Source organism: Homarus americanus, unplaced genomic scaffold (assembly GCF_018991925.1).
Source record: "Homarus americanus isolate GMGI-L3 unplaced genomic scaffold, GMGI_Hamer_2.0 scaffold37448, whole genome shotgun sequence".
NCBI lineage: Eukaryota > Metazoa > Arthropoda > Malacostraca > Decapoda > Nephropidae > Homarus > Homarus americanus.
In genome coordinates this window covers 680,579-747,500 of record NW_024716097.1, presented here as the reverse complement: position 1 = coordinate 747,500, position 66,922 = coordinate 680,579, and the positions used below count along the sequence as shown (strand labels likewise).

General features: G+C 43.9%; 2 protein-coding genes across 2 annotated transcripts; one reads left to right on the top strand and one right to left on the bottom strand.

Annotated features, from left to right (window-relative positions):
* Positions 1-28,274: 28,274 nt before the first annotated feature.
* LOC121858024 (putative protein TPRXL) lies at positions 28,275-29,874 on the bottom strand. Its single transcript, XM_042354265.1, has 2 exons — positions 29,641-29,874; positions 28,275-29,033 (listed from the first exon to the last, which is right to left on the bottom strand). Exons 1-2 carry the CDS (start codon positions 29,872-29,874, stop codon positions 28,275-28,277), a joined length of 993 nt encoding a protein of 330 aa, XP_042210199.1.
* Positions 29,875-29,969: 95 nt separating this feature from the next.
* On the top strand, positions 29,970-36,841 carry LOC121858023 (proline-rich protein 2-like). The gene is made up of 2 exons (XM_042354264.1): positions 29,970-29,974; positions 36,301-36,841. The coding sequence occupies exons 1-2, from the start codon at positions 29,970-29,972 to the stop codon at positions 36,839-36,841; spliced, it is 546 nt and encodes a 181-aa protein (XP_042210198.1).
* The last annotated feature ends 30,081 nt before the right edge of the window (positions 36,842-66,922 follow it).

The window sequence follows — 66,922 nt, the reverse complement described above, 5'->3', positions numbered from 1 at the left end:
CTGGACTGGACGTAATAGCCATACATGGGAGTCCAACTTTGTGCAGAAAAAGAATCTCATTAAAGTTCAAAAAAAAGAAAAAAAAAATAAGAAAAAAAAACATCGAATCCCGGAGATCCCGAAGTTCCAATCCCCGAGCGGCCACCGACATCAAAGACCCGACGGACCACGGATAAAAATCAAATACTTTCAGGCCAGTCTTATTACCAGCTTTGGAGGGAGGGGGAGGGAAACACTGGAGGGAGGGAGGGAAAGGGACCCTGAGGGGAGGTAGGGAGGGAAGGAGAAGAGAGGAGGGGTACCGTGGAGAATAATGATACCCTGGGATGGAGGAAGAGAAGGAAGGAAGGAAGTGAAGGAGAAACGCATGAAGGAAAAATAAGACCAGAGAGGGAGATAGGAGTAGATAACTCATGAAGGAGACACAGAAGGAGAGAGATACACCCAGATCTCCAAATGGCACCTTAAGACCTATACCTTCTCCCCACTCCCACCTCACCCCACCTCCCTCCCCCAACTCCACTCCTGCCCCCAACCCACCTCACCTCAACTCCACCTCACTCCCACTCCCCCACCCCCAACTCATTCCCCACCTCCCACCCCCTCCCCCAAAGCACAAATAAACCCATCAAAATGACCCCTACTCACAGGTCTCATAAGGCCCGTCTTTACCGCTGGAGGGTAAAACACGCCCCTTGTACCCCCGTCTGCCCCAGTAATTGGTGATTACATTTGTTCATCGACGCGCGGGAGATTGGAATGAAAAAAAAAGAAAGAAGGAAAAAAAAGGAAAAAAGAAAGAAGGAAAAAAAGAAAGAAGGAAAAAAAGAAAGAAGTGGTGATGGTGGATAGGATACGGTTTATCCTTCCTTGAATGCGATTGGAAAATTGTTGAGACGGGACGTGGAGTTGTTATTTTGGGGGGGGGCGTTTAAACTTGAGTGATTGGGGATGGATGGATGGATGGATAGATGGATGGATAGATGGAAAGGCTGGGATTGTATGGTGTTGGTGGATGGGTTAATAGATGGATTGATGGATGGAAGGATGGATATTAGATTGGATGGCTGGATGGGTGAGTGAGTGGATGGATGGAAGGATAAGGGATGGATGGATGAGTGAGTGAATGGATGGAAGGATAGGGGATAGGTGGATGGATGGATGGATGGATATAGAGTCCCACAACTGTACATTATCTACTACTTGACACATAATTCTTATATTCTATCATTTTCTTTCATTGTCTATCATCTGTCTATTGTCTACCTGTCACGTGTCTTACTTCTGTCTAAAAATGTCTATCTTCTGTCTACCTGTTACATATCTTCTGTCTAAAAATGTCTATCTCCGGTCTATCAAATGTCTAATATCCATCTTATCTGTCTATTTATTACATGTCTACTTTCTGTCTTTCATCCTCTGGCGACTGTCCATCTGTCTGTCCGTTTATCCATCTTTCCGTCTGTTTGTCCATCTGTCTGTATGTTTGTCTGTCGATCTGTCAACTTGGGTATTAATCTCTTCCCCTCTCCCTATGTTTTAATGTACATGAGATCAAAAGTAAATATGTTTTGATAGAATTTTACAATTTGTTCCCTCCAACACCTCACCCGAACGACCACCTCGACTCTAACGACCACTTCGACCCTAACGACCACCTCGATTCTAACGACCATCCTTGATCACCTCACTCTAACGACCACCTCGACCACAATGAACACATCACTACAACGACCATCTCACCCTAACGACGACCTCACTCTTATGACCATCTCAGTATAATAACTACCTCACTATAACGAACACATCACTCCAACGAACACATCACCCCAGCGACCACCTCACTATAACGAACACATCAGTCCAACGACCACCTCAGCATAACGACCACTTCACCCTAACGACCACTTCACCCTAACGACCACTTCACCCTAACGACCACATTACTATAACGAACACCTATAACCTAGCCAAAATATCAACTATGAACAACAAGTTAGTTTAAGTTTCGTTGGATTAGGTTAGGTTAGGTTAGGTTTCATTGCATAATATTGGTTAGGTCTGAATTGGTTTGGTTTGGTTTCGTTAGATTTGGTTGGATTTTGGTTGGTTCATATCGTACGCAAGTCATGAATATTTGAAGGTGTGTGTCCCGTCTCTCCCCTTCTCTCTCATGGTTTATTGACATGACTTGGTTCATCTATATGGTACTATACGTTTACACCCCTATTGGCAATGTCAACAAACCCCCACGGTGCATAGGGCATAGTTTGATTAGGTATGTATGCTATTGGCTCACCTGGAGATTATGCCTTCCTTCGTCCAGTTTATTTCACCTTGATATTTACCAACCTAACCTAATCTAATCTAATCTTGTCTAACGTAAACCTAACCAAAATGTAACGTAAACTAACCAAACCTAACCTAAGCTAACCTAACCTGCATATTTTCCCGACATATTAAATACTTCACAATATTTCTCCCATCAAATTCAATTATTACCCCATCGACCAAAAATAAATAATAAATAAAAAAAATAAATAAAAAAGAACGAATTTAATAGTTATGATACACGGTGTTTTAAAACTCATTATTCACTATGGAAGGAGATTATGCAGCTGTTACCCCTCTGCCTATCGTATTACGGGGTAGGGTAGAAGGCTCGTTCTTGGTTGGATAAATGGAACAGTATTATGGGTACTCTGGCTTGTGTTGTTCAAAATAGCCGACCAAAAAATATAATATTCACGAAAAAATTGTTTTAAAAAAGGGGGGAAAAAGAATACGGTTGCCTGGTGGTATTTTTTTTTTTGCGTTTTGTTTTTCGTGTTTTTTGTTTTATCTGTGTGTGTGTGTGTGTGTGTGTGTGTGTGTGTGTGTGTGTGTGTGTGTTGACGGGATGAAAGTAGATACGCGAGAGAGAAGAATTAACACCCGGATAAATTGTACAGAGATGAAGACAAATACCTAACCTAACCTAACCTAACCAGTTTTCACGTAACTACACACTGACCTCCATTTCCCCTTCCCTACCCCTCCCTCCTCCCCCTCCCTCCCTCTGGCCTCACCTCTGAAACTTGTTGGCTGTAATTTGTAAGTATCGGAAACTGGATTAAATTGGCTTTTGCTCCATCTCTCCTCTTCCTTCCACCTCTTTTTCGCCCTCCCATCCTTCCTTTTCCCTCCTTTCCACTTTCTCCCTTTCTCCTCTCTCTTTTTCCCCTCCCTTCCCCTTCCCATACTTCCTTTTCTATCCTTTCCACTTTCCCTCCTTTCCCCTCTCCCATCTTTCCCAATCCCTCCCTCCCTCCCTCCCGCAGTACCAAAGCAAATACCAAGCATTAGAAGTATGTGTGTGGGGCCTGCTACCTTCTGTTATTGGACTCTGTTATGTATTTTTAACAAGTTGTAACCAACCAAATATCCGCCTTTACCGACCTGACTAGTGGATATTCAATCACTCTAAGGATGTGTTGTTTTCTCTCTGGTGGGTCCAATTTTGGGCCAGCCGTTTATACGCTAGAGATATAGGTGGACATGTATAGGAAATTATATAATGTGTATAGGCATATATACAGAATACATACTGTGATTAATAGCTATACATATATTTTTGTTCCAACTATGAAACCTAACCTAACCTAACCTAACCTAACTCGCTAGTATACGGGACAGTTGGCATTGCTGACCCCTCCCTCTCCCCATTACCTCCTTACCCCCCCACCACACCTCCCCACCGTTACCCCTCCCCACCCCACCTCTCCCCCAAACACTCTATACCACCACACACCAAAAAAATTCCCAGTATTTTTGTTCAACCAACCACAGTAATATAATTTTCAGCTAGGTCGAATTTATTTTTTATTTATTTATTTTTTTCGTTTGATAAAGATTATGGCTGTCTGTTGTCATGTGAAATTTATTGTTTGTTTGTTTACTCCCCTATCCTCTCTCTTTCTCTCTCTTACCTTCTTCCATCCCCTCCGTTATTTCCCTCTCTTTTTCCCCTTCCCTACCCCCCTACCCCCTCCCCTGACCAATCACCACGCACTTTTAAAAACTTTTGGCTGGGAAAAATTGCCTCGATTATATGTAAGTTCTTTCACTCAGAACTGATTTATTGAGCTTCTTGCAGTTTTCTCGAATTGGGGTGGGTGGGGGGGGAAGTGGGGGTGGCGAAGGAGAGGTGAGAGGGGTTGGGGAGAGGGGGGGTGGTAGAGAGGGGAGTGGGGAGAGAGGGGAAGGAAAACTTTCTTATTGGACGAGATGCAGCACAGTTGAAAAGTCTCATTTATTTAACAGAAACGGTATCGAATTCTGATGTGTATTTTCGTGTTGTGGGAAGGTGTGTGTGTGTGTGTTTAGGAGAGAGAGAGAGAGAGAGAGAGAGAGGTAAATACGCCCAAAAGACTCCTATTCAATCGGTTTATTTACACTTGACAATGAAAATCCGTCTCGTTTCATGATCATTCCTATACGAGACAACTAAACAATGTGGAGTTTATCTTTGTAGAAGATGTATTGTACTGCACACTGCCTGGCCATCATCATCATCATTATAATAATCATCATCATCATCATCGTGTCTTTGTGATGAAAATGACAGTCTTTATTTACAAGGTGTACTGTAGAGTGGAGCGGTGCGTCCCATTGTCTTCAGACTCTCTCTCTCTCTCTCTCTCTCTCTCTCTCTCTCTCTCTCTCTCTCTCTCTCTCTCTCTCTCCCGAACTTCCATCTCTCTCCCTCCTTTCACCGTCTCTCCCTCCTTCCCCTCTCTCCTTTCATACTCTCTCTCCCTCTCCCTAACATCTTTCTGTCTCCCTCCTGCCCACTCTCCCCCTACTCTCTCTCCCAATAATCACCTCCTCTTACCTCATCCTTCTCTCCCTCTGGTGCCAGCCATTACCTAACCTCCCACACCAAGGTTAATTTTCACAATGAGGAAGACATCTGAGGAACGTGTAATCATGGCTAGACTATACCCTCTCGCTTCGTCTAGCCATTTGTCATTCCCTTTGAAGCGAATTTAGCAGAATGGTACCCCGCAACTATTCCAGAGACCGCGCGACCTCTCTGTGTGTGTGTTTCAACCTCAGTCCATCTCTTACCTCCACGTACCTCTTACCTCCACCTACCTCTTACCTCCACCTACCTCTTACCTCCACCTACCTCTTTACCTCCGCCTAACCAGTGCCACTACCACCACAGTAATAGATCCAGGTCTGTCATCACCACCAAGCACTGCTAAAACCCTAAGGCGTTGTCACCCCCACCATCACCTGCCATTAGTTACTGGTCCGCCGCTGCCACCACTACCACCATCCTTCCTTCCTTCCTTCCTTCCTTCCTCATCCGGCTCTCCCTTTGTTATCATTCCCCCTCTCCCTATCCTTTCATTCTTGTTTCCTCTTTCTTCCTTCTTTCCTTCTCTTCCCTCAGCCTTCCTTCCTCATCCTTAATCTTCCCTTCTCCTTTCCCCAAATCCTTCCTACCACTTCCATTATCCTTCCCTACCTCTTTTCTCCCTCCCTCTATCTCCCCCAAATCCTTCACATGGTCCATCCTTCGCCACACCTCCCGAGGGATTAAAGTACACGTATCCTCCTTCCGCCACCACCAACGCATCCTTTCCAGCATCCCTAATCCCTGGCGCTAGGAGGCCCCGGGTACCAATTCTTAAAGTGTCTTACGGTAAATCCCCCTTCCTCCTCCTCCTCCCCACCTCCTTCTCCCCCTCCTCCTCCTACGCCGTCCCATTCTTTAATAACAAGAGGCGTTATCAGACTTAAGGTAGAGTCCTAGAGAGATTCTGACGCTATTTTGGTTACCGTCTTTGTCATATTAGGTAAATGAAATGTGGTTAAAGGGTTTCTCTTAAGGGGGTAGGTGGGTGGGGCTGATTTATGAGCATTGGAGAATTTGGGTTAGGTCGGGTCGGGTCGAATGAGTCGAGTCGAGTCGAGTCGGGTTGGGTTGGGTTGGGTTGGGTTGGGTTATTTACAAACATTTTAAAATACGAACTAGTGTTAAGGTTAAAATTTAATCTAGGAATGTTTGTTAGCATAACCTCCTGGTGAGGGAACTTTAACTTTCGAATGTTTGTAAATACGATTTCCCGTTCAATGGAGAGGGCAGGGGGAGGGGCAGGAGGGGAGGGAAGTAGGGAGGACAGGGGGGAGGGTGTGTAGGAGGACAGAGGGGAGGGAGCAGGGAGGGGAGGACAGGAATAGGTAACAGGAGTTAAACAGGAGTGGACGGAAGAATTACATGTCAAGAGCCAACAGAGGGTGTCAGAAGGGTTGTCAGGAGGTGGTAGGAGAGTGTCAAGAATGGGGTAGGAGAGGGTTGTCAGGAGGGGTGGGGAGGTGGTAGGAGAGGGGGTGTCAGAGTGGGTGGTAGGAGGGTTGTCAGGAGGGAGGTGTCAGGAGGGGGTGGTAGGAGAGGTGTCAAGAGTGGGTGGTAGGAGAGGGTTGTCAGGAGGGAGGTGTCAGGATTTACGAGGTGGCACTGGGCATCTCGGCATAACTCGAGAACGTCTTGGGGGTGATGCGTGCGTGTGTGTGTGTGTGTGTGTGTGTGCGTGCGTCAGGGACAATGGCGTCAATATTTCACTGGATATTACTGGAAATCCCTCCGATGGGTGGAAACCGGGGGGTAGGGACCAGATATTCGGGTTAGGTGAGAATTTATTCCCCCGGAGAAAGTTCCTCCGGATTCTTGAGGAAGTTTTGTGTCGACGAGGAAACTTTAAGCTCCACCGAGGTTCCTTGAGAGCCGTATCCGATGGTGAAGTTCATCCTGGAGGAGGAGGGATGGGGGGAAGGGAAGTGAGGGGAGGAGAGGGGAGGGGAGGGGAGGGGGTTATTCGTTCATGGACCTTCCCTGAACTCCTCTGGGAAGAAGTTATCCGTCGAGAGCAGATTACAGGTGACGGCTATGCTATCGTGTCCTCAGATATCAGGTAATTTAATTTACATAACATATATCGTGTTATCATGAAGTTACGATACAATGAACGGAGTAACTATCCTAATAATGTAACCGTATGATAACTACAATAAGGTATCGTTTTATTATGAGTAACGAGACGGGTAGTGGTTATGGTATTGTCATTAAGAAACGATACATCTCAATTAAAACACAGGTAGATAACGCTAAACCCTATCGTCTATTGATGAAAAACATACAATACAAAGAAATTGAAGCATTTAAGTTATCGTCTCATTACCACTGTGTCGTTTTAACCCCGTGAACCCAGACCACGTGAGGGTGGTCGACAATGACTTATTCAGTACCTGGGCTGTGGAGTGCCTCACCTGATCAATTAGACACCGTGCGATTTAATTAACTATACCTGCCGCCCAGTGAATAATTGAAGGAGTAGTTACTTTTCTCCAGTAGATAATAAAGAAGCAATTGTCATGTGCTGTGTATTTTAGCGTCAAAGTAACTTATTATTGAAAGTCCACGCTAATAAGCATTAAGTAAATTAAATTGGAAAGCCTTAATCACTTCCTTCACTAATTACCGAGAAACTGATAATTCCCCGTAAGGTAATTAAAACCAGACTACTAAACGAGAAGTTAAACCCGAGGAAAAACTAACTCGAAACACCTACAACACACCATGGCAACCGACAGTACAACATGGCGACCGACGGCACAATATGGCGACCGACAGCACAACATGGCGACCGACAGCACAACATGGCGACCGACAGCACAACATGGCGACCGACAGGACAACATGGCGACCGATAGCACAACATGGCGACCGACAGGACAACATGGCGACCGATAGCACAACATGGCGACCGGCGGCACAATATGGCGACCGACAGGACAACATGGCGACCGACAGCGAGTGTTTATCAAGATCCCACTTATGTAACGATGGTTTAATAAGGGGATAAATAACACGTACTGTATATTGCCTTCAGTCTGGAAATTAAACGACACTTGGTGAATGGGTGACTGGGTGGGTGGGTGAATGCATGTGTGGGTGATTGCATGGGTGGGTGTGTGGGTGAATGTATGGGTAGATGTATGGGTGGTTAGGTTAGGTTAGGTGACAAGATATTACAAAGTTCCGGAGTCAGTCACTACGACACGTGACATACTAACAATAGCCTACCTCCTCTTCCTCATCCTCCTCTTCTTCTTCCTCATCCTCCTCTTCTTCTTCCTCATCCTCCTCCTCTTCTTCCTCATCCTCCTCTTCTTCCTTACCCTCCTCCTCTTCTTCCTCATCCTCCTCCTCTCCTTCTTCCTCATCCTCCTTTTCCCCACCATTACTAGTTCCTGTTGGTGATTATACCGTCATTCACCGGCCTCGCCATGACTTCAGGAGACCACTTGACTCAACCTAGAGAGCCAGAGCCAACGTGGGGGAGACAAGCGGTACATCTTACACGTGTCGCTGTTGGGGCCGAGTGTAGCGTCTATTGAGTTATTCATGGCTTCACTCAGCCACATAATCAACTGGCGCGACCTGCAGGACCACACGACTGAGTAATACCTAAGTGGTGACTGCTGCACCTACTGAGTACTGAGTCACCTTACTGACTAACTGCACCTACTGAGTACCCTGGTGATTTGTAGAGTGAGTGTGAGAGGAGTGGTTCTTCCCAGCTCTATGGCAGCAGCTCGTCACTGAATATAATGATATTAAGGAATTTCTGGTCAAATTTCAGACGTTACAGTAGAGAGAGGCACATCGACCCTTTACACTAGACTAGACTAAGGCGATGACCTCCCCTCCCCCCTACCCCTTCATCCACTGAGTAATTCAGTGCTTCAGTAAACCAGATGAAAGTGCCATAGTGGGCGCAATATCCATTTTCAGCTCAGCGGGCTCTACAAATGGTCTATGTAACAGCTATGTCTACTTGATCCTACTGTGAGCCACAAGTGGCCAGCCAGAGGGGGGAGCAATATCCATTTTCAGGTCCGGTGAGTGTCGCAAGGACGTAGCAGGAAGGTCCCCGAGACGAGGTATCATCTGGGGAGACGAGGCAGGGGCTGTGTTGGGGAGTAGACACACGGGGCTATATTACTGTACCTCCCTGCTGGGGTGAGGGAGGGGGGGAGAGATGTATGAATTGTTTGTTTCTTTGAGTGAGGGTGAGACGATTAAGTATACCGTATGTACAGCTGGACAGACAGACATCGGGACTATCTTTTGGTGATGTATTTCGTTCCTTGGGGTTGGTAGCTCTGATTCTTCCCAAATTTGCAAATTCACCTTCATTATTTCACCGAGTTATTGCCAAATAATGAGAGCAGGTATACCAATATATACTGAAAGTGATGTCCCTCTAGCCTGCTGGGGTACTGCATTTGACCATCACCCTCCCCCCAGCACTAAAGTTAGGTATCCACTCGCAGCTGGATGGACTAGGGTGCTCCGGGCGCAAACCATAACACAGGAGACGAGCGCTGCAACTAATCGGCCACCATAACCCTTGCGGCGTATGATATTATGGTTCAAAACTCTTGGTTCAGTGTATCAAAATGTACACCAATTCAGGAGTCGCGATGCTCTTTTGTTCTTTGTTCGATTGTATATTGTGCATTAGGAGATAAATATATTGAGAGGAGCCTTAAATAATGTGTAGAAGAAAAATTATATCTGTTCCTTGATTTACGATATGCATAGTGTTGTCTTTCTGTTACCATCCGCCAGTGTATAAATATCTCTCTCGTTCCTCAGTCACTCGTGGTTATTGACTTCTGTTCTGTTCCCCGGCGTGAGGGTAGTTGTGTGAAGAGCCGTAGTCCCAGCCAGTTACAAAGTGCCTTGAAGCAGATAATAGTGTCTTCATTGTTGAACGAGTCTGCTTCCCCAGGATACAAACTGTCAGACAGACGCTACACATTAGTTTCATATAGATTCTCTGTCATCATGTGAGTACAGAGAACAGAAGACAGGTTACCAACTTTACCGTCATGTTAGCTAAGTGATAATGTTATCCTAATGTAGCTTTACCGTCATGTCAGCTGAGTGAGAGACAAGTTATCCTAATGTAGCTTTATTGTCATGTCAGCTGAGTGAGAGACAAGTTATCCTAATGTAGCTTTACTGTCATGTCAGCTGAGTGAAAGACATGTTCTAACGTAGCTTTACCGTCGTGCCAGCCGAGTGATGTAACCCGAGTTAATATATTAATCTCTTTCTGGTGAGTGTTTGAAGAAGGTAACTCAACGTGACGCTCAATATGCGACACTTCCATCACTTTCAGCCACACATTTGATTCTTCATTATACAAGCAATTTACAGATGATTTTGATTTTTGTTTGTTTCTACTCATAACCATTTGATACTGTTACTGTATTTGGCTAGATATTTGGATCGTGATTTCCAAGTATTTGTGCACAGTCGTCTCAATAAGTTGTGTCTTCTGTAGTCATAATGAACCACTGGAGTGAACCCTATTGCCGTTTCGTCAGAACAATTGTAAAGGTATTGATGTAGGTTCATAGTCATTGTTTAATCCTCTCCTCCTAATAATTATTTGGACTTTAGAACAAACACATCATTGAGATCCTGCCAATATATATAGCCCGGGATGGAAGGTTAATCTGATTTTTTTCTTTCCAGGTAGGTGAAAGTTAACAGCTCCTCGAGGGACCGTAACACATCACACTTCAGGTATGTCCAAGTCAGTATTTGCTCGTGAGTCTTGCGTCTCCACTAAGTCGCCGTTACCTCCCGTGTTGAAGGTTGGGGTCACGTTTGTTGTATAAAGTCACTCGGGAAATTTTCTTGATCCAGTGATGTTCTGGATAGTGACTTGCGTATATAATTAACTCAATCAACTTCCGCTACTTTGAATTCCTTTACGCCATTATCACCTGATCTTTTAAGTCCTTTACCATTGCTGCATCATCCATCCTCTTAGAACTGACATGTTGTCCAGTATTTCTTGTGATTACCAAAGATCGGGTCCAGAGTGTACTTCAATATGCAAAAGTAATTTTTCACAGCAATTCGAGACTGAATCTAGATTTAGTCAGATGTTGTTGATCCTTCTGAGAACGAGGAGGACGTCTCTTAGTTATCTGGTTCTTCCTTTAAGACATCCCTCCAGTTTTTTATGGTCTTCCTCCTTCATGAGAGCGCTGGTAGTTATTTGAAGGAAACACAATATTCTTACTTGATTGTCGTGTTTTGCTTTTCAAATAAAATATGTCGTGGTAAAATATGGTGCTCCCTGGCAGGCACAAACTGTTCCCAACGTTGTCTTGTTCACCAAAGGCTCTTCAGTTTTCAGGGCCACGTCCAAAGACGATTTTTTTTTTCTGTAATTTGGAAGTACATGGCTGCATCCTCTTGAATGTGTCTCTTTTGTTTACCACCTATGAGCAGAACTCATCATCATGGATTTCATATTGAAGCAGAGTCGTCGTCGACTACAACAGACAGCCTTAATCATGTAAGCGGTGTGTGTGTGTGTGTGTGACAACCCCAAGGAAAGAGGAAGTGAGTAGTCGTTCGTTTGTTCATAATATTTACTATTACACTCAGAACGGAATGTTATGGAGGACCTGTGTGTAACATCCTCAGGTAAGGGACATTATAACCAAGAATGTTCACTAGTCAATGGTGTATGTAGTTCAGGATCTCAACACAGCTAGCGGTCCATTATCTCATTTAGATTCGATACTGATTCATTTGGAAGGAGACGCGGACTTTTTGAAGTGACTGTACGTGAAGGAGCTTTCTCTTGTGAATGCCAGTATCTTATCTGTTATTGTTTATACTTTTCTTAGGTTTAGAATCCATTTGGCCATTAAAACATTGTATCAGGGAATCCACCAACCCTCCGGGATAAAACGAGCGAGGAAGTTTGAGAAGTTGTTCAACTCGTGAATGTCAATTGCCGAAGATAGAGACTACGTATTCCACCCAAGTTGTGTCCTCAGTTAGGTGAATTGTTTCAACACAACTTTAAACGAGAGGTTAATTGGTAAACTCTTAACTGAGGCAGGTTGAATGATATACAGGTGCGTGTGTATGTGTGTGTGTGCGTACAGGAAAAATGTCTGAAATTGAATTCTTTCATCATGTTTTTTAATCCATTTGAGTATAGTACCTCGGTTTCGTTACGCCGCACAATTTATTCCTGTGTCAACAAATCTCCACCATGTTAGGTACTGAGTCAACATGATCTTCATTGCCGTAAAGCAGATGAGCTGGTGAGGTTAATCATGCGCCTTTGTGTTTGCTCTCTGGCCCATGTTTGTGTTGACCTATTAACGCTGGGGGGCGCTGGCTCCTATCTCCGCCGCCTTGTCCATTACATAATTACACCTCTGACGTTTATTGTTCGGTTTGTTATTACTTTGTGGTGTGAAGAAACGGATAAATATAAAGGAAAGCAAACGAGATGGGTAATAATTTTGGTGGGATAAAAACGGATGGAAATGAAGAATAGAGAATATTATGTCGGCGATATTTAAACCACAGAGTAATAAAGGTGGGGAAGAGTCAAGAGGAAAAAGAAATAATCAGAGTCAGTCATGGTAGAAGGAAACGTAAGACTAAAAGAATATACTGACACCCCCCCCAAAAAAAATGACAGAGAAAAATACAAGATAATTGAAGTAGCGTCAGGTGGATGAAGTTCTGCACCAGCAAATGTATCCCTCAACACGCAGGCAATAGAGAGGGAGAAAGAGACAGAGGGAGCATAAAGGAACCCCTCCCTCCCTGTGCTTGACAAAAGTGGTCAGAGGAAACACCATGTGGCCACAACAACGTCATCATTCACCTACGTTCCCACCATTACATCAACGCCACTATCGGAGTTCCGTCAACACAAGGTGCAGGCTGTCTCCGCCGCATCCCCCCATTGAGGCACCGGGGGAAATAATGAGAGAGAGAAAAATTCGCCTCATCTCATCAATTACCGAATTAATCATGATGAATGTAGGTTGTAGCCTTCACTCATGAGAACTGTGGAGGGGGTATGGATAGGGTGTGGATAGAGGTGGAGGGGGGGCTGTAGATGAGGGTGTGGATAGGGGTGGGGGGGGGCTGTAGATGAGGGTGTGGATAGGGGTGGGGGTGTAGGGGGGTTCTCTTACCAGATAAAAAGAGACCCTCACACGGTCTGTTTCTGGTGACCCAAGATGGAGGAAATAAGATGCTTGAATGAGGACCACTTGTGAATAGGGTCTTGTCGACGTGCTATCGTAAAGACCCTACGTATTAAGATTTTAGCAAGATTCGTAAAGACATCGTTGAGATATAAGGAATATACACTTGCACGAGACACTTACACGAGACACTTACACGAGACACTTGGGACCGAGGAGCACAATAGGCAATACGTCTGGGTAGTGTTGGAGGAAGGCAACCTATGCCATCTTACCTTCACTACCATCATTACCACCATTACCTTCTTTACCATCATTACCACCATTGCCATTATTACCCTCATTACCTTCATTACCATCATTACCATCATTACCTTCATTACCATCATTACCACCATTACCACCATTACCCTCATTACCTTCATTACCATCATTACCTTCATTACCACCATTACCATCACTACCATCATTACACCTCACAACCTTCAATACCACCATTACCTTACCTTCATTACCCTCATTACCTTCATTACCATCATTACCATCATTACCTTCATCACCAACATTACCATCATTACCATCATTACCACCATTATTCATCTTCATTACCCCTTATTACCATCACAAAACAACGTCCGAAAATCGAGTATGTTATCCATTTCACCCGATTAAAAAAAAATAATAATAATAGTAAAAATTGCACGCACTTCGATAATCAATTTTGAGTTGAAAAATGAACAATAAGCCGGAATAGTTAATAAAAATACAGTTCGATAATTAATTTGTTAGGGGAAAAAAGTGCACAATAAAAAAATAGTTAATAAAGGGGTAGATATAATAGAAGCATTTATAACAGGGGAAAAATGGGGAGGGGGGGTATAACTGGATTTCTAATTGCCGGCTCATGTACACAACCGGGAGGTATGTAAAAATAATAATAATAATAATTAACGGTTTATTGAAAAAGTTCTGCAGCCCGAAGGCTGAAAATATACATTGGTCATAAATGACTTATTACATACATTGGTGGTTTAACAAAAGTCTTCATTAGAGAAAGGTAAAGGAACATACAGTGAACATACAGATTAGTGTGTGTGTAAGGAACAGCAAACACGTAGTGGAAAAACTCCCCTCCCCAGATGGTGTTATGAGTGACCTCACGTGGTGTGGTAGTAATCTCACAGATGGTAAGAGGGACCTCATGGTGTAGTAACTCCCCACAGATGGTGTTATGAGGACCTCTACGGTGTAGTAATTCCCCACAGATGGTGTTATGAGGGACCTGACGTGGTAGTAATTCCTCACAGATGGTGTTATGAGGGGCTCCCACGTGGTGTAGCACCTCACAGATGGTGTTATGAGGGACCTCACGTGGTGAAGTAACTCCCTCACAGATGGTGTTATGAGGGACCTCACGTGGTGTAGTAATTCCCTCACAGATGGTGTGATGAGGGACTTGACGTGGTGTAGTAATTCCCTCACATATGGTGTTATGAGGGACATGTGGTGTAGTAATTCCCTCACAGATGGTGTTATATGAGTGAGGTGTGGTCCCAGTCCTTCCTATCGTAGACGGATTAACACATCCCTGGTTGTTGTTGGGTCTCATGGGCCGTTAGTCACTGGGTACCTGGGACCTCACTGTGTGAAGGTTAACTTGGGTACGACTGTTACTGTTGAGTTGTTCTCACTGACTTAAGCACTGTTCACCACTGTTCACCTCTGTTCAACACTGGTTCCATTCCTTTTCTAAATGAAATTGTAACTTCTGGTGAGAACTTGTTGATATTCCGGTGGGGAGGAGGGTTCAGGGGAGGGGGTTGGTATGGGCCAACTTAACAGTTGACCTGGCTGCTCCCAGAGGAGCGCCAGGTACGTCTTGACCCTTCAGTGGTCAAGGATGTAGTGATGTGTGTATGCATGTATACATGCATGTATGTATGTATGTATGTATGTATGTATGAATGTATGTATGTATGAATGTATGTATGTTTTAGGGTGTATACCCGTAGACTATTTACTCTACACACACACACACACACACACACACCATCTCTCAACATACAGGTAATCACTAGGTAGTAAAAACACCTAAGAATGTGAATGATGACGTAAACAGTAGGAGAATATAGTAGATAGGTAGATTAGTGACGCATACAATAATAATAATAATAATAATAATAATAATAAATAATAATAATAATAATAATAATAATAATAATAATAAATAATAATAATAATAATAATAATAGTAATAATAATAATAATAATAATAATAACGAGGATGGCCAGCCCTAGGCGTGAATTTGTTTAAGGTGTAGAAGCTGTCGCCAACACAACAACCACACTCTTAGTTAACGAGTTGCATCACCCAGTGTCCAGGAATAGTCCGAGAATACCGGACAACTCGCCAACTGCACTGGCTAACCATTAACCCGGAACACGATCCGCAAATCGATTAACATCCAGGTTCCCAACTACTGCTGGGTAGACAGAGGCAAATGGCGTAAAGGAACTTGCCCATAGTTTCACTCTGCCAGGGGATCGAATCCGGGTCCGTCCATTTGTGAGGCGAGCAGGCTAACTATTACACCACAGATCGCCAATTCATACATACATACATACATACATACATACTGCACAAGGGGACATATCCCACAAATACAATTAATAATAGACTTAATAATTACGTACCGGATCATATTATCGTGTATTGGTTAGTAAATTACCAACTGTTTTATATAGGAACTAAAATTAAATATATATTGGGAAGCCATTTGTGTATGTCACCTGTTTTATGATAACATTTTGTGTTCATTGTTCCCGCGGGGGAGAGGGGAAGAGGATATTAAAAGAGGGCAGTTATTTTTCTATTCCCTATTTTTATTTTTATTTTTATTTTATTTTTTATTTTTTGCCTTTTTTTCTCTTTTTTCCTATTTTGGGGGTTTGTCTTCTTCCTTTTTTCCCGTAGTGTTTGTTTTATTTTGTCTTTTTTCCTCTTGTTATCTTCTGTGATTTTCCCTATTTTTATGTATTTGTTCTTTTGTCTTTCTTATTTGTTATATTTTTGTGATTTTCTTTGTTTTGTGTTTTTTCATAATTTTTTTCCCAGTTATTCTCAACCTCATAATTAAAAATGGTTGAATTGGCTTAAAACAGAAATCACCTTGAAAATAATCACTTGGTTGACTCCAGAACAAATTGCCACCTCACAAACACGAGCATAATAATCCCCAAATAAACACAGAGATGAACAAAGACCAAAGACCCAACAGAAGACCTTTTAGTGATCACCCTCTTAAGACCATCTGAACAGGGAGGGACCAGTGTTGTGGTCTTGTGGTGTAAGGAGGTGGGTGGGGTAGTGGGTGGGGTGGTGGTGGGGGGTTTCTATCGACGTCCTGTTCACCTAAACTCCAATTAGCCGGTGGAACGCACGCACCTGGTCAGCTAAACGCGCCCTGGGCTCTCGTTAAGCAAGTTACGACCTCTATAAAGTACCAAGTTTATGGGATTTATAGTGGAGCAGTTCATCCCATTTTCAACCCGACGACACCAACATTACTGTCAGCTACTTGATGATGGACACTTGAAGGAGTCAGGACGTATTGGACTATCGAGGATTCCTGTCTTATATTTTCCGTCTACCTTGGAACTGTGAGACTGTATCCGACTGTGGTTTATTTTCTAACTTAACTGGCATGCCTTAGTTAATTTCTTCCCTATGTCATGCGCTTCCGAAGAGTATGGCAATATATGAAACTTTATTTGGCTAACTCCTGACGATTTGATTCAGCACAGAGAGACCCCAGCACACGAGGGGTTAATATTGCAAGAATTTATTGACCTGGCCCTGTCGTTATGTTATAAATTCTTCCCCATATGAGGACCGAAAATCCTTATCTGACTTGGTCTAACTGGTTTGTTTTTACGGGAGTTCCCTCTCTGACCTGGCCCTGGAGGTTTGTTTTTAATCCCCTTCCCTTATGAATACTGGAGTTCCCTCTCTGACCTGGCCCTGAAGGTTTGTTTTTAATCCCCTTCCCTTATGAATACGGGAGTTCCCTCTCTGACTTGGCCCCGGACGGTTTGTTTCAAGACAGTGTTGACGGGGAGAGGTCTCGCCTTGACACAACTTGAGAACGAGCAATTTAAACTTCTCTTTCGCTTCCAATGGTCTTCAATAGCAGCGGCCCCCGAGCAATATCCTGCGTTCCGCCCTCTTCCTCGCCTCACAGGGGGCGCTAATATTCTTACTTCGCCTCCACAATACTGTCAAGAATATTTTTTTTTTACTGTTATCACCAGGTGTCAAGAACAGTATATATATTTTTACTGCTGTCATAGATTTCAAGTATAATAGATGTCAAAGATTATATTTTAGTACTTTTAATCACAGGTGTCAATAATAGTACTTTTTACTATTATAAACAGGTGTTAAAGATATAATTTTGTATTATTCTTAGCATATGTGTCAAGTATAACTAATGTCAAGAATTATATTTTTAATACTATTATCAACAGGTGTCAAACATATTTTTAATTACACTTATCATAGGTGTCAAGTACAACTGGTGTCAAGAATGATATTTTTTACTATTATCATCAATGGGTGTCAAGAATATTCAGTTTACCTCTAGTATTTACAAGGTGTCAAGTAATATTCTTAACTTCCCTCAAATATAGTACAGCATTACTTTAACTGATACTATTACTAAAACTCGTAGGATATTCTTTAAGAAGTATTCCCAAAAAAATTTAAATCTTTTATTCGCCTTTAAGAAAATAATATCATCATTGTATAAAACTATTCGCCCAAACTCTTATTGTTATTCACCTCAAAAGTTGATATTGTATAAATGAAAGTAAAAAAAAAAAATCCCCTCAAACTAATATTCTTACTCGCCTCAAGAAAAGTATTTATTCGCTTTAACTTTTTAATTAGAGTCCAAAAGTTACCCAGCAGGTGTCGGCATCCACAGGGAAACATTTGAGTGCTTTTGGTCACATACCTGGCTTCAGAGTTTTATCATAAACGTGTATTAATATTTGGGTCCTCAAGTGGCATGATATAATGATAAGTAGGGTTGATTGTAGTCATCATCATCATCATCATCATCATCATCATCATCAGGAGGTTAGTCTATTGTCATTTGTAACGATTGTATTTATTCTGTTCGTTAATCGATAAAGAACTAGTTATATTGTCTCTGTTATTATTGATCTATAACGTTATATCATGAACTCTACTGAACACTACCTATGACGGGATATGTTATTATAGGGTGGATATATGAACTCGGGAGAGAGAGAGAGAGAGAGAGGAACCAATTGAATAGAAGCACACTGTATACACCACTAACACAAGGGTGAAACTATTGAATACCCTCTCTGTATATACGAATGGAACTAATGAGAAGAAAATGTTATATATTCTTTGTATGCGTCAGTGAATCTAAGAGACCCGATAAAAGTAAGAGACCCGATAAAACTAGAGACCCAACACTATAAAAATAACCTCTCAAAGCCATCATCCCTTCCCCCTTTATAATAGAAACCATCCAGAATAGAAGGACGACGCGCCAGTTCATATATCCAAGATGAACCTCAGAGAATATTTACCAAAGTTTGACTCTGCGAATTGGTCTCGACTTTCCGACCCACGAAACCGCGGGATCAGCAGCACACTGTGGGAGGCTCCTCAGAGATGCCCTAAGTTAGTGCCACCTATTACTAACTTATAATGGGAAGTTAATGCATTAAGAGTCAACCAGGTGAAACTTGTTGTGCTGGTGGCGTCTCTAAGGGGTTTAAAACTTTGTGGCAGAGACTTTATGGCGAGGATGCCAAGGATACTTATTGGGGATCAAGGCTCGGGAGAGTTTCCTCCTGCGGGAGACGGTGAGGGAAGGGGGAGGCTTAAGGCACGCGGCGTCGAGTATGTGGCCAGGGTCTTTTAGGGTCTGAAGTAAGGTGGTGGGGGTGGGGTTTCTTACAGTATATATAGCTGGGGGGTCTGAGAGCCTGTGGTAGGGGGGGTCTGAAGTGAAGGGCGTCTGATATAGCTGGGAACTGAACCAAGATTCATAAATAAATAGTTGAGATATGAATGTGAGGTAGAGGAGCTGAGGTATCCCACCCTGAAATAAGGAATTTGAGACACAGATCCAAAAACCTGATTGTAACCATTTCTCGCCCCTCTCTCCCTCCCTCCCCCTCACCTATAACACACCCAAGACCTTTAATGTATTGATGCTATAATGTAATTTTGCTCTTCAACAATTAAGGTCTTTAAAGAGTGAGTAAACCAGTGAATAAACTATTGAATAAACTAGGCATTAACAGTTACGGAAAAATACATCTCTCTAGTTCTTTAACTTAGTTATTTCTCCGAGTGTTTCTTCAAGAGATGGACCTCGAAAGATGGGTTCTGACAGACTTGTCCTGATTCTGACATCTCGTTTATAGTCTCTTTCATTACGACGAAAGAAGTTACCTTGTCGTAAAAAAAATGTAAATTCCTTTAAGTTATAAAGATCCTGGTGGTTTGTTTCTGGTCCCTATGGAGGAATTTTTACACAGAAGAGACCTGGTCCTGGCATTTTGTTTTCAGTCTCTTTTTTTTTAAGAAATTCACGAATACCCAAGACGTGCAGTGCAGTATAACCAGACGTGATCCTGACGGTTTGTTTCTACTCCTTTCCGCCATTTCTCAGTATTGGATTACTGCTCGTAGCCGTCTATGTGACCCGGGAAATGCTCATATCTTTCTTGCCGGGTTCAGAAGTCCCTAAAATCGGAATCTAATTGCTCTTTGGGCCACATTTGGATGACAAGAATTCAAATTGGATTTTCATAATGCTTATCGTTTTTTTTTTTGGGGGAGGTTGGTAGTAGTGAGCATGGTGGTGTTGGGGTGTGGTGGGAGGTGGGAGTTGCTGGTGGAAGGGTGAGGGAGAGTTGGCATGGTGGTGAAGGGGGTTGTGTGGAGAGGGAGGGAGTTGTGTGGAGGAGGGAGTTGTGGAGGGAGGAGGTTGTGGTGAAGGGGGGGAGTTGTGGAGGAGGAGTTGCAGTGGTGAAGGGAGTTGTGGAGAGGAGGGGGAGGAGAGAGTTGTGTGGTGGTGAAGGGAGGGAGTTGTGTGTTGGTGGGGAAAAGGGTTCAGGTAAAGGGGGGGTAGGTTACAGTATAAAGACTTGAAATAGATCTAAACCAATTAACGTAACCCATATTCCAACCTAGACTTAAACCTAACCTAACCTAACCTAACCTAACCTCCACCTAACCTAACTAACCTCCACCCTAACCTAACCTAACCTAACCTAACCTAGCCTAACCTCACCTAACCTAACTAACCTAACCTTAACCAACCCTGAACTTAAACCTAACTTAACCATAATATAATCTGGTCTAATTACTTTACCCGTGTTTACTATCCCTCAACAGACTCACTATAATAATGAGCACACACACACACACACACACACACACACACACACACACACACACACATACACACACACACACACACACACACACAACGCCGCCTTCATCCCACCATGGAAGACCAAACATATCAGCTGCTGTCATGTTTGTCAGCAGGGTCCTCTCGTCCCACTCGGCCTCTCGTCCCGCTCGGCCTCTACCTGCTAAATTGGCCGATACATCCCAGCACAGTATGAAAACTCTATTTTACTCGACCGTATTGTTCTGAACGATTCTAACTTTTAGCAGAAAGAGTTGCAACAATACTCTTTCTATTGTTAGGGGAAAAAGATAAAAAAAATGTTCTATTACTCACGCCAAAACATGAAAATGTATTGTGATTTTTTTTTATGTATATATGTATATTTTTTTTAGCTTTTCATTCGAATTTGTGTGTGTATGTGTGTGTGTGTGTGTGTGTGTGTGTGTGTGTGTGTGTGTGTGTGTGTGTGTGTGTGTGTGTAAAATGGGGGAAAATTCGTTACTTGTTGTCATTGGAAAATTCAGGTATATTACGTGGAAACTAAGATTCTGTCATGATTATGTGCCAATGTTTCCATGGTCTTAGTAAGGTGACTCTCTCTCTCTCTCTCTCTCTCTCTCTCTCTCTCTCTCTCAGCAGGAGGTAATTCACATCGTTAATTATTAAGGTGAGTCTTTTGAGGATACAGCTATAGGTTAGGCTAGGTTAGGGATTCGAACCCCCATACCAAATATAATGGATTCGAAACTTTATAGAATTTTATTTTTGTATCTGGATTTATTGATTTTATTTATTTTTTTTATAAATTTTGATTTTTTTTTAAATCCAAAAAAAAATTCAGGTACTGTGATTAAATTACATAAAGGTTCGAATTCCTTATATTTGGTATGGAGGTTCGAATCCCTTATATGGAAGAGATAGGGAAGAAAGGAATGAATGTGGATGGGATAAGAGACAGAGAAAATAAAATAAAATGAGTGGGAGAAAAATATACAAGACGAGGAGGAATTGAAGGAGAATGATGATAAGGAAGAATGGAAAAGGAGGTGATAGAAGAGGAAAGGAGGAAAGGAAAAGTTAGGGGGGAGGGGGGGCTTAGACCTTCCCTCCCACCCGAGTATACGCCCTTGGGTGGAGAAGACCCGCTGGAAGAGAGAGAGAGAGAGAGAGAGAGAGAGAGAGAGAGAGAGAGAGAGTTAAGCGGATACAATGGACAGTCTGAGAGTTTATGGAGCGCTTCTCAACTCTTTCCGTTTCCTCCACTTGCTTGATGCTGCCTGAAGAGTTGTGTACTGCTTGCTTGATTGTACTCTCTTTTACTTGCCTGCTTTTACTCTATCTTCTCCTTGTACTCTATCTGCTTGCATGCCTGTACTCTATCCTATACTTGCCTGCTTGTACTCTATCCTACTTGCATGCTTGTACTCTATCCTACTTGCCTGCTTGTACTCTATCCTACTTGCATGCTTGTACTCTATCCTACTTGCCTGCTTGTACTCTATCCTACTTGTCTGCTTGTACTATCTCATTCTTGCCTGCTTGTACTCTGTCTCATTCTTGCCTGCTTGTACTCTATCCTACTTGCCTGCTTGTACTCTGTCTCATTCTTGTCTGCTTGTACTCTTATCTTCTGCTAACTAGAGAATAGGGAAAATAGTCGATTAGATTGTACTAAGGCATCCGGGAGATAATTAATTGAGGTTGATGGTAGATTATGTGGGGAAGGGACAGTGTGGAAGATGCTGTCTGGTATGTGGTATGAGGTAGGGAGGATCATGAGGTATGCTGAAGAGAGAGGAGAGGGAGGATGGAGTATGTTGGAAGGGAAGGAGAGAAGGAGGGGTATGTTGGGAGGGAGAGAGGAGGAGTATGTTGGGAGGGAGGTAGATGGGGTATGTGGTATGCTGGGACATAGGGGAGGATATATGATGGAATATGTTGGTAGGGAAGGAGGAAGGAAGGTTGATAGGTTATGTGGTATGTTGGGAGGGAGGGAAGGTGAGAGGGTGGTATGTTGGGAGGGATGGAAGGTGGGAGCATGTTAAGAGCAGTAAGTAGATGGTGGGAAAGTTATGATGGAATGGATTTAGTATGGTGCCCTCCCCCTTCTCCCTCCCTTTCTTATCCCCCTCTCCCCCGCCTACTCCCCCCTCCCCACCTCTCCCACCTCTCCCTACTCCCCTCTCTCCCCTTCCCTACACCCCCTTTTCCCCTGTCTACCCCCCTTTTCCCCTTTCTACCCCTCCTTTTCCCTTTCTACCCCCCCTTTTCCCCTTTTCTACCCCCCCTTTTCTCCTACTACCTTTTTCCCTACCCCCCTTTTCCCTTTCTATCCCTCCTTTTCCCCCCTTTCTACCCCCTTTTCCCCTCCTGCCCCTCCCCCCTCCCTACTCCCCCCCCTCCTGCTCCCTCCTCCCCCCCTCCCCTTCCTCCCCCTTCCCTCTCTCCCCCCTCCCCCTTCCTCCTCCCCTCCCCCCCCCTACCCCTCCCCCCCCCTCCCCTACCCCTCCCCCTCCTACTCCATCTCAACCTCACTAAGACTGAAGTCAAACTCTAGTATGGCGAGGGACGGCTGAGTACTCTTGCCGTCTCCTTCCCTCTCCTACCCCTCTCTCTCCCTCTCCTCCCTCTCCCACCGACCCCTCTCCTTCTACTCCCCCACCGACCCCTCTTCTTCTCCTCCCACTCCCACCGCCTTCTCTACTCTCCCCCATCCACCAACAGGACTGGAGGGAAGATGGGAGAGAATAGGTGGGAGAGAGAAGAGGGAGGGAGGAATGGAGAAGGGGGTGGGGGTGGAGGAAGGGGGGTGGAGGGAAGGAGGAGGGGGGGGGAGAGAAGCAGCTGGTGTCTGGGTAAAGGTGAGAGCTGAGACCCGGAGCTGAGACCCGGCTTCATGGGTTATCCTTCTGAGGGCTCCGTAAATCTCTCGGCATGATAGGTCGACTCCATGACGTCATTGATCTGGCTCTATAATTTGGCTCAAGTCCGAATTATAGCTGTGGGGGGAATAGGTAACTCCTCGCCACAGTTAAGAGTCCGAAATATAGCTGTGGGGGAAATAGGTAACTCCTCACCACAGTTAAGAGTCCGAATTATAGCTGTGGGGGGAATAGGTAACTCCTCGCCACAGTGTCCGAATTATAGCTGTGGGGGGAATAGGTAACTCCTCACCACAGTGTCCGAATTATAGCTGTAAGGTTTTTTATATAGCCTGAATCCATGAGTACGATAACTGCATAGCTTTCTGCCACAGCTAAAGTTGGGATTATTGCTGTGTAGGTATAAATAGCTTGAATATATATATGCCCATGACGCCTGCATACACTTTTTAGCTTTGTATAACTCAGCTATGATCCTGTACTGAAAGCTGTGACGTACTATTGCCTGTACATCTCACGAGAGCTGTGAAATCGTTAGCTGGAATCGTTACCGTGAATAATTCAGCTAAAGTCCATTATAGCTGGGACGTATAACTGTTATATAATTCCTGAACGTATGGGAATAATTATAGCTTCTTAGCCGTGATATAATTGGCTAGAAATATCATGAAGCTTGTGTATTCTTCAGCTATAACTTATTGTAGTTGTGAATTATAGCTGATGTATAATTCATGATCGTATAATTAAGCTAACATTAAGCCCCTGAAGCTATGACTTGATTTGTTTTGTAATTTGTAACTTTTCATTCATATTTTTCTTCTTCATTCAGGTGTTCCTTCATTCTTGTGTTCTATCGTTCAGATGTTCCTTCATTCTTGTGTTCTATCGTTCAGATCTTCCTTCATTCTTGCGTTCTATCGTTCAGGTGTTCCTTCATTCTTGCGTTCCTTCATACAGATGTTCCTTCATTCATGTGTTCCTTCATTCAGGTGTTCCTTCATTCTTGTGTTCTATCATTCAGGTGTTCCTTCATTCTTGTGTTCTATCGTTCAGGTGCTCCTTAATTTTTGTGTATCATCATTATTGTGTGTTCTTTCATCTTTTATTCGTATATTATGGATAATTACGACCCGTTTTCTATGACAGTGGGGAACCCTAAACCCATTTCCCGTTTTCTTTAGTTTTTTTTATATTTTTTTGTTTTTATTTACCAGTCCCATTTTTTTTAATATAAATATGAATACATTTTCCTTGCTTGTTGTTTTTACTCCATTTTTTTATTATTTTTTTATATTTTGTTTCCCCCTCTTCACCTTTTTTTTCTCTCTCTCACGTTTGTTTGTTCCAGTTGTTTGCACTTCTTTCCCCTTCTCCCAGTTTTATTTCCATTTTGTTAGTTACTTCCTCTCTTTTTTTCTTTTATTCTTCGTCGTTCTTTTTCCCATATTTCTTTATTGTTGTTGATTCTTTGTGTTTTGTTTTTCACTTTCTCCTTTTTCTCTCATTATCCTGTTTTGTCTTTTCTTTAATATTGTTTTCATTAACTATTTTCTTTCACTTTATTTTATTTCATTCTTTATTTTCGTGTATTTATCATTTATTTGCGTAAAAATTGTTATTCTTTCTATCCTTCCTTACTTTATTCCTTAGTTTCTATCTCCTCTCTCCTTACTTCTGTCTCTGTTTATTGTTCCATTCTTCTGTTCTCTCATTCGGTGTCTATTTCCATTCTTCGTCTCATCTTCCGTTAGTTCATTCGGTTATTATCAATCTTCTTCATTCCGTCTTTCCTTGGGTTTATTTATTTTTTCCTCTTTCTCTCCTCCACTGATTGCCTCTTCCTAAATTCATCACTTCCCTTTTTCCACGTATTTACCTGTTTCATTTGTACCTTTGATCTCTTGTGCCACACGAGTCCTCTTGAGCCAGCGGCGGTGTGTATCCTAATAACCTGTCAGTCTTCACCTCTCACCCTTCCATCTTCACCCTTCATCTCACTTATCATCCTTCTGTCTTCACCTTGCATCTCCCCCTTCACCCTTCACCTTTCATCTCTCAACCTTCACCCTTCGTCTCTCACCCTTCGCCCGTCACTACCTATCACTCACGCCTCACTCTTCCTCTCTCGCTCCTCCTGTCTCACCCCCCCCCTCCCTCTTTATCCACCCTTCACTCTTGCTCTCACCCCTCACCCTGCGCCCCTCACCTCTCACCCCTCACCTCTCACCCAACAATGAACTAAACCATCGTCGACGCCCACGTTCTAAACAGACGTCCTCCACGTCACCAACACACACGTCAAGACCCATCGATCCTCCCCCCCGTCCTCTCCCCTCCCCTCACACACACACACACACCTTAGCGAACCAGGAGACGAGACTGACCGCCGCTTCAGGAGATCAACAATACCCTCTCAACCTACCACGTGCTGTACAAGATGTTTACGTGTTCAGGATTGTATTTTACTTGACACCGAAATCTTATCCTTTATATTAAGTTGTAAATAGGTTGTGTTCTCTCTCACCCACTTAAAGGATTCCCAGAACTGTTATTACTTTCTGAAATCTAATCTTACCGTTTTTCCTTCCATGCCGAGGGTGTATGCATATTAGCTTCCCCTTGATAGACCAAAGGATTTAAAATTAAGGTAAAATAATAATTTGTTGTCAAGATTAAATTGATTTTCTTTCCTTGTTTACCTTTAAGTAAATTTATTAATACATTATTTATTTTATGGGGATTAGAGGATTTATAACCAAGGCAAAATAAATTGGTCTTCCGTCTGAAAAAAAAAGTTATTTATTTTAGATTTTTTGGAAATGTGTGGAGAGAAAAAAATGAATATTCCAGAAAATTGAGGGATTTTGGGTCGTCGAGGGAGATGAGGTGTTGAACCAGGCGTGAGGTGGAATGTCGGCAGATGTTTCACTGATGTTTCACAGTCACCAAAGGGGTTATGTGTTATTGTTTGGTTGTAGAAGATATGGTGTTTGTTTCGTGTTTGTAAGAGTAATCTCTCTCTCTCTCTCTCTCTCTCTCTCTCTCTCTCTCTCTCTCTCTCTCTCTCTCACTTGTTCCCTTACAACAACTAAAACAACTTCAAGAAAAAAACTAATCTTAGTAATCATTTGTCGTTTCCTGAATTTTAATTTGGCCATTTGCTTAACAATCCACGCAGGTAAAGCCGTGTATGCAAATTACCTTCCTTCACCCCTAAAATACCACCTCGCCACACGCCCCGCTCTCCTGGCTGTGTGTCGAGGAGGGTAGGTAGGTAGAGTAGGAGTAAATCCATCTCCTCCTTCCCCTCCCCATTTCCCTTCCTCTCCTGTCCCCCCCCTCCCCATTCCTTCCTCTCCTGTCCCTCCTTCCCCCTCCGTTCCCCCCTACCATTCCTTCCGTCCCCCCCTCCCCGTGCCAGGAAACAGCATTATATATGCCAGACAGCTCCGCCAATAATCAAGGTACATTACCGTGGAGGCTGGCACTGTGTTCTCTGTGCTATCACGGGTGCCACTACCCTCCTTAGTGCCAGATATTCGTATGTTAAAGTGCTATTCTCATTCCTTTATTTCTGTCTTCTTCTTTCTTTCCTTCCTTCCTTTCTCCTACCCTCCCTATTTCCGTCTTAATCCTTTCTCCTACCCTCCTTCTTTCCGTCCTTCCTTTCTTCTCCCTCCCCTCCCCCCTTCTCTCCTTTTCTGTCTTTATCCTTCCTTCCTTCCTTCCTTCCTTCAAGTAACTCTGGGGTAAGATGACATGAATAGGTCAACCGGGGAGGAGCGAATGTGGCGAGTCAAGTTAATAATGGAATTAGATCCAAATCCAAATTCGATTCTTTAAAATTCAAATAAAATTCTCTTGGTGTTCAGAACAACAAATAACTGACTGGATCAACACAGCAGCTCTGCCTCGTCACTGTTTACATGTTGTTAGACTCGTCCGGTCCCCAGCGTCTGCCCGGAACTCCTTGCACGCCTGTGGGTTGACTGGTCGAGTGGGTTTCCTCTCTCTATAGACCCCCCAAGATAAACTAGCCGTTGAGTTGGAGCGTCAGGCCTAATGGATCTCAGTCGTAAGAGTGCCCCATTGTTTGTAATGGATGGCGGTTATAATAGATACTGGTTGTGATGAGTGCTAGTTGTAATGTGAGCCAGGTGTAATGGGTGTCAGTTGCTGTGATGGCTGCCAGTCCTATTAGGATCAAAGATTAATGGGCCCCAAACTAAATGGGTTTCAGGTTTTGTAGGTCCGAATCTTAGTGGGCCACCGACCCTAATGGACCGCAACCTTAATGTATCCAAATCTTAAGGGGCTCCTAATCCTAACGAACCCCAATCCTAATTGTTAGGTTGTGATCTCTAGGATCTGGGACCTATTGATCTACAAGGACTGAGTCATGTCAAAGCCATCAGCTGGCGTCACAAAGGAGCAACACCAGCGATTGGTAGCTCTTGGAGGTTTATCTGTGTCTGTATGTCTTTCTGTCTGTCCTGTCTAAAGGGTTTGGTCTATCTGTCTGTCTTTCTTGCTGTATGTCTTATTCTAAGGGCTTGGAGTGGTGTGGCGGGATGGGTCGACCAGGAAACAAGCCACGGGAAAAGATTGATGAGAACACAACGTTACTCGACCTGCTGTTGGGGTCAATCACTTCAATTTGTCAGGTACAGTGGCTGCTGGCTCTTCTATCCTGGGACTGAGAGAACCTTTTGCTATTGTATTGCTGGGATATAAAAGAGCGTGTGGGAGGAAATACACTGTGAGACTTACTAAAAACGCTCAGCTCACAACTTTACTCTGGGAATGTGATGCCCAAGTCTCTCTATTTATTGCTGGGATCTTTAGGATGTGGTCCAGCTGGGACTTGGTAGGAAGGCGTCTTGTTATAATGTGGATTAAGTGTCTGGTTTACAGTGGATAGTGATGCCTCTTTCTGTCCAATAGCCGAGGCCTTAAATGATGCCAGGAAGTAGAGGAAGAGCTGAAGTTGAGGCCGCTGGTGAGGAAGGGCTGAAGTTGAGGCCGCTGGGGAGGAAGGAGCTGAAGTTGAGGCCGCTGGTGAGGAAGAGCTGAAGTTGAGGCCGCTGGTGAGGAAGAGCTGAAGTTGAGGCCGCTGGGGAGGAAGGAGCTGAAGTTGAGGCCGCTGGTGAGGAAGAGCTGAAGTTGAGGCACACTGGGGAGGAAGAGCTGAAGTTGAGACCGCTGGGGAGAAGAGCTGAAGTTGAGGCCGCTGGGAGGAAGAGCTGGAGATTGAGGCCGCTGGGAGGAAGAAGCTGAAGTTAGCAGAGGCCGCTGGGGGGAAAGAGCTGTGAGGCCACTGGGGAGGAAGAGCTGAAGTTGGGGCCACTGGGGAGGAAGAAGAGCTGAAGTTGAGGCCGGTGGGGAGGAAGAGGTGAAGTTGAGGCCGCTGGGGAGGAGGAGCTGAAGTTGAGGCCGTTCGGGAGGATGAGCTGAAGTTGAGGCCGGTGGGGAGGAAGAGGTGAAGTTGAGGCCGCTGGGGAGGAGGAGCTGAAGTTGAGGCCGTTCGGGAGGATGAGCTGAAGTTGAGGCCGGTGGGGAGGAAGAGGTGAAGTTGAGGCCGCTTGGGAGGAGGAGCTGTTCTGTTAAGAGCTAAGAGGAATCATGTGTCTACTTCACCACGCCTTCACAAGTTATATGTAATAGTTAGGAGGCGTCGTCAAGCTGTGTCGTTAGGAAGTGTCGTTAAAATATTAGGATGTGTCGGTAGGATGTGTCGTTAGAATGTATTGTTAGGATGTGTTGTCATAATGGTTCGTTAGGATATGCTGTAGACGAGACTATTGAGTAGCCTCGTAGTAACTAAACCCAGACTAAATCTCTCTCTCTCTCTCTCTCTCTCTCTCTCTCTCTCTCTCTCTCTCTCTCTCTCGCGCGCGCGCATATAGCCATGGTAGGTATAGTGACAAAGACCTAACACGAGTAGGACTCAGGTCGTGGACTAGCCCTTCTTGTCGTGGCTGGCACCATAGGCCAGGACTATTTTAGCAGTAACGACAAGATCTCTCTCTCTCTCTCTCTCTCTCTCGTTCTCTCTCTCTGGCCTGGGATAATGGCGCGTCCACTTCGTTATGGACGATAAAGCCCCCAGGCCGAGGCGAGGCAGTGAATGGCTTGTCCGAATCTTGGCCATTACTGCGGCATTTTCTACTCCTTTTATGAGACCTTACCCTTTGTGTCTCAGTTTCTAACTCCCGGTCGGCTTTTGTTTCCCGTTCTCTCTCCAGCCGAGTTTCCTGCCGACTGAGGCTGTTCCGTCGCCCTTCTCGACGCGCTCTTCGTGTTTGTCTCGTTCCGTTCAACATTAATCTTGTTGTATCACGCTGCTCCTCGTCGTTGCTGCCTTGGGTCCCCACTGTCTCTCTGTTGACTGTATGCTTGATGGTCAGACTGTCGCCTGCCATTGTCAACAGGGTTGCCGCCCACCGATATGTAACTTACAATATTCGCTATAATTGTTATTTCACCCACGAGTTATTTTACGATCATTTACTCAAGGATGAAGTAAGTATGATTGATTGTACGTATTTATATGATTTTCTTTTATGTGTCAGAACACCTCGTCTAGGATTCGAACCTCCGTACCAGAGGACGCCGCTCGTGTTAATATCTTCACACACCAGCCGTTACCAGGTGCAAACGGTCGAAACTTGGAAGGAGTATTCAATAACATTAATATATACGAAAATTTAATTATCTAATGATGTGGTTGGACAATAATGATGATGATGATGATGATGATGATGATGATGATGAGGATGATGATAATAATAACCAAACAATTTCTGAAATGACTTGGTCAATATCCACCATCACCACTACGACCCGCCCACCAAATAAGACTGAGTTTAAAACCTTTCCACTTGTTTCAGTATTCAAGGACAACTCGGCCGTTCTCCTAAGTACTTACAAAAGCCGGAGTCAACTTTCATCTGGGCGTTTAGTAAATGGTCTCTCTCGGAGTGACTCACAAACTCGTCTTAGACTTTGTGTGAATAAATATCCTGCTGATTTTTACTTGTTTTTATTTTTTGGGTTCATGAAGTCAGTCTCTCTCTCTCTCTCTCTCTCTCTCTCTCTCCTTATCAATTTTCTCTAACATTCTCACGCTTAATGACTCAGAAGCTTTTAACCCCAAAGTTTCGTTGAGATATTTCGGGGACTTTTCCTACCCAGTCGTAGTGTGTTGTACTTCTCCTCCTGGTTCCTCTCTTTCACCGTTCTTTCATTTCTTTAACCTCATTTTCACCCCACTTTCACCTTTCTGTCACCCTTCTTTCATACCTCTTTCACTCTTTTACTCCTTTCATCCTTTCACACCTCTCTTCTTTCATCCTCCTTTCACTTCTTTCACCCCTTCCTCCTTCTACTCTTCATTCATTCATATTCCATCCCTCTTTCGTCCTTCTTTCCTCCTTTCACCCTAGTTTCATTCTTTATTCCTTTATCCCTCACCCTTATCCCCTCTTTCACCCCTCTTCTATTCTTCCTCAATCCCACTTTCATTCTTTCTTCTTCTTCCTCCCTTCTACCTAACCCTCTTCCTCCTTCTTCCTCACCCTCTTCCTCACCCTCTTCCACCTCTTCTCCCTTCCTCCACCCTCTTACTCCCTTCCTCCTCACCCTCTTCCTCCACCCTTCTTCCTCCCCTCTTCCTCCTTCTTCCTCCCCCTTTCTCCTTCTTCCTCACCCTCTTCCTCCCTTTCTTGTTTTCCGATCAATGCTAAAATCCAATCCTGGAAACCCTAAGGTCGTGGTAGTTCTTCTTTCTTCTTCTTCTTCTTCTTTGTCGTCTTCTTCTTCTTCTTTTACACCTCCTTTTCCTTCTTCCTCCTACTCCTCCTCCTATTCTCTTCCTCCTACTTCTCCTCCTATTCTTTTTCTCCTCCAACTTCACCTCCTCTTCTCTTCCGCCTCCTTCTTCCTCTTTCTTACAAGTCTTTCTCTTCCCCCCCTTTCTCTGTATACCTGTCCCATGTTATTAAGTTTCAGTCACGTTCACCTTCCACCCCTTCCTTCCTTCCTTCCTTCCTTCCTTCCTTCCTTCCTTCCTTCCTTCCTTCCGTCATTCTTTGCCGATCAACGCAAACCCAATTCTGGAAGCCCCACATTTTTTATCTTCTTCTTACTCTCTTTCTCCCTTTTCCCCCTCTTCCCCTTCTCTCTTATCGCTAGTGTTTCTTCTTTCATTTTCTGTATTTCCAATTCCTTGTTATTCTCCAGTCTCTCTCTCTCTCTCTCTCTCTCTCTCTCTCTCTCTCTCTCTCTCTCTCTCTCTCTCTCTCTCCTACAGCATCTCTCTCTCTCTCTCTCACAGCATCTCTCTCTCTCTCTCACAGCATCTCTCTCTCTCTTTCTCTCTATTTATTGTAATGGGAAATGTTAATTGCCTTAGTAAATTACCTGTTGTCCAGCAGGTGGCAGGTGATAATGACTTCAGGTACAACACAGTTTCTCCTCTCCTATCAGTCTCATTTCATCAGTTTTCTCACCTCCCTTTCTCCTCCTTGGCTTTTCCAGCTTCTTTCTCTCATTTCTCGTTCCTCTTGACTCTCTCTCTCTCTCTCTCTCTCTCTCTCTCTCTCTCTCTCTCTCTCTCTCTCTCTCTCCTGCTGGAAGACCCATTCGACTTTATCATATTTCTAGGATTTTACTAAATTGGCCTCTTTATTATTTATTCCTCTTCTTCTCTTCCTTCTCTCTTCTTCCTCTTCCCTATTTCTAGATTCACGTCCAATTTTTCTCTTCCGTCTCTTTGTTCATCCTATTTCTTTCGGTTTTATTAATTTTTCCTCTTAATTCTATTTCTCCCTCTAAATCTTCTTCTCTTCGTCTTCCTTATCTCTTGATTTAAGTCCAATTTCATTTCTTCCTCTTCCTCCGCCTTTTCTATTGTTTATCATTCTCCCTATTTCCCTTTTAACTTCCAATTTAATTCCTCTTCTTTATTTTGTTTTTCCTCTTGCCTTGTGAAACCTCCTCTTTCTCCTCGTCTCCTCCTCCTCCTCCTCTTCTTCATCTTCTTCTTCCTCCTCCTCTTCTTCTGTTTCCCAAATCTTGTTCATCTATATTCCCAGTCATCCAATTTCCTCCCTCCCCTCCTCCCTCCTCCTTCCTCCCTCCCCTCCTTCCCTCTTTCCCTCCTCCCTCCTTCCTCCCTCCCTCCTCCCTCCCCTTCCTCCCTCCTCCCTCCCCTTCCTCCCTCCCTTCCCTCCCCTCCCCTCCTTCCCTCCCCTCCCCTCCCTTCCTCCCTCCCTCCTCCTCCTTACCTCTGCTGAATAATTTCAGCTAATTTTCTCGTCTCCTTTCCCCAACATCATCTCTCTCTCCTCTCTCTCTCTCTCTCTCTCTCTCTCTCTCTCTCTCTCTCTCTCTCTCTCTCTCTCTTCTAACCACTGTTCCTGTAATCCTTTCTTCTATCCCCAGACAATCATCCAATTCCTTCTTCCTTCATTTATCTCCTCTGAATAATGAGTTCTATCCTTCTTCTCCTTCTTCTTCTCGTTGGTTTATCAGTCCTCCCTGTGTCACTTTCTTTTTTTATCCTTATTCCTTGATTTATCTGATATTTCCTCTCTTATCTTTCTTCTATTCTCCACCCCCACCCCTATTTTCTCTCGTTCTTCGTCTTCTCATCTCCTCTTCACCCACCTTCTGCCTCTTCCCAAATTCGTTTCCTCTCCTCTCTTCGTCCTTCCATTCCCCTCTCTGGATTGCTCTTGACACCCTATCGTCCTTCTCCTTTCTCTGGAATTTTATCAAACTCTTCGCCTAAATCTTCTCTTTGTCACCCATTCTCCCAGCTCTCTTATCCCCTTTCCTTTTCCTATTTCCTCCTTCTCTTTTCTGAGCCACCGTAAGCTGCCCCTCCTCCTCCTCCTTCTTCTTCTCCTCCTATTCCTCTTTTTCCTTTATATGTATATCTCTCTCCCTATCTCTCTTTCTCTCTCTCTTTCTCTCTCTCTCCTCTACTCTTCAAAACCTTATTTTAATATCTCGTCAAGGTTTCTCTCTCCTACTCAAATGTCTCTCTCTCTCTCTCTCTCTCTCTCTCTCTCTCTCTCTCTCTCTCTCTCTCTCTCTCTCTCTCCTCTCTCTCTCTCACACACGCTTCCCCCCCCCTCCCTCCTCGGTGTTGAACCTGTTGCAAGGATCAATAGAGCAAGAACCAGGCTAACAGAGATGGCCCAGCAGCCCTCAGGAGAGTACCCGAATGGACTCGCCACGCACAGACTACACCGAACTCAACCATCATTGGGCAGACCGACGGCCGGGATGGCTGGGGGGTGGATCTGGGGGTGGAGGGAGGTGAGGTCGTCCAACTCTATCGTGGCGTATACCAATTAAAATGCATATATATATCTAAACGTAAAAGGGATGACCTGAAGATTGGCTCACCTCCAGTTTATATTTCACCTGATGATTAAACACCTTGATGTTACCTGAGGGGGTTTTGGTTTGGTTTGGTTTTGGTTTGGTTTGGTTTGGTTTGGTTTGGTTTGGTTTGGTTTTGGTTTGGTTTGGTTTGGTTTGGTTTGGTTATGTTTGGTTTGGTTTGGTTTGGTTGTTTTGGTTTGGTTTGGTTTGGTTGGTTTGGTTTGGTTTGGTTTGGTTTGGTTTTTGGTTTGGTTTGGTTTGGTTTGGTTTGGTTTGGTTTGGTTAGGTTAGCGTTAGAATATTTAATCATCAGGTGAAATAAATTAGGGAGGAGCTAATCTTCAGGTGATCCACACAAAGGCAAAAGTAAGTCGCCTCTATACCTTGACTGTTAATGATATCTAGATTCCATCCTATTCGAAAATTGGATGACCTGACCTCTCAAACCCACACCCCCAACCCCACCCAACCAAACCCACCTTCCACCCAACTACCCACCCACCACCAACCCCACCCACCCACCCACCCCCACCCACACCCAACCCCCACAACCCACCCCACCCCCCCACCCCACCCCACTTACCCCTATTCCATCTTTTTTACCTCTATTCCATACTATTCTTCCCTATTCTATCTCCCTTACCCTATTCTATTTAATCTCACCTCCTATTCCATCACCTATCCCAATTCCATTATAATACTTCTCCATTCTATCCTCTACCCCTGTTCTATCATATTTCCTCCCCCATTCCATCTCCTTCATATCTCTATTCCATATAATCCCTTCCTCATTTCCATCTCCTTCTACCACCGTTCCATTTCCTCCCGTCCCAGTGACTGACTTACGTTACCTTCATCCACCGCCGTCAATATTCCTGGTCCCCGAAATTCCCAAAGATTTTGACGTTAAATTTTTCCTCCTGACTTACGCACCTGACCTGATGTCTTTTACATACGCATCTGACTTGATTTCTTTCCTATAACTTTACGCATCTGACGAGTTCTTTCCTCTTAACTTACGCAGCTGATTTGATACCTTTCCTCTAACTTACGCATCTGACTTGGTACCATTCCTTTAACTTACGCACATGATTCCTCTCACTTACGCACCTGACTGGTTCATTTAATTTCAGGTAAATAGAGATCACACTTGGCACTTTTACCTAACTAATACGTATACGACCCCGGGGTAATTACCATCGTCTACCTTTTCTTTACCTGAACAGCATTGACTTAATATCCGTTTCCCGAATACAACGTAAAATTGGAATTATTTTTTCCGGGTTTAATAGTATTCAGTTGTGTATTTTTTTTTAATGGTAAATATTGTAAATTAGTAAATGGGGACAGGTTGTGTAAACAGTGAGTGAGAGGCGAGTGAGTGAGTAGAGAGTGAGTCATGTTGTTTACTGTAAATTTACCAATATGTTATATCTCATTTGTTATAGTTGAAGTTATGGCTTTTGGGGTTGTTGTTTTTGTTGTTATTTTTTGTTCATAAATGTTAAAAGTTTTATTCTTTGTTATTTAGAAAGTTATTTGGTTTGTAAAGGTAATTTTTTTCACAAACAAATTATTTTTATATTTTAATGTATGTATCTAATTATAAAATACAGATTTAACCTAACCTAACTTAGCCTAACCTAACCTAGCCAAACCAAACCTAACCTAACCTAACCAAGTTTCATATTCCAGTAAGAATCTTTTAAATTATATAACGAAGAGCTTTCAACATTTCCTCTTAAGTGTACAATATTATCTCACTCCTCTGTCGCGATAAGTCACTTGAAGTCCACTTGGTCACTTTCAACAGTAGTGCTTCTCCACCTCCAGCGATAATCCTCCACCGTGTACGTTCCTCACCCTTCAAGTAGTAGGTTCCTCCTCCTTCACCACATCGAGCCATTTGCTTCACCATCTGGCTACTGGGTCCCTTCTCTCACCCACACACCTCCTGTCAACTTTATTGTGACGGAGTTTTCCTTGTTGGATAGAAGACCTCCTCCTCCTCCTCCTCCTCCTCCTCCTCCTCCTCCTCCTCCTCCTCCTCTCCTCCCTCCTCCTCCTCCTCCCTCTTCCCTCTTCTCTTCTTCCTCCTTGCGTATCCTTAACGTTATTATACGGATATTATACTTTAAAAATCATGTAAGGAGATAGCAGTAAAAAAATACACCAAGTATACGTTCAATGCCTTCCCTTGTGCCTCGAGCGGATACAATAGTCTCTCCTTCACGCAGCTACGACTCTACATTTTCTTGCAATTTCTCGACTGGTGTCATCAAACCCACGCACGTAAACCCATGCACGTAAACACACACACACATAACCCACATACATCATACATGTAACCCATACACGTAAGCCCACATGTGAACTCCCGTAAACCCAGACCATCATTATACTTCCCTTGTTCCTCTTTTTTGGGCAGCGGATGGACTGTAAATGTGTTGCAGACCTGCCCCCCCTCCCTACAGTGCCGTACGTCAATTTGCAACAGACCCCCGGCAACAGACCCCCGGCAACAGACCCCCCGGCAACAGACCCCCGGCAGCAAACCCCCGGCAACAGACCCCCGCCGGCAACAGACCCCCGGCAACAGACCCCCGGCAACAGACCCCGGCAACAGACCCCCGGCAACAGACCCCCGGCAGCAGACCCCCCGGCAGCAGAACCCCGGCAACAGACCCCTGGCAACAGACCCCCCGGAAGCAGACCCCCCCCGGCAGCAGACCCCTGCAGCAGACCCCCCGGCAGCAGACCTGGCAGCAGACCCCCGGCAGCAGACCCCCTGGCACAGACCCCAGACCCCCGGCAGCAGAGCCCCCGGCAGCAGACCCCCGGCAGCAGACGCCAGACCGGCAGCAGACCCCCCCGGCAGCAGACCCCTCCCGGCAGCAGACCCTCGGCAGCAGACCCCCGGCAGGAGACGCCTTGCAGTACTATGACCAGAGATCTTACTGTCAGGAGGCTGCAGATGTACCACAATTACCATAAAGTTTCTCACTGTAACTGTTTCTGGTACCCATTCCTGAAACCTTCCTCACTTCCCCTACTTCCCTTTCTCTCTCCCTCCCTCCCATCCCTCCATCTGCCCTTCCCTCCCTCTCTTTTCTCCCCTTTTTCCTCTCACCCTAGAAACAAGGAATAGTTGGATACTGTAATCAATTTGTGTGTGTGTGTGTGTGTGTGTGTGTGTGTGTGTGTGTTTTAGATGTATGAATGACCAGTGTGTGTAGGAGTATGAAATTTGTTCTGTCGATTCATTGGTGTTATTACCTTTCCAGATCGGTATAGAGTCGATGAAATGTAGTTCTTGAATCTTCAATAAGGGTGAAAATTTTGCTTACTAACCTATGAGAATCTATATTTGTGTCGTCAGTCAGCCAGCCAGCCAGCCAGTTAGTCAGTCAGTCAGTCAGTCAGTCAGTCAGTCAGTCAGTCAGGCACTCACCTCTTTAAAATGATGAAAAACCTAACTTAGGAACATTTGAGACTCCATTGTATCGTGGCTGCCGTGAGTCAGTTGAAGAATCCACCTTTGAGTCGTTGCTTCAGTGAGTCAGCCAGATGCGTCCTCACATCTCCAGTAAGGGTGAAAAATATTTAGCATTGAGAATCTTTGAGAAGCCTCGGAGCTCTTGAGGGGGCCGTCGCTCTAAGCTTTCTCATCCTGTCACACGCTCCTGCCCCTCACTTGGTGCTGGGGTTCGTACCACCTGTGACCTCTGACGCACTTTAAAAACCTGATGTGACGCACTTGTGACGCACTTTAAAAATCTCATGTGATGCACTTAAGAAATCTCATGGGATGCACTTTAAAATCTGATGTGATGTACTTAAATCTGATGGGATGTACTTTAAAAATCTGATGAGATGCACTTTAAATCCTGATGTGATGGACTTAAATCTGATGTGATACACTTAAAAATCTGACGGGATGCACTTAAAAATCCAGACGCATATTAAAAACCGGAAGTTGTCTAAATTCGAAATCTGATCTAACCAACTTTAAAAACCGGATTTACGCCCTTTAAATCCCCATCTGAAAAGCACTTTAATCTCTTGAACACACTTTAAAGTCCTGTCTAATGCACTTTGAATTTTAACACCTTAAAATCTAACGCACTTGAAAAATTGTCTCATACACACACACACACACACACCACAAAACAAACACACATACACACATACTATACAAAAACAAACACACACACTATATAAAACAAACACACACCACAAAACAAACACACACACTAGAAAACAAACACACACACACACACACACACACTATATATAAAACAAACACACACACTACAAAACAAACACACACACACACACACACACACAAAACAAAAACAGACACACAAACATCCTTCACATGACATCGTTCTTCATCTCAGTAGGGGAACAAGAAAACGGCAGCGAATACATTGGAAACTTGTCAATGTTAAACGGAATGATTTAAGGGAATGCAATTTCTATCTGGAAGGAGGGAGAGGAGGGAGAGATTACCGCTGTTCCTCTTCACCTCTCAGTAGTAAACAACAAGAAAACAAAGAAAAAGATGATGGTAGGAAGAGGTGGTGTTGGGGTGGTGGGGAATTTCGTGGTAATCCTACAGTTATGAATCAAATTATCAACTATGATTCATTAGATTATCGTAATAATTGTATCTCCTGTGAGGTATACGTCTATTGTCTATGGAGGGGGGATTACTTGACACTTAACGGGTGTGTTGTTAGCCTCCCTTTCTCCTTCACCCCTTACCCCTTATCCTTTCCCCCCCCCCTTACTTCCAACCCCCTTACCCGCAGCCTCTTTTCCCACCCACTTACCCCAATCCCCTTCCCACTTTTACTCTAACCCTCTCCCCCTTCCATTAACCCTTTTCTCCCCTTTTTCGCCCTTCCCCGTTCACTCTTTCCTTGCCCTCTCATCCTCCCTTCCCTCTTTATTTATTATTATTATTGTTTATTATTATTATGTTTATTATTACTCAGCAAATTACCTTCTCATTGCCTCGTGGTCATTATGACGTTTATAATCATCACTGGTTGGTAACACATTCAATTTGTCACTAATGAGCAAATGTTAATTAGGTGTAAATTACTGCTGGTGATAAATTTGTACATTAATAATGGTAATAACTTGATATAGTATGATTAATGATACTGATAGGTTGGCAGGGTGATTTTATAACGCCGTGAAAATCGTATGGATAACTTTTTTTTGTCACGTTCTCTCGCTCGAAGTTGCGTTTGGTTGGGTTAGGGTTTGGTTGGGTTAGGTTAGGGTTTGGTTAGGTTAGGGTTTGGTTGGGTTAGGTTAGGGTTTGGTTGGGTTAGGTTAGGTTATTTTTGGCAAGGGAGAGTAGCGAACGTGCAAAGGAAGGGAGGAGAGGATTGGAGAAAGAAGAGGGGAGGAGAAGTAGTGGAAGAGGGAGAACAAAGTTATGGAGAGGGGTGAATAGGGGAGAAAGGAAAGGGTAAGGGAATGGAGGGAGAAGCAAGGATGAGGGAGGGAAATGGGTGAATAATGGCTTGGAAGGGGAGAGAGGAGGAGGAAGGGGAGCAAGTAGGTAAGAGGTGAGGAGGGAAAGTAAGGAGGAAGTAGGTGGGAGATTAAGGAAGTAGGATGGAGGAGAGTAAGGAAAAAGGAGGAGGAGGAGGAGGAAGGAAGGTGGAGGAGAAAGAGTCAAAGAAAGAGGAGGTGGGAGTCGTAACAAGAAGGAAGAGGAGGAGGAAGAATAGAAAAGATCTAGGAAGGAGGAGGGGGAGGTTCGGAATAGGAAGGAAGAACAATAAAGGAGGAGGAAGAATAGAAAAGAGTTCAAGGAAGTAAAAGAAGGAAGAAATAGAATAAGGAAGGAGTAGGAAGAAACAGAGAGAGCAAAGGAGGAGGAGGAAGGTGTAAAAAGAGAGAGAGAACACCTACCTGTCATCTCTCTTTAATTGCCGTACTAAATTCACCCTAAAATCTTGAAGGGCTTTTTGAGTACCTCGTGACACCAAACCTTTACGGTACATCCCTCAGAATAAAAAAATAAAAAAACACATTTCAAGTCTTCAGTAAAAGCGTTTATGACAGATGTTGTTCTTTCTGCACCATTTACAAGCTCAACCTCTGTTTTTATCTTCTTAAACTATGTCGTAAAACTTTTGGCTTTTCTATCTTGTGTATTAAAGAAACTATCATTTGTGTGTGTTTTTTTTTATTGATTTTACTGATAAGAAAGTTTGTTTAGACTATAAGTTCATGTATTGGTAAATATTTCGAGTGTCCAGATAGAAAATTAATAAGACTAAAGAAAATGTAGTCTCGATGATGGTTCAAGGGGAGACTCTACAATACTTGTCTTATGGACTTGAGTCATTAATATCAGTTCTATGGTTATTTTTATGTTAGTTCTCCCTCTTCAGAAGGATTTAATATTTCCTCTACAAATAAATTCCAGCATTGTGGAGAGAAATTATTATAGATCTAAAAATATTTGATACTTTAGAATAATAATTATCCTTACAATATTTATATAACTGAATTTGAATATTTTGTAGAAGTAATAATTATAAATCGAAAAAAACACAATAATATTCCTCTCAGTTTTCTATATTCACCATCCCTGTAGTTAATTGTGTTGAACGTTGATGGAGGTTTTTCAGCACACTTGGCTAACCGAATCCCAACTTAGGCACAAGTTGGATAATATATGTGTCCCTCCCGGCTCGTCCTGCCCAACTTGCTATTGGGTGGGAGTTTCAATTTCAATAGATGGGAAGTGACTAGATTTATTTACATCCTGTTTGCAAGTTGTAAATGGGTGTGGTTGTAAATCGTGCCTGTCTTTGTCTTGATTTAATTCATGGGACTGTATAAATTGGTAAGACTGTCCATAAACACTCGTAAAACTGACTTGTGTAAATTCATAAGCCTCTGACTGTGTAAATAAGACTGACTGTGTAAATTCTTAGTACTGTAAATTTATAAGCCTCACACACACACACACACACACACACACACACACACACACACTCTACTCTTAGGACACGTCATCCGTTACCGCCAACTTCTCAAAACTGTTCACAAACTCTTTTAACTCACTACTACGGCCAACTGCACCGAAGAAAAACTATTAGTGTCGCCAGTAATGCAATTTCTTCTCACACTTTAAACACTTAACCCCTTCACTATATTATTTCTGGTAATTAATTTTTAGTGGGGATCAGTTTGTTTGGATTTTTCTCGATATTTTTCCGGTAACGGTTTGGGTAGTTTTTTTTTTTTAGTTTTTTTTTTCGTAATTTTTTTTTTCCGTATTCAACTTTTTGGGATAATTATTTTTTGGTGATTATTTCTTTTTACAATAAACATACAGACGTAGAGATAGAGACATAGACATAAGCAGACATAGACATATATTCATAGAGAGAGACATACAAACATAGATATACAGACACAGAAAGACATAGACATACATAGGTAACATGAAATAATTACACTAATTTATCCAGTTCGGTGACACAGTTCCTTGAGGGGGGGGGGGTACATTTCTCCCCCTCCCTCCTTCAGGTCTTAATTTGACGGCAGACGAGCTTAAGTGTCCGGACGCATACGAGCTTTACCTGTCCGGATGTACACGAGCCTTACCTGTCCGAACGCACACCTGTGGGACGCCGCGTAAGTGATTGATGAGATAGGCGTATAAATGGGGCCAAAACATCGCGGTGTGTTAGTTAATTAGTGCCTGTATTACCTTTCTTAATTGATGTTTTGGCTTGAACCATATTAACTCTTTTCAGTTTTCTTTCTTCCCTGTTCCGTTTTTTTCTTTTTCTTTTTGTTTATTGATTCGTTTTTCTTTATTTCTGCAGTTTACTGTATTTCTTGTTCTTATAAAATTAGTAATGTTATTTTTAGTAATACCAGATAATGAATAATAATAATAATAATAATAATAATAATAATAATAATAATAATAATAATAATAATAATAATGTACTAGAAATAATACTGAAAAAAAAATAATAATCATCATCAACAGTAAAATATCATTACACTTATATTTTTCCTTCTTCCACTATACTGGCCACACACACACACACACACACACACACACACACACACACACACACACACACACACACACACACACCTAATCTTCTCTCTGACGTAACACTTCCAACTCCTCCTAACTCTCTCTCACAAGTTTCCTCTCTCACTTGCTTCTTGTTTTCATCACCTCGTGTCTCTCTCCTTTTTTTATTACTGGATTTTGGGGGGTTTTGTTTTTCTTATTCTTTCTCTTGTTTGTGTTTCTCTTCTTCGTGTGTCTTTCTGGTTTCTTCATCTTTTTTTTTCTATTTCTTTTTGTTTTTATCTTATTCGTCTTTCTGTTTCTCTTCTAATTTCTTTTCCCCGTTTTCTTTCGTTTTTTGTAGCTGCCTTTTTCGTATTTTTTTTCCTTGGTTCTCTCTTTTTTATTCGTTCATTTTAACCTTTTCTTTACCTTACCTTACCTTACTTTAATTTTACCTTACCTTACCTTACCTTAGTATACCCTCACACTGCCCTTACCTCACCAATAATCTCATCGTTATCATCGAGGAATTCATGCCTGGTAAAACATATAAAATTGTCTTCTTGCTCTAACCCTACACCCCACCCCACTCCAATTCCACTCCCACCCCAATTCTAATTCCCACCCCCACCCCCAATTCTGAGATGGAAACAGACAATCCTTGCTAGTGACGTAACTAAAATGGGGAGAAAAGATCCGTAGACTACGCGAATTTAGGTCAATAATATAGATACTCAGTCAGTCAGTCATCACAAACCTGCAAGAGAGTAGTAAATCGGTCAGTTAGTCTTTACAAACCTGCAAGAGATTAGTAAGTCAGTCAGTCAGTCATTACACACCTGCAAGATATCAAGGTCAAGTCATCATGGATTTTACCAGATGAAATAAATTCCTATTGTAAAATCGACTTATGTTACTGAATGAACCAGATAACATCAAACTCTTCCGGTTTACTTATAAACCATTCAACTCTTAACTCGAACAGACATTCATCCCTTCCCTTCTCTCAACTCAGCCGATGATGGTTCAGTGATTTCAAATTCCCGGGAGAAGGACCAATCTTTTTCCCTCAGATCTGTGTGTGCGTGTAACTCAACCAAGCGGGTGGGTAGGGTGGGTGGGTGGGGTGGGTTGGTGGGTGGGTTTGTCTTCATCTGGGTCTAGGTGAGCTTAAAATCTTTCTTTGTTCTCAGGATTGATGATATAGAAGGTTTGTATTGGAGGAAATATTTTTTTTTTTACTGTGGGGTTAATATACGCCTTCGTCTCTACAGGTAAATTTGGCAGGTGTAGATTAGTAATGATTTTCACCTGGCTTTTTCCAACGTCATTAAAAGAGATTATTGGATTTTTAAGGATTATCTTTAATCCTGGATAATCATACCTAATAGCGCGTGTTGGCATCACCATCATCCCATCCTTACACAGTTCTGAGATTTTGTTGATTATGGCAGATTTCGTCAGGTTTCTTTTTTTTTTTAGACCAAATTGCTTCAATAAAACTGAGACTCGTGTTCAGAGCCAAGTCCTATTTTGACGGAGAATGGTTGGAAACTATTTATATAAGCTCTCTGATATACTAGCATTTTGGTAGGTTAAGTATGGTGGTGTGTTACTATATATCACTTAACACGGCGCTGGAAAAACGATTGAAGCATCGGACACTCGTAGGCATCTCGTCATTTTCTTTATTCTATTGATACTTCCACAGTCACCTTTTTGATGACCTTCCCACAGTAACGTCGCTACTTGGCATCTACCTTGGCCAACGAGGGCATCTGGGAGGGCCTGTACTACCGGTAGTTCCTCCATAACACATTACCCCATCGTATAGAAACTCATAGTGACCAGATATCAGGCCCGGGATTACCAATCTTTGGAACTCTCTACCACAGTAGGGATTTTCTATATAACATTTAACTCATTCTGCTCCAAATATCTTTTAATATTTGGTAAGGGGGACGACGCCTCGGTGGATAGAACTGAGAACGACATTTGTTTGATCTGTCTCTACCATTTATGAAAGTTAAAAGGTTATCTTACGTGAAATAATTAATGGGAGTTTTAATTCATCGCGGCTGTGCATGACATCAAAGTTGCTTTTGTACACCACTAACCCAATAATATCACGCAGGGTTTTTTTATACCTCATGATAATTCTTTAAGATTTCTTGCCTTTTCAAGATTTTTATTATTTACTTAGTTGAATATAATTGATAGCCAGACCTTTACTGATAAGAAATATCAACTGAACATCTAGAGGCAATATTCAAGCTGGAAACCTAACCTAACCTAACCTCACCTCACCTCACCTCACCTCACCTCACCTCACCTCACCTCAAATGTGTCTTAGTTATCCGGTTATGTTTTCCGGTGATGATATTTCCTTTGTAAATACAATATCTGGAATAACCTAAATATTGTGTACTTCCATGTATAAATATAAATATACATACCAGTATATGTAGATATATGTACTTGAATATGTAGATAGATATTACTGATGTATGTAGATAGATATATGTAGTACTTGAATGTGTAGATAAATATATACTGTATATTGATATATGTAGATAGGTACCGTATTTTGTATTTATATATGTGAAATGTTTATACAGTTCTCCTGCAACTGTATATAAATCGAAAGTTACTGGGTGTATTCCTCCTACCGTTAACGGGAGATTTGCCGTTTTCAAACAGTATTCATCGGCCGGGAGTTTTTCAAAAGCTGATTATCTCAAAACGTTTGAGATTTATAATGAAGCTGAAAGTCTCATTAGTAAAGGCTTTGAGAATCAAGCTTTTTTTATATACACGATATCGGATTAACTTTCTCTCGTAAATAGATGATAACACTAATAATAATAATAGAAATTAAATAACATTAATATAAACAATAATTAAAATCAATTATGATACCAACAACAACAACAACAATCACAACAACAACAACCACAACAACAACAACCACAGCAACAACAACACAACAACAACCACACCACCACCACAACAACAACCACACCACCACCACAACAACAACCACACCACCACCACCACACCACACACCACCACCACCACCACCACCACCACCACCACCACCACCACCACACAACAACAACAACAACCAACTCTCCTTCGTCAACACGTAATGGTAGGATTAGAGATCAAGGTGGTAGGACCTGCTCTTTTCATATCCTAATATCCTTCTCGCCCAGGCAGGCCCCGAGGCTCACAGGACCCACTTAGTCTAATGAAAGGTTCCTGGACGCCACTCTTCCTCCTCCTGAGGACGACTGGCTCTGAGGTTCTTGTCACCTTACTTGTTCACTTTACTCCTACGTCACTGGAGATGGGAAAGGAGGAGAGGGCGTCCCCCCCTTCCCACCTCCTTCTTCCCTCTTCCCAGCATCCCCCACCTCATCATCCAGCCCTCATCGTTTCCCTCTCACTTATTCCTCATTAAGTCGTTGTCTAGCGAAATAAGCTCCTTCTATCTTTTTCTTCTCTTTCTTTCTTTATCTCTCTGTGTAGAAACGACCTCCTTCACGACACGACCCTGCACGATCCTTCAGCTACACGTAGATGGTCGCTTGAGTACTCCCTGACGTGTGTGTGTGTGTGTGTGTGTGTGTGTGGTGTGTGTGTGTGTGTGTGTGTGTGTGTGTGTGTGTGTGTGTGTGTGTGTGTGTGGTGTGTGTGTGTGTGTGTGTGTGTGTGTGTGTGTGTGTGTGTCACTAGTGTTTCTTGCTTGGCTGACTGGCTGGCTCATGTATTTGCAAGTTAAAGAGTCCAACTGTAAACTGGGAGAGTGAGAGAGAGAGGAGGGAGGCAGGAGACTCCATCCCATCTGCTGTAATATACATTAGAATAATATGATGCGGTAAATCCTGACTCTCTTCTTCTGGTTTGTTCAATGCTCGAGGGCCCATGTCTAAAACCTTGGGTACCCTCCCTCCCTCCTCCTCCTCCCTTTCTCCCTTCCCTCGCTTTTCTCTCCCTTCCTCCTTTTCTCCCTTCTCGCTTTCTCCTTCTCCCCCTTTCCTTTATCCCTCCCCCCTTTCCCTTTCTTTTTTTCTCCTCCTCCCTCCCCCTCCCTTTCTCCCTTTCTTCCCTCCCCTCCGCCCCTTCATCCTTTCTCTCTACCCTCTCTACCCCCCTCACTCCTTCCCTCCTGTTCCTTCACCTTACCCTACCGGATCACATGAAGATTAGTCCCCCCACCCAGCTTATTTCACCTGATGATTGAACACCCTAACCCTACCTGGGGTGGGAGGCTAATCTTCATGCAACCCTGCCCACACAAAACCGTTCTGACGTTACATAAAGTGGTGTGTGTGTGTGTGTGTTTTATTAACTCTGAACCCCTGAACTATATAATATGCAATAAGTCTTAAAGAGTTTTAGAGAAATTATATCTTCATTAAAAACCAGGAGTTACGTCGAGTATTAGAATACAATAGAACAGACAGACAGACACACAGACACACAGACAGACACACAGACACACAGGAAATCTCAGTGATACATAATAATTGCAACAATGCTCAATCAGACAAATTTGCAACCAGTGCATATTTTCATCACAGTAGATCCTCCCCAACCCTCCTCTCCCCCTCCCTCCCTCTCCTCCCCCCTCCCTCCCTTCCCCTCTTCCCCTTCCCCTGCAGGTATTTAACCATTAGTTCTTTTAAATAACAAAATCGCGGTTGAAAATAAAAGAAAAGAAAAATCCCGTAAGTAATTAATGTTTTATAATAGGAACTGCCTGGGGGGGAGGAGAGAGGAGGGAGGAGACTTGTTCTTTTGTACTGATAAAATAATGGAGTATTATTAATGTTGATTTTGGTTCTAAGAGTAATGGAAGGAAGCATTTTGGGGGGGGGGAGAGAGAGAGCACACGACCGAGGGGACCTACCAGTACAAGATAACACGACCAAGGGGGACTCTACCAGTACAAGACCACACGACCGAAGGGGACCAAGACAACACGACCGAGGGGACCTACCAGTACAAGATAACACGACCGAAGGACCAAGACAACACGACTGAGGGGACCTACCAGTATAAGACAACACGACCAAGGGGACCTACCAGTACAAGACCACACGACTGAGGGGACCTACCAGTACAAGATAACACGACCGAAGGGGACCAAGACAACACGACTGGGGGGACCTACTAGTACAAGACCACACGACCGACACACAGTCACCCCGGATCACTCACCTATAAAGATAAATAGACTGAGAGATGCCATGTTTGACAATGAGTTGGTTACAAAGAGAAGTGGTGAATACATTTTCCCAGGGTGACAGGAGGACAGGCAAGACTCATGAATTGGTCTATTGAAGGAAAAACAGTTGAGAATTGGAGGTGTTTGTGTTTATGGGCGGTTGTTGTTTACTTGATGCGGAGTTGCGTCTTAAAGTTGTGTTTTTGTTTGATTTTTGTTTTACTCTGATGTTAATTAGAGTGTTTACTGCATAAGAACGTAATTTTGTTTGTTTTGGTAATTTTATTCTAACACAATTCCATCTTCCATACTTTCATATGTTCACGTAACCCCAACCTAATTATCCCAACCCCAACCCAAACCATCCTGACCCCTAACCCAAACCATCCCAACCCCAACCCAAACCATCCCAACCCAACCATAACCCAACCTAACCTATCCCCAACCATAACCCAACCCAACCCCAACCCAACCCAAACCTAACCATAACCCAACCCTAACCTAACCCTAACCTAACCCTAACCTAACCTAACCTAACCTAACCCTAACCTAACCTCCAATGTTCCTCTCGGTTAACTAAAGCATCTTTCTATTGTATTTACACATTTCAATATTGTTTTCCCTTCACGATAAATTACCCTTGCCGCTTTTTCTGTAATCGTAAAGTCGTTCTTAAATGCATAAATTACTGTAATACGCATAACACAACACAACACAACACAACACAACACAACACAACACCTTACTGCTTTGCCTAACAGCTTTTATTTTTATAAAGGGCGGGAAAGAATCTATCTTTATTCTCTCACACCTTAATAGAACGACACAGATGTTATATGCCTTACGTCTTCAGGGTAGCCAAGACCTTACGCTTCTCTCCTCCTCATCCTCTCCCTGACCCCCCTCCCCCATCCTGCCCCTCAACCCTCCCTCATCCTCCCCAACCTCCCTCAGCCCCTCCCTCATTCTCTTCCTTCACCCCTCCTCATTATATCCTTCACCCTTCCCTCACCCTCCCTCTCCCACCCCTTCCTTTACCCCCTCACCCCTTCCCTCAACCCTTCCTAACCCCTCCCTGAACCCTCCCTGACCCCCTTCACCCCTCCCCAAACCCTCCCTGACCCCCTCCTTCACCCTCTCCCTCACCTCTCCTCACCTCTTCCCCACCTCACCCTCTACTCACTTTTTCGTCTTTTCTCCTCCTCATCCATCCTCCTACCACACCACTTTCCCTCCTTCTTTCCCTTTAATTCTCCTCAGTTCCTACCCACTCTCCCTCCTCTCTCTCTCATTCTCCTCACAGCTCCCTCCTCACCACTCTTTCATTCCTCACCATACCACCATCCCGTCCTCATTGTTTAGGTAAAAATAAATTTTCTTCGTATATTTGGTTATGACCTCTCTCTCTCTCTCCTTACAACCCCACGTGTGACACACTCAAAATCAACAGTGAAAACATACTCATTTGTCTCCCCCTGTGTGTGTGTGTGTGTGTGTGTGTGTGTGTGTGTGTGTGTGTGTGTGTGTGTGTGTGTGTGTGTGTTTATTAATAGACATAAGAGTAGTTTTCGTCTTGTGGTAAAGCCCTCTATCGACTGGCGCTTAGTAATTGAAATATTGAAATGGCAGTCGAGTGTAGAATAGTTGAGGCATAAAGTGATTTATTTTTTATTTTTGCCATTGCTGAATTATGTATCCGCATTGAAAACCGATCAATTATACTCCCGTGAATTGCCTGGACCGTGAGGGTAGGTTTTGAGGGTGATGGTCAGGGAAAAGGTGTGTCTCATGTATGGTACAGGTGGTATACTATTTATCTCTTGGGTCTGTTGTGTAACTCTCCTACCTGACCTGACCTGACCTAACCTAACCTAACCTAACCTAACCTAACCTAACCTAACCTAACCTAACCTAATATAGTAATTTAACCAAGCCTCCTGACCTAACCTAACCTAATATAGTAATTTAACCAAGCCTCCTGACCTAATCTAAACTAACCTAAGCTAACCCAGCCCACATCTCCTGACCTAACACAGCCCACACCCCCTGACCTAACACAGCCCACACCCCCTGACCTAACACAGCCCACATTTCCTGACCTAACACAGCTCACATCTCCTGACCTAACACAGCCCACATCTCCTGACCTAAAACAGCCCACACCCCCTTACCTAACACAGCCCACACCCCCTGACCTAACACAGCCCACGCCCACTGACCTAACACAGACCCACACCCCCCTGACCTAACCTAACCCAAAAACAAGCCTATTGACCTAACCCAGCCTGATTCTACCGACCTATCCTAACCCAACACGGCCAGAGGGTCTTATAAAAACTATTACGCCAGTGTTCTTATGGCCACCGAGATGTGCTGTAGTTCCTTATCGACTGTGATCCAAGGACCTCCTCCTCCTACTCCAGCACCACCTCTCCCTCACCTACCTCCTACCCCCCCCAAGACTCCTTCATCCTTTCCCCTCATCCTTATCACAACTCCTTCCTTCCTTCCTCCCTTTCACGACCCCTTCTCCCTTCCCCTTCCCCACCTCCTATCACCCCCTCAAGTCTCCTTCCTTCCTCCCTTTTGACACCATCCCATCCCTTCACGACCCCTCCCTCTCCCTCACCCCTATCTTTTGAACCCTTCACCTCCATCACCCCCCACCTCCCACCCCCCCACCACCCCCCATTACAGAACCCGACCCCCCCTACACTCAAACCCCACCATCACGAACCCCCCACCATCCACGAACCCCGTCCCCACTACACAACGACCGAACGTGGTAGTGATCTTCCATTATTCCTTGGCCTATAGACGTTCCCTTGTTTTATATCTTCCAGTCTCTACTTCCACTCGAATAACTCTCTCTCTCTCTCCTTTTCTTCACTTGTTTCTTGTTTTTGGAGTGGCCATAATTTTCTAGTCTTTGTCATCCTGTCTGTCTTCCTCCTCCTCCTCCTCCTCCTCCCTGTCTTCCTCCCTTTCCTCTTGATCCACGTGTCTTGCTGCCTCCTGACCGTTAGTAGTGATTCCTTTGTCTGCTCTTTGTTCTTTTTGGTGTTAATTCAAACCTACAAGTCTTAAATTTTCCTGTTCGTAGAGGGTGAAGTCCTGGTCTCTTGGTAGGCTGGTTATTCCTCCTCTTCCTCCTCCGGGCTCACGAATTTTGCCTCTTATTTTTTTTACTGTAGGTTCCTCGGTTTGTGTGTCACTTCTCCTCTTCCTCTTCCCCTCTCTTCCTTTCCCTTCTCCTCCTCCTCTTTTCCCTCCACTCTCCTCTCTCCCCACGATTCTTGGTTCTTCCTATCCTCTTGGGGATATTTTACATGAAATTCCCCTCCGTCCGTCTGCTCGCCTCTCCACCCGTCCGTCCGTCTGTCTGTCTCCGTCCATCCGTCGAGAAAGTAGACAGCTTGCAGCACAAACTGAGGTGAGACTCTCTTTTTCTACTTTCTTTTACCCTGAGTGTATTTTCATCACCCCTAAAACCTCATTCACCTCGCCTCGGGGTTACTCTCTCTCTCCCTCTCTCTCTCCCTCCAACCCATCCCTTGTCGTCCTCCAACCTCTTACCTCGCCCTATTTCCCTGCATCTCTCCCTCTTCAACGCCCCCGGCACCTCCCCTCCTTTCCCCCCCACACACACACACATTTTCAGGCACTGACCTTCGTTCTTTGCCGTGTAAATTTTCATTCCCCGCCCAGCCCGACGCCGGAGTCATTATCACACATTGAGCGCTGGCTGGCGGTGGTTGTGGGAGGGTGGCGGAGGCTTCTCTTTCTTGGTGCTCGGGCGAGGGTTTGGAATTCGGAGGGCCTGTGGATGCAACATATTGCTGCTCCGGTTCCCCTCCCTGCCTGGTTTATGTTTACAATTTCACACATGGCTGTTGGAGCGTATTTTGCCTCCGTTGTATAGAATAACTTGGAATGTCTGAGAGGAAAAATATATACACCGTGTCTAACTTTAGCTTACACCTTTGTTTATATTTTATACATCGGTGTTTATATATGGGGTATATATGTTATAGGGGGAGTTAATAAATGTGTTTGTGGATGTTTGGGTGTTTGTTTATAAGACTTGTTGGGGTAATAATCATGTACGTAATTTGTTTTGTTTATGTACAAGACTGTAGATCACTATTGTGTACAGTATCACCCCACCGTGCTCGAGGATAACACACACACACACACACACACACACACACACACACACACACGACTTTAAGAATATATCCATAATGTCTCTCGAGGCTTAAGGCTGTCTTCACCCCCCAAAAAAAAAATCTGCTTCCTTTCCTGTTCCCTTAAAGCCGTGTTCGTCACCTTGGCTCGCCCTCCTGTTGACTTTCCAAAGGTTAGGTTAGGTTAGATCAGATAACCTACGAGACAAAGAGTGGATAACAAAATGGCGTTGAAAGTGTACTGAGATTATATTAATTACATACCGGCTCTGAATCCTCCCCAGGTAAGGATTATAAAGGTGTGAATCTTCGTCTTTCATTAAGATCCGTTCCGTAGATTCCCAAAGGCTCGTACGGTAATTTGTTAGCTTTTAGTGGCGGCAGACTGTACACATTCGATGCTGTTGTTGCCACCGTTTCCAAACATCCTCTTAAACACGCCGCTTCCTCAATTAAGTGGGAAAGTTAAGGTAAGAATCTTTACTAAACCAAATACTGTACAGACATTAGATGCATCGGGGTGTCTAATCCTCACCTGATCCAAGGAAACTATGAGAAAAGATTACTATTTACCGAACGCAACTTATCTAAATGGAGAGGGAAAGGTTTGGGTAATAACATGGCTTACCACTGTATATATCTCTCAGATTTAATGCTCAGGAAGAATTAAAAAACAAAAAACAAAAGTTTCTCCTTTAACTTTTGTCTCATAACACTGAGAAACTTGTGAGGAACTTGTGAGAAACTTTCAAGGTTTTAATCTTAATCTTGGGAGAGTTGAGAGAGACTGGAGGGAAGAAAATGGGATGGTTTATGATGGCTAGGATGAGAGAGAGAGAGTTGACCAGTGTGGGAGAGATTGTGGAGGAGGGGAAAGGGGATGGAAGAGTATGAGAGGGAATGAAAACGATGTGGAAGAGGATGGAAAGGATAGGAGGAAGAACGGAAGAGTGTGGGGAAGAATGAACAAGTTCGAAAAAGGATGGGAAGGAGGAAGGGTTGATGAATGAGCTTTGGTGACATTCCATCATCTCAGTGGGCCACATAAGTGGCCCTCCATCTCAGTGGGCCACATAAGTGACCCTCCATCTCAGTGGGCCACATAAGTGACCCTCCATCTCAGTGGGCCACATGGGTTCTAGATCAGTGACTCCGAGTCTTCTCACAGTAATGAGACAGATTCATTCAGACCCATGAAGACCCGACAACTGCTTTGAGATGTTTCATGAATCAGTGTCACGACTTTCTCCTTTATTTTGTTGAAAATTGTTACAGGAGTAAAGGGAGATGGAAGTTTAATCTAATTGTTTTATTTCTTTCCAGGTAGGTGAAAGTTACAGCTCCTCGAGGGACCGTAACGCATCACACTTCAGGTATGTCCAAGTCAGTATTTGCTCGTGAGTCTTGCGTCTCCACTAAGTCGCCGTTACCTCCCGTGTTGAAGGTCGGGATCACGTTGCCGTATAAAGTCACTCGGGAAATTTTCTTGATCTAGTGATGTTCTGGATAGTGACTTACGTATATCAGTAACTCTATCAACTTCCGGAACTTGGAATTCCTTTACGCCATTATTACCTGATCATTTAAGCCATTTACCATTGCTGCATCATGCATCATCTTAGAACTGGCATGTTGTCCAGTGTTTCTTGTGCGGAATCGTTTGCGTGTTCATATTTTTTTTATAACATCCAAAACAGAATGTTTCAGAGGAATTGTGAATAACATCCTCAGGTAAGAGACATTATAACTAAGATTGTTCACTTGTTAATTATGTACAGTATATAGTTCAGGATCTCAACACAGCTGACGTTCCATTATCTCATTTAGTTTCGTTACTGATTCATTCGGAGGGAGACGCGGGCCTTTGAGACTGGGGTGTCATGGGGAAGGGTCATTATTGTACCCATAATTTAGGACTGAATCTAATATCCTTTTACATACAATTTTACAATACACTTAAACGCTGAGTCTAACTTTTCCAATATACTTATAAGTTGAATCTCACTTCTCCAATATTTCTTGAGACCCACTTTTCCAATACACTTAGGTATAGCTTGAACACACACACACACACACACACACACACACACACACACACACACACACACACACACACACACACACACCTAACCTCTTTAAACGAGATGGCAGCACCTTACAACTTACCTCGCTCTCTCTCAACACTTTCCAATATCACAGTCACCATTCCTCCCGTCCTCAATAAGAATTCTTCACAGATATTTGTAAATCTATGCCGTCTCCAGCCGTCGACCAGGCAGCCATATCTCACACCGTGCCTCCCGTTTCTCAGATATCGTTCTCTGGCTTTCATTGGCATTTCACTCTCAAGTTCTTCCTCATCTCGCAAATTATTTCTCATTCCTGATTATGTTTCTGTTAAGTCCGGGAGAGAGGTTCCTTGGTGGTGTTTCGCCTTGTGTAAGAGTGTACCTTACTGGTTGATTTAGGTTGTGTATTTATTGACAGTAATTAAGGTCAAAGTTCAGTTGGTTAAGTTAGGTACGTATTTATAGTCGACCATTGTGCCAGTTTCATTAAGTTATGCCACAGAAGTTTATTAGAAATTAGTGTAACGTTTTGTGAAGTTATGATACAAGAATTATCCTGGAAAATTGCTTCAATTTTTTATTGAGTTATGATGCAAAATTATCATGGGAAATAGAGGCAAAATTTCACGGATTAAGTTGAAGTATAAACTAATCATCCCTAAATAGCGTCCAAGATTTAATAATTAAGTTTATGGCACAGAATAGCAAACAAAATTCTCCTAAGACTCTTCCCTTAACGAGGTACGCCCAGGTAGCATCAGTTAAGAGACGAACAGTAATTAGTGAGTTTTTACTGTATTGTATTTCTGACACTTGCATAATGCACTTAATTCTCTGATAAGTTTACCCTCGTTTCGCAACTTAATTTATGCAATGGTAGACTCTATGGTATGTTATCATTCCCATGGCCACATATTATAGCCTATGGTGCCATCCTATCATTTACAGGTTCTTAAATATACTCTAGTTTATGGTAACCTCTCTCCTTTCCTCTCCTCATTTGCACGCCCTCATACATATTCCATGGAAACACCTCGTCCTCCTCCTCCTGTCCCTCTCCCCCTCCTCCCCCTCCTTTTCCTCCCCCCCCCTCCTTCTCCTCCTCCTGATTTCCCTCAATTTCTGTTAGTCAATTGATCTACTGCACCTTCTTCACCTCACTTCATATTCCTTGGTGTATTTTTCACGTCATCATATTCAACTTCCTCACCTTGAAGCTCGAGTCCTTTGTACCCCACCCCTACCGCCCAACCCCACCCCCAACTCCCACCCCTACATCCCACCCCAACCCCCACCCAACCCCCCCCCCAACCCACCCCATCCAACCCCATCTCACCCCTATTAATGTGATGGGTGTGGCGGCCTATAATGTGATGGGTGTGGCGGCCTATTAATGTGATGGGTGTGGCGGCCTATTAATGTGATGTGTGTGGCGGCTATTAATGTGATGGGTGTGGCGGCCTATTAATGTGATGGGTGTGGCGGCTATTAATGTGGCGGCCTATTAATGTGAGGGGTGGCGGCTTATTAATGTGGTGGGTGTGGCGGCCTATTAATGTGAGGGGTGTGGCAGGCGGCTATTAATGTAATGGTGTGGCAGGCAGCCTATTACTGTAATGGGTGTGGCAGGCGGCCTATTAATGTGATGGGTGTGGCAGGCAGCCTATTAATGTAATGGGTGTGGCAGGCGGCCTATTAATGTGATGGGTCTGAGTTCCTAATTACCTATCGTAGAAAAAGACTCGCTGCTCCATTAATCAATTATGGCGCCAAACTCACGTCTAAGGGTTGGCGACCACCCCCCCACACACTCCCACACTCCCAAAACCGTCTCTATCAGTCATCGCATTTGTCTGGAGACTCTATTAGAATCTCTTTACAGTGAAACCTCCATATAGCGGACTTCTCTCTTCATATTATCCGTTAGATGGAGGGTTTTCACATCAAATGGAACCTCGATATAACGGAATTTCCTCGACATATATTCCGTTGGATGGAGAGTTTCACTGTATAGATGTCAGCCTCTGCCTAACTTCCTCATCCTCCCACCTTTAACACCTGAATATCTACACTGCATCAGTATCCTCTCATCTATAATTAGTATTTGTCCATTAGCTCGAGTCGCCACCGGATAAGCAACGGAATATTGTATTGTAGACTTGAATATCGGTGTCGTGTCTCTGGTCTTGACGTCAGAGTGAATAATGAGTGGAAGTATCGGCGTCTCCCCTCTCTTCTCCTCCCCCTCTTCTTTTTTCTCCTCCTTCTTCTCCTCCCCCTTTTCTTTTTTCTCCTCCTTCTTCTCCCCTCTCTTCTCCTTCCCTCTCTTCTCCCCTCTCTTCTTCTCCTTCTCCCCTCTCTTCTCCTTCCCTTTCTTCTCCTCCCCTCTCTTCTCTTTTCTTCTCCTTCGCCCACAAGACTTCAATTAGTCCCTCCTCTCCCCTCTTGTGTATTCTTTTTCTTCTGCCTTTTCTTCTTCCAAACATTGATGAGTCTCTCCTCTTCTCCTCCTCTTCTAAACATACTTTCATTATCGAGTCAAAAAGGAAGTGAAGAAAAGAAAGAGAGAGAGAACGAGGGAAATTGCAGTGTGAAAGATATTTGGAAAAGTGAGAAAGATATGGAAGGATTAGGGAGATCCGGAAAAGTGAGGGAGATCCGGAAAAGTGAGGGAGATCCGGAAAAGTGAGGGAGATCCGGAAAAGTGAGGGAGATCCGGAAAAGTGAGGGAGATCCGGAAAAAGTGAGGGAGATCCGGAAAAGTGAGGGAGATCCGGAAAAAGTGAGGGAGATCCGGAAAAAGTGAGGGAGATCCGGAAAAGTGAGGGAGATCCGAAAAAGTGAGGGAGATCCGGAAGAATGAGAGAGATCTGGAATCATGTCGAAGAAGAACCAATCAGCGTACACAAATGCCCCCAAACGCGTGGATTCTGTTTAATCGCGGGCCGGACGAGTCACTGACCTGAGGCGATTTCATATATATAAAATGCTGATGTTGTTCTGTATACAATGACCTGTGGAGGGGGGTGGGGTTGATGGGGGTGGGGGCTTTATCGGACCGGTTTTGGGGTGTAGGTGGGGGAGGTAGGGTAGGGGAAGGCAGGGTAAGGGAAGAATGGGAGGGGAAATGGAGAGTAAGATAGGGAAGGCAGGGTGGGAGAAAGGAGGGTAGAAGAAGGAAGGAAATGGGAAGGATGGTAGAGGAAGGAGGGGGTAAGAAACACACACACACACACACACACACACACACACACACACACACACATAGTACACACACACAGTACACCCCTCCCTCCTAAATGTCGAGTATTTCAATCACTAATTTTTTGTAGATTCGCTGACGACGTTTTTCTCCCCTTCCTCTGGTGCATTACCCCCATTAGTACAGTCTAACGAGGAGTGCGTGGGTGCGTGCAGTGTGGGGTGGATGGAGGCAGGGGTGGATGGAGTGCGGGTGATGAAGTGTGTGGGTGGATGAAGTGCGTGGGTGGATGGGGTGGGGTGATAGAGTGCGGGTGGATGGAGTGTGTGGGGTGGATGAGGGGATGGATGGATTGTATAGTGTGGGGTATGAGGTGAATAGTGCATGAGGTGTTTAGGGCATGACGTGTCTAGGGCATGAGGTGTCTAGGGCATGAGGTGTCTAGGGCATGACGTGTCTAGGGCATGAGGTGTCTAGGGCATGACGTGTCTAGGGCATGACGTGTCTATGGCATGACGTCTAGGGCATGACGTGTCTAGGGCATGAGGTGTCTAGGGCATGACGTGTCTAGGGCATGACGTGTTTAATGTAATGGGTGCATTGTACATGGGGCCACATAATGAATTGAGTGCATAGAGCAGGTGTCCATAGTGCTTGGTGTACATAGTGAATGGGGAGGCATAGTGAACGGGGAGGCATAATGAATGGGAAGGCATAGTGAATGGGGGTGTATAGTGAATGGGGAGGCATAGTGAATGGGGAGGCATAGTGAATGGGGAGGCATAGTGAATGGGGAGGCATAGTGAATGGGGAGGCATAACGAATGGGGAGGCATAATGAATGGGAAGGCATAGATAATGGGGGTGCATAGTGAATGGGGAGGCATAGTGAATGGGGAGGCATAGTGAATGGGGAGGCATAATGAATGGGAAGGATAGTGAGTGGGGGTGCATAGTGTGTGTCTCACTTGATAGCTCGATGCCTTTTTTTTCCAGTCTCCTGAAAACGTTGTGAAGGAGAGTGGGTAGTGGAGGGGGAGCTGTGTGGTGGTGTGAAGGTTCCTGAGGCAACGGGGAGGACCAGGGGATTCCTACCCCTTAATCTATTTGTCCTGAACTGGAGATGCAAGACTAAGCTGATTTAATCTCACCTTATTGAACCAAACTTAACCTAATATAAACCGAATATAGCATAACCTAACTTGACTTCACCTATCGTAATGTAACCTGACCTTATCTTATCTAATCTAAACTAATCTAACCTATATACTAACTTCATTTAATTTAACCTCACTAAAGCAAACCCAACTATACTTTACTTTACCTAACCTAACCTTACCTCACCTCAGGTAAGTGAAGTATATAGGTTTACCTTTTGTCTTTCTCTCTTCCCTTCCTTTCCCAATTCTTCTCTTCTCTTCTGTTATTTATATTTTTCTTCGCCTCTAATTGGATATAGCAATACCTTCAATATCGCCACCAGATGGAAATAAAAATGGCCGATGGGGTTTTGATCCACTAACTCTGACCGTCGAGCAGAGAGAGAGAGAGAGAGAGAGAGAGAGAGAGAGAGAGAGAGTCCTTGGATGTTTTAGCCTTTTGATGTTTGGACGTAATTGGTCTAGCATGCTTCACCCGTTATGTTTCGAACCTGGATGTTTCAGCCAGGGCTTATCGACTCAGGTTATTTCGAAACAGTTCATGAACCCTGGACGATTCAAACCAGAATTTATGAACCCTGGACGTTTCGAACAATAATTTATTGACCCAGGTTGTCTTGAACTCGAGCTTATGAATCCATAACGCTTCGAAACGCAGCTTACAAATATTTAAACAATTCGAATCCGAGTGTAGTCTGTATTCGATTTTTACCTGATCTTCCGTACAGTAAAAGGACATGAAAAAATAAAACACGTCCTGAACCTGATTTGTACTTCCGTCTGACCTAAGATGGCTGGGTCAGGAGGACGCTGGCTGGGTCAACAGTGATCTAGACGAGAGGCAAAGAGAAGTGGGTCAATATTTGTACACCAGGGAACACAGCTCTGTGATTGGTAGGTGATATAGAAGGGTTAAAAGCTTGATACTGATGACCTGTTATAGTATAGTCGATACATAAAGAAAATGACCCAAGAAAAATGAAAAACAAGTCAGTAATATATTAGTTTGATTTGTCTTGTAATTAGTTCGGTTTGTGGGTCTTATTATCGTTCATCATTACTAACACTTCCTTTGGTTTTAATATTCTAAGTAATAATCTGTTTCTTAAGGTATTTCATGTTTTGTTTTATGAGACTTGATAGTATACTGCATGCTACCAGCTGTTGTTTTGGGAGGAAAGGGCGTTGTTCCTTCCTTCCTTCCTTCCTTCCTTCCTTTCTTTCTCTGTTCCCTTCCATTCCCTTCCCCAACTTCTCCCTACTTCCCTCACTTCCCTCCCTTTTTATTTCCATATGTCCCACCCTCTTCCCTCCTCCCTTCCTTCCCTTCTTTTCCCTCCCTCCCTCCCTCCCTTCTTCCTTTCTCCTCTCACCTCCCTCCCTCCTCCTTTCTCCCCTCCCTCCCAACATTCTCCACTGCATATTGACACTTGGGGAAGATATTATCGAACATATTTTTGACTATAATGTTGTGCAAATATTACAAGGCGACAGCAAGCAGGTCGACCCAGTAACGCCGAGTGTCGTATGAAAGGCCAGTAATGTTAACTTCCTCGTAACTTAACTTCTATTTGGTCATTTTAAACCCCCGTGTATGTTAGTGATTGTTTTAATATACAACACATGATGCGGTTTACAAGGGAGGGGAGGGGAGTTTAACTTTTCTGAAGAGTAGAGTGATATTGAGGTTGATTGGTGTGGAGTCGAGTGTCGTAGTGGTGCTGTGTGTGTGTGTGTGTGTGTGGTTAAGTACGATGACTTATGTACTCAGGGGAGCTAAGTCGTCTTATTCAGGGGGGATAAGTTATCATATCGTTCGGTTAAGCTGGGTTGGGCGAGGTTAAGTGAGCCTGGGTTATGTTAGGTTAGGATAGGATAGGATAGGATAGGATAGGATAGGTTAGGTTAGGTTAGGTTACGATTGATCTATTCATATATAATTTGTATTATGTTAAGGATTTTTTTTTTTTGTAAATTAGTTCAAAATAAAGTAAATATCAGTAATTTAAATTTATTACTTTTTATGAGTCAAACTTTTTGGGCTTTTAAAAGGTAACACACTTAACACATCTTACCTACTGACGGAAGGTTCATGACATAATTTGAGACAGTTATTCATTTTTAACCACCACTTAACCGTCGTGTAGCTGCCAGGAGTTGACTGCCAACTTAGCAGCTGGCGTTAATGTTTGAGGCATTTCCTTGTTATTTATTAAGAGGAGCGACGCGTGAAGAAACGACCTTAGAGAATTATGATTAATGGATAAAGTTTTCATTTTCGTTTAGGATTATTAATTTTCTTGATTTTTTTTCTTCTGAGAATTTCCTATTTTTTAGTGAACTTTAAGGGGAATTGGGGGATGTAGAGGCCTAATGGATAAAGCACTCACCTTCTGAACGAATAGTCACTGGTTCGAGTCTATTGGCCGGTACTTAGCTTTACAGACATCACCTAACGTCTTGTGGGGTAATGTAGACCCAACCCAACCCAACCCAACCCAACCTCTTGTGGGTAATAAGAGATAACATCACCTAACATTTATAAGGGTATTAAATTGTTTGTGTTTCCCAGGATGTTACAGGAGGAGGCTGATGTGTGTCGTAGCGTTAACAAACCCGATTGGGCGAGTCGCTTCTTTAGTTCTGGCTGTCACGCCCATCTACCTGTGTCTTGCGGTGAAGTAGACACCTAATCAGATCTGTAGAGGGAATGGTGATAGAGGGAATGGTGATAGTGGGAATGGTGATAGTGGGAAGGGTGATAGTGGGAATGGTGATAGTGGGAATGGTGATAGGGAGAATGGTGATAGTGGGAATGGCGATAGTGGGAAGGGTGATAGCGAGAATGGTAATAGTGGGAATGGTGATAGTGAAGGAAGAAGAGTGGGAATGGTGATATGGGAATGGTGATATGGAGAATGGTGATAGTGGGAATGGTGATAGTGGGAATGGTGATAGGGAGAATGGTGATAGTGGGAATGGTGATAGTGGGAAGGGTGATAGTGGGAATGGTACATTTTTACGCATATTTGAAAGACCATTTTTCCATCTCCCACTTTGCGGTGTAAGGGGAGGGAGAGTTTGGGGGAGATAGAAGGAGAGTTGGGGGAGATAGAAGGGAGAGTTGGGGAGATAGAAGGGAGAGTTGGGGAGATAGAAGGGAGAGTTGGGGAGATAGAAGGGAGAGTTAGAGATAGGAGAGTTGGGGAGATAGAAGGGAGAATTTGGGAGATAGAAGGAGAGTTGGGGAGATAGAAGGAGACTTGGGAGATACTGAGTATCCCTTTGCTGTAGCTGCCGGGGTGATATTGTCAGTCTGTTTTATTATACGACCCAGTTGTCTTAAAGATGAATAGGGGAGTGGGGAGAGAGGTAGGGAGGAGAAGAGGGAAGGAGTAGGGGGAGGTAGGGAGTGGGGGAAGGAGGGAGAGGAGAGAGGGGGGAGGGAGGTGAGAGAGGGGGGGGTAATTGTTTTTGTTGTTATGATTATTTTATTTTGTTTATTTTATCTTTGTTTTACTTTGTTTTTCTCGTTAATCTCTATCTCTCTCTTTCTCTATTTTTTATTGTTCCTTCTTTCTCATTGCTCTATCTCCCTCTCTCTTTCTCATTGATCTTTCTGTATCTTCCTCATTGGTTTTTCTCTCTATCGTTATCATTGCGTTTCTCTCTCTCTCGTAGCCTAAGAGAACAACACCCAACATGTCCTCCGGGTCGCTGCCTCAACAAGCTATTTTAATACGGAAATATAGACTAACTCCACAGGTCGACACGGTAAGACCAGAGTACGGGAGCCCGAGGCAATTACTGTCCCGGGATGGTGGTACATGGGATGGGTGTATGGGAGGGAGATGGAAGGGGAGTGGGGGGAGGTAGTGGTGGAATAGGGGTGTGGGAGGGAAGGATGAGAAGGATGATTTTAGTGATGGTATAATGAGAAGAGATGGGAAAGGAAGAGGTGATGGAATAGGTATATGCGAGGGAAAGAGGAAAGAAAAGGAGGTGGTGATGGAATGGGTGTAAGGGAAAGATACGTTATGGGAAGAAAATTTGAAAGGAAGAGGAGGAGAAGGTGGTAATGATGGAATGGGCCTATAGGAAAGAAATGGAAAGGAAAAGACAAGGTGTTGGAATAGGTATGTAGGAAATAGCTAGAAGGGAAGAATGTGATGAAGTGGGAAAGTGATGGGAGAGAAAATTCAGTCAGTACAAGTATTGAAGGCTTGAGACCATCTTAGTAACAGCTTAGGTATATCATTGTTTTGAATGTTCGACGTGTAAACACTTTTGCATTCTTTTAGCTTTTTTTCATTTATTTAATTAATCTTCTCTTGGTTGATAAATATTGGCACTTATATGGTTCAATAATTTATCAGCGAAATTTTTGGGATATAGTTTATTATTAATCATCATCATCATCATCATCATCATCATCATTTTCTTCGTCATGTTCTTTCGTTCAAGGATAAAACTGTCTCCCTGATATTTCGTTTATAATCAATTCCTCCATTCGTGAACCTAAAAGCACGTAGGTCTCATTCCTCACTCTGTTTACATCCACCGCGGCGCTTGATGACACGGGTAAAAATCTCCTCTTAGGTTTCCTGCCGCCACCAATACCACGAATTATGTTCTCTGCTACAAACGCGTGCCAGAATCCTTTTGACACTTGACGCCACCAGGCTAGTGGGGGTGACGATGTTCCTGTAGTAGTAGTAGTAGTAGTAGTAGTAGTGTGACCTTACGAGTTTACGAGTAGTGAAGTTCTCCTCTGCTACTCTCCCTTGTTTCTGTCCTAATCCTTTTTCTTTTTGAATGATTGATTCTATTTTGTCTCTATATCTCTCACGTTCTTATTCTCTAAGGTTATTATAGAGAACTTAAACCACAAACAGTTTCTCCCTTATCACGAATCTTCCTCTTAAACTGATATCATTAATCATCAACGTGGCTTCTTACCTGTGGCCGTCCGCTCTCAAATCACTGGGACGAGAGTTGACATTACAAAAGCCTTTGATTATGGTCTGACACAAAGGCCGTCGAGCCAAGCTGCCGATATGTCGTATTAACCCGTCCCATCCTCGATCTCCCGAGTGAATAGGTATCTCGCTGGGCGCTCAATCTCTCTATGTGTTGACGGTGCACGTTCAGACACACACACACACACCCTGTTGCTGCTATTCACCAATGACCATCCTCTCAGCAACAACCACTCTCCCATCTACCCCTTAGTTTGAGACACCCCTGTTCACTCCCCTGTCTAGTGTGTATGTTAGTCAGTTTATTTGGTCCCAGTCACTTGCTGCAGATAGATACACCGACTCCTCACTCAACTATGAAGGTTTCCATCTGGACTTAGAGTTCCCAAAACCTCGTAATTCTCTCTCTTTCTGTCTCCTTTTCAATCCCAAAACGACACAATCTTCTCCCGCGTCCCCTGCAACCAATGTTCCTCCTCTCTGAGTGTCTGGTAGTCAGCTAAGCCAATCCTCATCCATAAGAATTGAGGTTTCTTCTGGCCTCTCATAGCTGGCCCTCCCACACCACGACCATTCCCAGGACGCCAGATTTTCCTCTCCAGAAGAAGGAAATAACTCCCAACCAATCACGTCCTCATACTACGCAATGACAACTCAAGCCTGGAATTGAGCTGTGAGTACATGTGGCGTGGCGGTGCTCCATCTTGTACTTTAAAATAGCAGCATCGAGTCCATAGCCATCTCGTTGATTGATAGCCGTTTTACTCAAAGCTTTCATAGCCTGGCTCACGGATGCTTCCCCTCTCTCCCCTCCTATAGTTCATTCCGTCTACAACATCAACCTAACACCCACATGGTCCCCCTCCCCCCCAGCCTCCAGCCTTCACTTAAACCTCACCCTCATCAGTTGTCTTCTCACCTAATTCCACCATTGATTACAGTCTTATCATTCCTTTCCGTTATCATATACTTCAGGGAGTTACTTGGGGGGTCAGGGCCATCCTTTATGATGGGGGGGCCCTCACTAGCCCCAAAAAATCGCCATCATATGTTATTTTCCGCCTCTTGAAACGTATCTGAGGTCGATGAAATGTGTTGGAAATAAAATACTAAAGAAAATGTATCCTTGCCGTCCTGACTTAACAAAAGATATATCGCATTTCCCGATATATTCCAGCCATTTTCTGACACCTTAATGGTTAGGTTAGGTTAGGTTAGGTTAGGTAAGTAGAATAGGAAGATGAGGTGAAGGTGAAACAGGAAGAAATGTTTTAAGAGTTCAGTATACGTCTCATCTCTCCCCAGCTCTCATCTCCTCTCAGCCCTTATCATCCCTCCCCAGCTCTCCTCACCTCCCCAGCTCTCCTCAACTCTCATCAACTCTCCCCAGCTCTCCTCGACTCTCATCAACTCTCCTCAGCCCTCCTCAACTCTCCTCAGCCCTTCTCAGCCCCCCCCCCAGCTCTCCTCATCCCTCCCCAGCTCTCCTCAACTCTCATCAACTCTCCTCAGCCTTTCTCAACTCTCCTCAGCCCTACTCGTCTCTTCCCAGCTCTCCTCACACCCTTAGCCCCACTATAAGGTGTGAGGTGCATCATCCACACCTTGGAAACACCTGGGCACTCAGGTGACTAAGAGCAGGGAGGTAAAGAGACGGCAAAGATAAGGTTAGATGAAGGAGGGGAGGAAGGCGTGGGTAGAGAAGACAGCAGACAAACAGCAGAGGATAAGTAGAACAACAACAGACAGATTGCCAACAGCAGAAAGGCTGGCATGCAGACAAGCAGAAGACAAGCAAACAAGCAGACAACAGCAGGCAGCAGGTTGACGCCCCCGGCCACAATAATCCCTGACGCTTTGGCTATAATCCCTCAGTGGCCTCCCTCACCCTCCTGTACCCTCTCTCGCCTTCCCTCACCCTCCTGCACTCTCCTTTCCACCCCCTCCCCCTTACCCTCATCCTCCCCCTCCCCGGACGACGTAAGCTGACGTCGGCGGCGTGCCATCCTCACAGCGGCAGGTATTAACCCAGTCCTGCCACCCCAGGGAGGGAGGGAGAGAGGGTCAGCTGCTTCCCTCAGAATGGTGGTATCAACCCTCTCCTGCCACCTTTGGGAGAGAGGGAAGGAGAGAGTAATGGAGGAAAAGGGAGGGAGGGAGGGAAAGTAGTGCAGGGAAAGTGATGGAGGGAAAGGGATGGAACTAGGAAGAGGGAGACATCAACCTTTTTATACCACTCCATGGAGGGAGGGAGGGAGGAAAGCTGCCATTCTCACATTGACAGGTATTAATCCAACGACGGAGGGAGGGAAGGACGGAGTGACGAGGAGGAAAAGGGAGAGAGGTGAGGGGAAGAAGGCAGAAGTGGGGAGGAGTTGGAGAAGAAGGGGAGTAGGAGGAGGGGAGTGAGGGTAGGAGTGAGGGAGGGTCATCTGTGGCCTTTTAGCGTGAGTATCGATTAGGGATATTAGCCAGGGTCTGCCTACTGCCCCTCCCTCCCTCCCTCCCTCCCTCCCTCCCTCCCTCCCATCCTAACTTCCTTCTATCTACCTAGCCTCCCTCCCACTTACCCTACGTCACTCCTGCCAACCTTCCCTCCCTTTACTCCCTCACTCTTGCCTGCCTACCCATCCTTCCTCCCTCCCACTTACCTATTTTCCCACCTACCTTACTATTCCTGCCTACCTTCCTCCCTCCTTACTCCCCCTCCCTCCTCCCACCTACCTCCCTCCCACCTACTCTCCCTCCCACCCACTTCTCCTCCCACCTACTCTCCTCCCTCCCACCTACTCTCCCCACCTACTTCCTCCCTCCCTATATCTCACCCTGCTGTATGTTTACTTAACGGCTTTGCTTTGCTTATTCAATTGTATATTTACTCGCTCTATTTATTTATCGACGATCTTTTATTTTACTTACGTTTGTTTTCAATTTCCTCCTGTGTCCATTTATTGGTTTTTATTATCTCCTTTGATAGGTTATCCCGTTGTTTCTTAATTGGTTTTATTTGTGTAGTTATTTATGTGTGTGTGTGTGTGTGTGTGTGTGTGTGTGTGTGTGTGTGTGTGTGTGTCCGAGAGCCTTGGGTACACGGTGGGACGGTCTCTCTTCTCTCCCCGATTCACTAAAATACTTCTTCTCAGGTGAACAGGAGAAACGGATTCGAATGGAAATAAACATATATATATTTTTTTTTTTTGGGGGGGGGACAGGTTATCCTTTATCGAATTGTCTCAGTGTTTACCATTGTTTATACCGTCTATGTACATTGTTTGTATAGCATTTTACCGGCAACGCAACACTAATTTCCCCTGCAACACACCGCAATGTCTATAATAATGTATAGGCCAGAACACACTGTTTCCTCGGCAACACACCGTGACGTGGATATACAGTGTTACCACATTGTATCAAAGTCGCAGTGGGAATTTATTTACCTCAAAATATACAATGTGATTTACATATCAAAGGAGGGTTACATAGTGAAGCCCGCAAAACGTCAGCTCTTGAGTAAACCTTTATTCTGTTGTGGAGGGAAAAAACACAAGATAAATAGGGGAAAAAACATGACTAGTTGTACAGGATAATATAGTGTTTAATTGGTATTTACTGTGTGTTAGGGGAGAGAAGTGTAAACAGTACATATAACATTTAACTTGTGTTTGTGATGTTTTAGGGGGAAAATTAAAGTGAGGGAAACCAACTTGTGTTTGTGGTGTTTTAGGGGGAAAATTAAAGTGAGGGAAACCAACGTGTAATTATTGTGTTTTAGGGGGATGTGTATAATGACTTAATGAGCGTTAACTATCATTTACAGTAGTTTAGGGGAAATAGGAATATAATAACACTATAAACATCTATTCGTAATTACACGTTTTAAGGAAAATGTCTGAGTGTGAGAGAAAGAATGACTGATAGTGAATGAAAATGAGAAAGAATGTATGTTGTAGGTCTTGATCCCGCGACCACCCTACAGCTACACTACCTGAGCACACAGTTAGTTTCGGCGCCACAAAGTTTGCTCACTGACACCTGACCTGACTGCGAGGTGTTCAAGGGGCTTATACACTTGACGTCTTGTTGTGTTAACGTGTATTCTTATTAAGGTGTCAGGGTTTAAAGGTAGATTATAAGACTCGTTGTTGAAGCATAATAGTAACCCCTTGAGTACT

What these genes read in the sequence shown, in the direction of transcription:
- LOC121858024 (XM_042354265.1), bottom strand. Translation starts at nt 29,874, where the DNA reads ATGGCAGGCGACAGTCTGACCATCAAGCATACAGTCAACAGAGAGACA. An exon ending in TAGAAACTGAGACACAAAGG is followed by an intron (nt 29,034 to 29,640) that starts GTAAGGTCTCAT and finishes CCTCCTCCCAAG; the next exon opens with CGGCCTCAACTTCACCTCTT.